This window comes from Dendrobates tinctorius, unplaced genomic scaffold (genome assembly GCF_039654945.1).
Source record: "Dendrobates tinctorius isolate UK_male_01 unplaced genomic scaffold, ASM3965494v1 ptg000116l, whole genome shotgun sequence".
Lineage (NCBI taxonomy): Eukaryota > Metazoa > Chordata > Amphibia > Anura > Dendrobatidae > Dendrobates > Dendrobates tinctorius.
In genome coordinates this window covers 6,342,591-6,414,679 of record NW_027361784.1, presented here as the reverse complement: position 1 = coordinate 6,414,679, position 72,089 = coordinate 6,342,591, and the positions used below count along the sequence as shown (strand labels likewise).

Below are 72,089 nucleotides of genomic sequence, written 5' to 3'. Positions count from 1 at the left end.
CTGGGCTCCAACAACACTAGTTGGTGCTCGGAAGTGCTGTCCACACAGAAAAAGACAATTATTCATGTGAAAGTGGGGGTCAGTAATGTCAGCTGATCCCCTGCTGTGTGGAGGGCAAACTGCTGCTGCCTCCAAATTCAAACAACGTCTTATCTTAAACTGCCTTCAAGTAGGCCTCAGCCTACAAAATGACTATCCCTGGGCTCCAACATCGTCAGTTGTTGCTCGGAAGTGCCGTCCACACAGAAAAACACACTCGTTCATGTGAAAGTGGGGTTCGGTAATGTCAGCTGATCCCCTGCTGTGTGGAGGGCAAAGTGTCCTGCTCCCTCCAAAGTCAAAATACCTCAGCTTTACACCTGGCTCCTAGTAGGCCTCGGCCTGCACCATGATTGTCCCTGGGCTCCAACACCGCCAGTTGGTGCTCGGAAGTGCTGTCCACACAGAAAAACACACTCGTTCATGTGAAACTGGGGTTCAATAACGTCGGCTGATCCCCTGCTGTGTGGAGGGCAAAGTGTCCTGCTCCCTCCAAAGTCAAAATACCTCAGCTTTACACCTGGCTCCTAGTAGGCCTCAGCCTACACCATGATTGTCCCTGGGCTCCAACACCGCCAGTTGGTGCTCGGAAGTGCAGTCCACACAGAAAAACACACTCGATCATGTGAAAGTTGGGTTCGGTAACGTCGGCTGATCCCCTGCTGTGTGGAGGGCAAAGTGTCCTGCTCCCTCCAAAGTCAAAATACCTCAGCTTTACACCTGGCACCAAGTAGGCCTCGGCCTGCACCCTGGTCCTCCCTGGGCTCCAACAACGCTAGTTGGTGCTCAGAAGTGCTGTCCACACAGAAAAACACACTCGTTCATGTGAAAGTGGGGGTCAGTAATGTCAGCTGATCCCCTGCTGTGTGGAGGGCAAAGTGTCCTGCTCCCTCCAAAGTCAAAATACCTCAGCTTTACACCTGGCTCCTAGTAGGCCTCGGCATGCACCATGATTGTCCCTGGGTTCCAATAACGCTAGTTGGTGCTCGGAAGTGCTGTCCACACAGAAAAACACACTCGTTCATGTGAAAGTGGGGTTCGGTAACGTCAGCTGATCCCCTGCTGTGTGGAGGGCAAACTGCTGCTGCCTCCAAATTGTAACTGCTTCAGATTTAAACATTCTCTGATTTGGCCTCTGTCTCCACTCTGTCTCTAGTATTTCACCTGACCTCCAACACCGCCAGTTCCTGCTCACAGATGCCGTCCACGCATTCCACACTTGTTCCTGTGTTCCTGGTGTTCTGTAACGTGAGCTGATCCCCCAATGTGTGTCCGGCACTGTCTCCTGCGCTGTCCACCTTCCCACTGCAAGTGGTGGGAATGTGGACAGAGCAGGAGACATTGGCAGACAAACATCAGGGGATCTGCTGACATTACAGAACACCAGTAACACAGGAACACGTGTGGATTGGGCAGACGGCTACTGTACGCATAAACTGGCGGTGTTGGTAGTCACGTGAAATCCTGGAAACAGAGTGGAGACAGATGCCTAATTGGAGCACGTTGACAGTCTGTTGTAGCCTACAAACAATCTAAAACTGCCACCAAGTAGGCCTCGGCCTACACCCTGGTTCTCCCTGGGCTCCAACAACGCTAGTTGGTGCTCAGAAGTGCTGTCCACACAGAAAAACACACTCGTTCATGTGAAAGTGGGGGTCAGTAACGTCAGTTGATCCCCTGCTGTGTGGAGGGCAACGTGTCCTGCTCCCTCCAAAGTCAAAATACCTCAGCTTTACACCTGGCCCCTAGTAGGCCTCGGCCTGCACCATGATTGTCCCTGGGTTCCAACAACGCTAGTTGGTGCTCGGAAGTGCTGTCCACACAGAAAAACACACTCGTTCATGTGAAAGTGGGGTTCGGTAACGTCAGCTGATCCCCTGCTGTGTGGAGGGCAAACTACTGCTGCCTCCAAATTGTAACTACTTCAGATTTAAACATTCTCTGATTTGGCCTCTGTCTCCACTCTGTCTCTAGTATTTCCCCTGTCCTCCAACACCGCCAGTTCCTACTCACAGTTGCCGTCCACGCATTCCACACTTGTTCCTGTGTTCCTGGTGTTCTGTAACGTGAGCTGATCCCCCAATGTGTGTCCGGCACTGTCTCCTGCGCTGTCCACCTTCCCACTGCAAGTGGTGGGAATGTGGACAGAGCAGGAGACATTGGCAGACAAACATCAGGGGATCTGCTGACATTACAGAACACCAGTAACACAGGAACACGTGTGGATTGGGCAGACGGCTACTGTACGCATAAACTGGCGGTGTTGGTAGTCACGTGAAATCCTGAAAACAGAGTGGAGACAGATGCCTAATTGGAGCACGTTGACAGTCTGTTGTAGCCTACAAACAATCTAAAACTACCACCAAGTAGGCCTCGGCCTACACCATGATTGTCCCTGGGCTCCAACAACGCCAGTTGGTGCTCGGCAGTGTCTTTGGCAAGGGGACTCCCTGTTGCCCAGCCTGGTTCCAGCACGCCTGCTGTTTCCGGGTAGTGTCAAGGTCACTATGCCACCAATCCGTTTTCCTGTCGTCTTGCGGCCGGGTTAGCCGACTCTACAGTGCCTGCAGTTTAGGTGACTCCTATGTGGGCTGCGGGAACTGGCACTGAAGGCTGGATCCGTAGTGCCAATGGGACATGGACCCCCTGTAGGACTGTGGGTTTCGGTAACTGCAGCCGGCTTGCGGCCTGGCTACTTTGCTTTGAATGGGTACCTTCTGCTACCCACCCGGGTTCCAGCACTGTCTGCTGGTTCTCGCCAGAGCCTTTGGCCTAGGTGCCTCCATCTCGGTATCCGAGGTCCAGCACCGTCAGCTGGTCCTTGGTAGTGCTTTCTAGCACAGGTACCTCCTGCCTAGTAACCGTGGTCCAGCACCGTCAGCTGTTCCTCGGTAGTGCCATTGGCTCTTGTAGCTTTTGCTACCCATCTAAGTTCCAGCACCGTCAGCTGGTTCTCGGCAGTGTCTTTGGCACGGGAACTCCCTGTTGCCCAGCCTGGTTCCAGCACGCCTGCTGTTTCCGGGTAGTGTCAAGGTCACTATGCCACCAATCCATTGTCCTGTCGTCTTGCGGCCGGGTTAGCCGACTCTACGGTGCCTGCAGTTTTGGTGACTCCTATGTGGGCTGCGGGAACTGGCACTGAAGGCTGGATCCGTAGTGCCAATGGGACATGGACCCCCTGTAGGACTGTGGGTTTCGGTAACTGCGGCCGGCTTGCGGCCTGGCTACTTTGCTTTAAATGGGTACTTTCTGCTACCCACCCGGGTTCCAGCACTGTCTGCTGGTTCTCGCCAGAGCCTTTGGCCTAGGTGCCTCCATCTCGGTATCCGAGGTCCAGCACCGTCAGCTTGTCCTTGGTAGTGCTTTCTAGCACAGGTACCTCCTGCCTAGTAACCGTGGTCCAGCACCGTCAGTTGGTCCTCGGTAGTGCCATTGGCTCTTGTTCCTTCTGCTACCCATCCGGGTGCCAGCACTGTCTGCTGGTTCTCGCCACAGCCTTTGGCCTAGGTGCCTCCATCTCGGTATCCGAGGTCCAGCACCGTCAGCTGGTCCTTGGTAGTGCTTTTTAGCACAGGTACCTTCTGCTTAGTAACCGTGGTCCAGCACCGTCAGTTGGTCCTCGGTAGTGCCATTGGCTCTTGTTCCTTCTGTTACCCATCCGGGTGCCAGCACTGTCTGCTGGTTCTCGCCACAGCCTTTGGCCTAGGTGCCTCCATCTCGGTATCCAAGGTCCAGCACCGTCAGCTGGTCCTTGGTAGTGCTTTTTAGCACAGGTACCTTCTGCTTAGTAACCGTGGTCCAGCACCGTCAGTTGGTCCCCGGTAGTGCCATTGGCTCTTGTTCCTTCTGCTACCCATCCGGGTGCCAGCACTGTCTGCTGGTTCTCGCCACAGCCTTTGGCCTAGGTGCCTCCATCTCGGTATCCGAGGTCCAGCACCGTCAGCTGGTCCTTGGTAGTGCTTTTTAGCACAGGTACCTTCTGCTTAGTAACCGTGGTCCAGCACCGTCAGTTGGTCCTCGGTAGTGCCATTGGCTCTTATTCCTTCTGTTACCCATCCGGGTGCCAGCACTGTCTGCTGGTTCTCGCCAGTTTCTCAGCATTCTTGTACCTTCTGCTACATTTCCAAGATCAAGCTTTTTGAAATTGTCTTTGGTAATCCTTATTGATCTCCATGACGACGACCCTGATGACGACGACCCTGAAGACCACACCAAAGAAGACCAGAAATATGACCCTAAATAATAAGACCAAGAGGACAAAGAACATGAAGACAACCACCAAGATACAGAACAAAAGACAGAAGAACAAGAAGCAGAAGAAGCAAAAGCAGAAGAACAGAAAGCAGAAGAACATTAAGCATAAGACTAAAAATCAGCATAGAAGAAATCAAAATTATAAGCAGAAGAAGACTAAGCAGTAAATGGGGGTGAGTCCGTTCCTCCTCGTGGTGCCCCTTGAAAATGCCTGCTGCTGCAGGCCAAACTGAACGCGGACAAATCCTGTTGTAAATCTTTAGTGACAGGCAGAACGTAAGGTGTAATCTTATAACTTTTATAGATAAGTACTACAGGAATGCCTGTCACCATAAGAAAATGAAGACAAAGAAGAATAGGAAGAAGATGAAGAAATAGCATATTAAAATTGATAATAGCTGAATAAGAAGAATATGAAGAATGGAAAAAAAAGTTAATGGGAAGAAGATGAAGAAGAAGAAGATGAATAAGGTGAAGAAAAAGTTGATGAAAAAAATGCTACTGCTGCGGATCATGAAGGAGAAAGTGTGGGAGAAGTACAAAAGAAGGTGAAGAGCATGGAAGTTGTGAAACATACATATCTGACTAAATATAAAAAAGGTTAACATAGTCAATATCTTTTTAACTCCGAACGTCTTGAAAAAAAAAAATGGAAGTAATGCTATGCCATATGATTTGAATAAACCACTATGCTTTTAATGTCTCCTCCACCTCCCACAATACATTCTACATGATTCTTATTTGTTTTCAAATATGTAGAATTAGCCAACAAGGAAATAAAGGGCTTTTTTTAATTCCGATACCGGAAGTCCCATTGACTTACCGGCGATACCCGATAATTTTTTCGTATCGGGCGATACCATCCGATACGATATTTTTGGGTATCGAACGGTATCGCTCAACACTACCAGTGACATTATACACAGGAGCTCTATACATAGTATCAGTGTACAGGTAATACAGTGATCATCGGTGACATTATACACAGGAGTTTTGTATATGGTCTCAGTGTACAGGTAATACAGTGATCACCGGAGGCTTTATACACTGGAGCTCTGTATATAGTATCAGTGTGCAAATAATACAGTGACATTTTACACAGAAGCTCTGTATATAGTGTAAAGTGTGCATGTACATGTGATGCACTGACTCACCAGTGACGTCTCTAGGTGAATTCATTCATCTTCACTTTTCTTCTTCATCTGCCACAGACCACCATCACTTCTTCCTGACAGGACTTGTCTCAGAAGAAAATAACAGTTATCACACTCCCCACAACACCAGATGAAGAAAAAAAATGGCATACAGTGCAGGGCAGCACTAACAGGACCCCACTCCCCATGGAAAACAGTCTTCTAAAAATTAAATTATATTACAGCAGTAATAATGTCCCCCACTTGCCACCATGAACTAATAATATTTGTTACCCATGCCCTTGAACCCAGCAGCATTCACTTATTTATGAGTAAATTCTCTGCCTTACTGTCCCTGTATAATATTTGTCTGTAAAAATTAGGTTTAAAGAAACATTTATATTGCACCCATTTCCTATATTAATGAGGGCTTTGACTTGTCGATGGGGCATTAATTACCCCTTACTAGTCAGCCCTCTTTCCATGTTATCCCCTGTGGTCATAACATAATTTGTAGGAGTTGTTGGCATCACCAGCCACCACAGATCTCATGCACATGTGCCACACATTTTGGTAGCATCACTGCACCTCTGCTGCCAGGTGTAGACTTTCCAGCTTCATAGGCCCCATTGTGCGTAGCTGGAAGACATCTTCTCAACTTCCAATCAAGCACAGTGTGCCTATGAATGCTGTGCTAACATGGAAAGAGGGCTGACTAGTCAGGGGTAACTAACGCCCCATCGCTTAGTCAAAGCCCTCATTAGCATAGGAAATGGGGACACTCTTTTTTTAAGCCTAATTTCTACAGACAAACATTATGCAGGGCTGGATAGTCAGGGAATTTTCTCATAAATAATTAAATAAGTGAATGCTGTGAGGTTTAAGGGCATGGGGGATCTGACAAGTTCCCTTTAAGTCCCTAATCCTGGCCCCCTTTATTTAATAAATGTGCTTTATCCTGGCCCCCTAGGTCTTTTGGCCCTGGCTTTGTCCCTTAGGTCCCTTTTGCCCTGGCTGTACCCCCTAGGTCCCGTCTGTGCCGACTGGCCCTGACCAAGAGCTCTGGGTCCCCTATCATTTTGGGCACAGCCCGGGCCAAGGGATTTAGGTGGCACAGTCAGGGCCAAGGGACATAAGGGGCACAGCCGGGGCCAAGAGACATAGGGGCTCTAGCCAAGGTCAAGGGACATATGGCTCCTAGCCAGTGCCAAGGGACATAGGGGGCACACTTAGAGCCAAGAGACATAGGCACTTATGTTCCTTTGCCCTGTCTATGCCCCCTAGGTCCCTTGACATCATGCTGCATCCACAGTGACAGAAGAGGGAGGGGAGCAAACCCTCTTACCTGCCTATGCTCCCGGGGTGCCACAAGATGTCCTCATCTTGGAGATCCAGTGTGCTCATGTCAAAACGGCTGCCAACCTAGCAGAGTCCGGTGGCTGACGTGAGTGCGCCTGTCGCAGGTGTCACATGACAGTGACATCATATGCCGGAGACATCACTGTCATGCTCTGCCTGCGACACAGAAATACACCAGCCAGTGCTAGTATGGTGGCCTATTGTGATGGCAACAGGGCAATACATTTCAACTGCATGTGTGTCCAGTTGAAATCATCAGGACCCTCTGCGTTCTGCTCGGGGGCCCGCCAAGGCCTTGTATTTGTAAGGAGAAGAAGCAAGCCAGGCTTGTCTCATCCACAACGGGCTCAGAACCGTCGGGTATGTCACCTCAGTTAAAGGGGGAGCACTTAGAGTAACAGGATGTTCCCTGTGCCTGAGAAAAGGGGGTGTGGCTAAGCAGACAGAAAATGCACTCGCAGAAATTCAAACTGAGGAGGCGGGAACGCTGAGCGCGCCTGAGTGGCGTGAGGTAATTTCTGCTGTGAGATGATGGGGGAGGCGCTAAGGGGAGCTGGAGATGAGAGGATGCACTGACAGGAGCTGACTGACGGGGTACGGCTGACAGGCCGCATGTAACGCTGTCCCCGCTAACTTCGCTGTCCCTGCCTACATCAAATTTCTTGACAAGACTGTGATCTCTGCCGACTATGCTGACACCACTGCCCTGGCCGACAGTACTGACTGGGGAAGGCAAGGTTTGTGTGAAGGATACCGGTGCTCTATGGCACAACTCAGCAGACCGAACAGACCACCTTGAACTGTTTCGGGACCGTCTCCCAGGCCCTGATAGTGCAAGAATTCTCACTGCTGAGGGAAGAATCTGCCCTGCATCTGTTGGGGCCAGTGCCCATGCTAGAACCCCGGGCAATCACCGCCAGCAACAGGACTGAAAAGAAGACACCGTCAGGATCACAGGAGGAACATTCTCAACGCCAGAAAAGCTTCCTCCATTTTCCACCAGAGTGTAACAGATCCCCGTTGTGGCTCATTCCAAGTTGCCCCAGTCAAGGAGAGGGGCACATCTGTGACTGGAGTGCAAAGTGATAAGTGCATAGTTTACATTTTCTTCCCCTATTAGTTAAAACTTCCTAGTAGTGTTCTTTGTATTAGGGAAGAACTCTCCCCTTCATTTAAATATCTACCTGTGAGGTGTATCCTCCTGTGAATTAAACCATTTGTTAACCCTTGGTCTGCCTCTTGTCCATTACTGCAACCCGCTACCTGCTCACACTTTGCCCAGTTGATAACTGCATCACCTGGACAGGCAATAATTCTATCACCTGGACAATACTAAGGAAATCCTGAAAACATGATCTGTTGGTGTCAGAGGTCAGATCCACATGAATCATGTATCATAGCAATATACCATTATTTCATGTGATGGAAATATCTCTTTGAAAGATCCTTCATGTCTACAGTGAACACATTAAATATGAATGTAAAAAAAATTAGACTTCAACATTTTCCTAAATATATTAAGTTAAAGGGGATGTCTCATTTAGAAAATCCATGCTCCTATATTATCTTAGGCTGGTTTCAAATTAGCGCTTTTTAAGCGCACGCACGGCCGGGGGTAGCTCCGCCCCCGAGCCGGCTCTCTGCCCGGCGTGCCCGCCCCTTGCTTGTAGCGCCGCCTCCTAGCGGACAGCGGCGCCTGCGATCGGCGCACCCTATCTTTAGCATAGGGTGCGCAGATCGTGCGCAGGCCGTGCGCTAGTTACGCTTTGACCTGCGCTGCGCACTTTTGACGGTGCGCCGTGCTCGCCAAAATCCGAAAAGTTCGATTTTGGCGCGCACGGCGCACCGTCAAAAGTGCGCAGCGCAGGTCAAAGCGCAACTAGCGCACGGCCTGCGCACGATCTGCGCACCCTATGCTAAAGATAGGGTGCGCCGATCACAGGCGCCGCTGTCCGCTAGGAGGCGGCGCTACAAGCAAGGGGTGGGCACGCCGGGCAGAGAGCCGGCTCGGGGGCGGAGCTACCCCCGGCCGTGCGTGCGCTTAAAAAGCGCTAATGTGAAACCAGCCTTAGTAAGTGGAGAAGTATCCCCTGTTCAGGACCTGATCACTTAGGCTGCCTTCAGATGTACGTTTTTCATGGATAGAACAGGTACCCACTATAATCCACGGGGCTGTCCACACATCAATATTTTTTGGGGACAGTGAGTCTATAAATAAATCACAGCAATGTCTGTTTTTGATCCAAGTCATGGACTGAAATAATCACTGTCTGAATGAGTCCTTTAGGATTTCAGCAGGGGGAAGGGTGATCTGCTTTATGTCTTGAAAAGAGTTAAGAATTTTCCAAGGTTGCAACAGGTTTGCAAACACTAGACAAATTGTTGTGTCCACACATAGCAGTTTTGCTGCATTCTTTTACTGAGATCATAGGCAAACATTTTTCCAGCTCCAACATACTAGGCATGCTAATTATTAGACTTTAAGAGGATGCGAGCTGCGTAATCCATCAGTTATATGATCAGACATTGAGCTATGGTTTCATTGCTAGTTTATTACATTTTCCAGTACATAAAGAATGCACTTAACAATAACAAAGAACAATAACGAAGAGTCTGGTTAATAATTGTTGGATCCCCCTAAATAGCACACCCTGAAGTGTTATGGAATACTTTTCTACTTCATTGTCTGTGCCGTGTTTGAAATTCTTTGCAGCAATATACAAAAGAATAGAAATGGTGAAAATCGATTAGTAGGACTCTGTCCAGCAGCCACATGAGTAATCTGTGGCCATCAGACAGGAATCCTGAGAACGGCCTGTTTCCTTCCAGCATCTGCGGCTCTTCTTTTGATAAAAGGAGCTTGCTCTTTAGACCCATCTTTGCCCCTAAAAGCCATCATGGTATGCAGATGGATTTCCAAGACCATGTTTGCTATGAGACCAACATCCGTAACAAATTGAAGGCTAAAATGAGTATGGTGAGAATTTTTTTAGCTTAAAAAACCTGGATTGATATTTTTGTTCACCCACCTTCCCAAAAAAATCTCTTCCATGCACTCCTAAATGTTGTCGAACAAAATCAAAACTTAAGTCCTCTTGTTGACAATCATGATCATGCCGTGATGGAAAACAAATCAATAAGTTTATTTTTTTACTAATTAAATTGTGCAAAAAGAGCAAAACATAAAAAGTGCGTACATTTATAACGACCCACAACTCTAACAACTCACAAAAAAAATTTAACGTGCTGCAGAATAAAGCTCGCATGCCTTATATTGTACAGTGAATGCCATAAAAACAAATTACTGAAAAGATTAGCAGACTGGTGATCTTTTTCTCATTGACTTCACCAACAACAAATAAATGAAAAAGTTATTCTGTCAAAGAAGCTTTAGGGTATTTGCACACGCTGCGGATCCGCAGCAGTTCCGCAGACATAGTACAGTACCATGTTAGTCAGTGGTATTTCAAATCCGCAGTGCACATGCTGCAGATTTTTCCCTGTGGAAAAGCTGCGGTTTGAAATCCGCAGCATGTCAATTCTTTCTGCGGATTCCGCTGCGGTTTGACACCTGCTCCATTGTCCAGGTGTCAAACCGCAGGAGAAAACCGCAGGCCACTCCGCAGGTAAACTGCAGGTCATTTTACCTGTGGATTTACCTGCGGATCTGCACGGAAAAATCCGTTAGTGAATCTGCAGCGTGTGCACATACCCATATGTTGATTCAAATATAGAAAAGTTATGACTTTTAGAATAAAATGATATAAAAAAAATACTGCACCCTTTAGGCCAAAATAGGCCATCATTGTGACAACAAAGATCAATCTGGTCACTTTTGTGGGGGATGAATTATTCTTAATTATGCCAGATGTACTATTTCTTTGATCAGTAAGTCAAGGGACATGAGACATTGCTTCATGTGAGACTGTCCAATGACCATTTTGTATGTTAATTTGTTAAATTAATACCTACTGATTACAGATTGCATCATCCTCCTGCTCTTGTACTAGTCTGCACCACTTGGAAGACAATTATGCAGACTACTTCAATAATCAAAAAATGAGAGAACAGCCATGACTACCTTCCCTCAATCCTGTGGGACAATGCCATGAAATGGAAGCTGTGGGATATGAAAAGGGCCTTCTCTTGTCACCACAGTGATTCTACAGGAAGTCAGCCCAAGAACCATTGTTCCAGCTGGTGGAATACAAATCTACTCCAATGCCCAATATTGAGCCCATGAAATGATTAGCTTAACCCAGGTTGGGACAACTCACTGTGGTCGGTCAGCTTCCTATGCTTGCCGCTACCTCCTCTCTGTGGCTGCCCGAAAAAAGCTGGGTGATGCTGGTTGGGGCAGTTCGCTCTGCATGCCTCAAAGTCACGGAGGTTTTAATCCCCGATGAGCCAGCAAAAGGGTGAGACTGTCATTTGCACCATCTTGTGTCATTGCTAGGTATGTTATACTGTATATGCTTATACCTGTTGGTGATCCAATATATTCTTGCCAGAGTGTGGTACCCTCACCCTGTGTTGTCTGAATACTGTTCTGCTCCCTGGGAAGGAATATAGGCGTTCATAGCCCCGACCTATGCGGTCTTTCTAAAGACAGCCGGACCAGCAGCCGAGAGCACGCACTGACCCTCATGTCACCACAACAATCTCAAGAGCTTAAAGAGCCTTAGATAAAGGCTCAGAAAGTTGATATAAAGACACCCAGTCACACATCTATATACAGTACTATTTAAAAGTTAGTGCACCTTGTAAATGCAAAGTAGAGATCTAGTTGGCCCCAATTCTATTCAACATGAAGAAAAATTGCTTTCAAATAATCACAGGAATGCTCGGCCACACCTATGTATGGAGGTGTTGGGAAATATATCTGTGAAGGACTGGATCCTTTACAGATTTTCCTTGCAAAATAATGTTTTCAATCACCAGGGAGCTACGGCTCAGCCATTTTCACTACATTGGGGCATTGCTTTCCATTGGTGTCTGTTCAGTCTCATGATCTTCAAGAATCTCTGAGTTTTTACATCCAGCAATCATACATCATATCATATTGTACTCCATAACATTATTAGGCTGAGTTCACACGTGGCGTTTTTTTCGCGTTTCCGCGGCGGTTTTAACCGCGCGATTTTACCGCAAAAACGAGAAAAATAAGCATCCCATGCATTCCTATGGGATTCCGCAATGCTGTGCTAATGCTGCGGTTTTTACCGCGGCGGAATTGCTTCGCGGTAAAAACCGCAGCATGCTCATTAATTTGCGGAATCGCGGCGATCCCAAACCCATAGGATTGCATTGTTCCGCTTACTTCCCGCATGTGGCTGTGCACACCATGCGGAAAGTAAACAGAACATTTGCGGATGGTACCCACGGTCCAGAGGAGAGGAGACTGTCCTCCGGGCTCTGGGCACCATATCCCTGTAAAAAATAGAATTTAAAATAAAAAATATTGTTATTCTCACCTTCCGGCGACCTGCGCAGCCTTCCCACTTCTCTCCACGCTCTCGTTCCCAGTAATCCTTTGCAAAAATGCCTGCGATGACGTCCGTTCTCGCGGGATCGCGAAGTCTCGCGGTCATTCGCGCGACGTCATCGCGAATTACCGCGAGACATCGCGATCCCGCGAGAACGGACGTCATCGCGGGCACTTTCGCAAAGGATTACTGGGAACGGATGCGCGGGACGTTGGAAGATAAGAACAACATCATTTTTTATTTTTTTTTACATTCTATCTTTTACTACTGATGCTGCATAGGCAGCCTCAGTAGTAAAAAGTTGGTCACACTCGTCAAACACTGTGTTTGATGAGTGTGACAACCTGTCAATCAGTTCTCCAAGCGATGCTACAGATCGCTTGGAAAACGCTAGCATTTTGCAAGCTAATTACGCTTGCAAAATGCTAGTTTTTCCGCGGGAAAATCGCGGGAATTTAAAATGCGATTTTCCCGCGGAATGGAATTCCGGAATTCTCGCGGTAATTTCCATGAGAGTTCCGGTACGTGTGCACTTAGCCTAAGGGGAGAATACATCTTTATTTGGCCATACAAAGATTTACGCAGTAGTCACCTACAGGCGGCACTCGAGAGGACGGTTTCTTCCTTCTGAAGGAGAGCTGTTATGAATGAGTCACCGTAGGAGGCAAAAACAGAAATACTAGCTAAGTCCAGAAAACCAGAGAAGTTGGCAGCTATCAGATTGCAGACCCCTGAACCTAACAACAACAACAACTAGCAGTAGCCGTGGGGGGTTCCTACGGTGCCCTAGACCCCTCGATCACAGCCGGAGAACTACATAGCCTAAAGACAGAAAGGGAAATCTAAACTGCCCCAGAGCAGACCCCAAAGCAAAAGGCAGCCCCCAACATATAATGACGGTGAAGCAATATGAAAAAACACTCACACAGATAGAAAGATAGGCTGAGCTAATGATGGGGCCCAAGCTAACTATATAGGACAGGAAAGAAAAGCTGCTGTCTGCAATCCGCCAAAACCCTCTCAAAAACAAGAGCCAACAGACTGATAGGGAAAAAAGCCCTGAAGACGCTAGGCTTCAAAAAGACCATATCAGTACTCAGGTATTTTCTGAAGACAGAACAAAAAGGAATTCAGCTCACCCTGCAGGGAAAGGCAGAAATCAGAAAAACAAGGCAAAGCAAAACCAAAACACAAATGCAAAAAGCAGAGCAGAAAAACTTAGCTTTTGAGGAGCAGGAATCAGACTGGTCTCCAAGAATCCCTCAGAGAAATCACCCGCAAGGCAGAAGGGCGTTGGCTGCCTTATATCCAGTCAGCAATTCCAGCCACCCAGTCATCATCATTCTGCTCAGGTGCTTTGTAATCAGCCTCACTACCTTCCTTCACCAGAAGAGGGAGTTCATCAGACCTCAATGGTGAAGGGGAAAATGAACTCACAACAGTACCTCCCCCTTGAGGACGGGGTCACCAAACCCTCATCCACGCCACCAGGGCGATCAGGGTGAGCCCGATGAAAGGCACGCACCAATCTTTTGGCATGAATATCAGAGGCAGAGACCCAGGAATTATCCTCCTGACAATAACCCTTCCACTTAACCAAATACTGGAGTCTCCATCTAGCCAGACGGGAATCCAGTATCTTCTCTACCTCATATTCCATGTTACCTTCAACTAATACCGGGTCCGGAGGTGCCACCCCAGGAACAACTGGTTCAACAAACCTCTTCAACAAGGACTTATGAAACACATTATGAATTTTAAATGTGACAGGAAGAGCCAAACGAAAAGAGAACGGATTAATAATCTCCAAAATCTTGTAAGATCCAATAAATCTAGGCTTAAACTTAGGAGAAGCCACCTTCATAGCGATATTTTTTGATGATAACCAAACCATATCACCAACCTTAAACTGGGGACCAATGGTCCTATGTCGGTTGGAAAACCGCTGGGCCTTTTCCTGGGAGAGAGATAACTTATCCACCACTTGGTCCCAGATCTGGTGCATTCTCTCCACCACAGTGTCAACACCTGGGCAGGCAGAAGACTCCACCTGGCCTAAAGAAAATCGAGGATGAAACCCAAAGTTACAAAAAAAGGTGACATCAAAGTGGCAGAACTAGCTCTATTATTTAAAGCAAATTCGGCCAAGGGCAAAAATGAAACCCAATCATCCTGATCAGCAGAAATAAAACATCTCAAATACGACTCCAAGATCTGGTTTGTTCTCTCCGTCTGCCCATTGGTCTGAGGGTGAAAAGCAGAGGAGAAGGACAACTGAATTCCCAGCTTGGAACAGAAAGTCCTCCAAAATCTAGACACAAACTGAACTCCTCTGTCAGATACAATGTTCTCAGGAATCCCGTGCAAGTGAACCACCTGTTGCAAAAACAGGGGCACCAACTCAGAGGAAGATGGCAACTTAGGGAGTGGTACAAGGTGAACCATCTTAGAGAACCTATCACAAATCACCCAAATAACAGTCATTCTCTGAGAGACAGGCATATCAGAGATGATTTCCATTGAAATATGGGTCCATGGCCTCCTGGGTACCGGCAAAGGCATCAACAACCCATTAGAGCGAGAACAAGGTTTAGACCGGGAGCAAGTCCCACAGGACTGCACAAAATTCCTGACATCACGAGACAAGGCGGGCCACCAAAAAGACCGACTCTCCAGATCTCTAGTACCAAAAATACCTGGATGACCAGCCAATGCAGGGCAATGAACTTCAGACATCACTCTCTTCTTCCACTGGTCAGGAACATACAACTTTCAACTGGGACAACGCTCAGGTTTGTCCTCCTGGAACTCTTCCAGAGCACGTCTCAAATCGTGCGAGATGGCAGAAAGAACTACCCCTTCGCCTAAGATGGTAGCAGGCTTTGTCACCACATTAGAATCAGCAAAGAAGCTCCTAGAGAGGGCATCTGCCTTGACATTCTTAGTGCCAGGAAGAAAAGAGACCACAAAATCAAAACGTGTAAAAAACAAGGCCCACCTAGCCTGTCTAGGGTTCAAGCGTTTGGCCGACTCCAGGTAAATCAAATTCTTGTGGTCAGTGAGGACCACGACTTGGTGTTTAGCTCTCTCCAACCAATGTCTCCACTCCTCAAATGCCCATTTCATGGCTAACAGTTCCCGATTCCCCACATCATAGTTACGTTCAGATGGAGAGAACTTTCGGAAAAAAAAAGAAAGCACAAGGATTCATTTTAGATGTTACAGGATCCTTTTGGGACAAAACAGCTCCTGCACCAATCTCAGAAGCGTCCACCTCTACCTGTAACGGGAGTGAGACATCAGGTTGCCGCAAAACCGGTGCAGAAGTGAATCTTCGCTTCAGCTCCTGAAAGGAAGAAACAGCCTCCGGAGACCAATTCAACACATCAGCACCCTTCTTAGTCAGATCAGTCAATGGCTTGGCAATACTAGAAAATTTTGCTATAAATTTCCGATAAAAATTAGCAAAACCCAAAAACTTCTGGAGGGCCTTCAAAGAAGTGGGCTGAACCCAATCATAAATGGCCTGTACCTTGGCCGGGTCCATTTCAATAGTTGACGGAGACAAAATAAACCCCAAAAATGAAATCCTCTGTACCCCAAAAAGGCATTTCGATCCTTTGACATACAGGGAATTCTCCCTCAAGATCCGGAACACAGTCCGAACATGTTCCACATGAGAATCCCAATCCTTGGAGAAGATCAAAATATCATCCAGATAGATAATCAAAAATTTATCCACAAAGTCTCGGAAAATGTCGTTCATGAAGCACTGGAAGACAGAAGGGGCATTAGTGAGCCCAAAAGGCATCACCAGGTACTCAAAATGTCCCTCCGGAGTATTAAACGCCGTCTTCCATTTATCCCCATGCTTAATGCGAATAAGATTATACGCCCCCCTGAGGTCAAGCTTGGTAAACCAGCAAGCACCTTTAACTCTGGAGAATAGATCCGAAATCAGGGGTAATGGATACTGATATTTAATAGTAATTTTGTTGAGGGCACGATAATCAATACAAGGCCTTAATGAACCATCCTTTTTGGCCACGAAAAAAAAAACGGCACCTAAGGGTGAAGAGGATGGTCTAATATGACCCTTCTCCAATGCCTCCTTAATATAGAATCGCATAGCCTCGTGCTCGGGTACAGATAAATTGAAGAGCCGACCCTTGGGAAATTTACACCCCGGGCTCAGTTCAATTGCACAGTCATAACTCCTATGAGGAGGCAAAGACGCAGACTCATTCTCACTAAATACATCATAAAAGTCTGCCAAATAGTCAGGAACATCATGCGACTGAGGAGAGGTGGAAAAAACCGGAGCCTCACTAAGGGCACACCGACAACCCCAACTCACCACAGACACAGATTTCCAATCCAAAACTGGATTATGAATTTGCAACCAGGGAAAACCCAGAACAATGGTACCATGCAAATTATGCAACACCAAAAATCTGCAATTTTCTTGATGGTCTGGGGCGACCCACATTACCACCTGGGTCCAAAACTGAGGTTTATTTTTCGCCAAAGGAGTAGCATCAATCCCCCTCAAAGGGATAGGCGTCCGCAGAGGTGTCATCGGAAATCCACAACGTTTAGCAAAATTCAAGTCCATTAGGTTCAGGCCTGCTCCCGAATCCACAAAAGCCTTGGCGGAAAATGTGGACAGGGAGCAGATCAGATTAGTTGCCAGAAGAAACTTAGGTTGAACACCACCCACAGAAAACGTGTGTGCAAAACGTTTCTCTCGTTTAGGACAGACAGAAATAATATGCGAGGCATCTCCACAAAAAGAAAAACAGCGCATTATGCCTTCTGAACTCCTGACGTTGCTCCCTGGACAAAACTCTATCACATTGCATAGGTTCAGACACTTGTTCAACAGGTGGCAACACCTCTCGTGCAGTCCTGCGTTCACGTAAACGCCAATCAACCTGAATGGCTAATGACAGAGTCGTCAAGACCAGAGGGAACAGGAAATCCCACCATGGTATCTTTTACGGCATCTGACAAACCCTTCCGAAAGAGAGCTGCCAAGGCATTATCATTCCAGGTAGTAAGGACCGCCCACTTTCGGAATATTTGACAGTACAATTCTGCAGAATCTCGACCCTGGCTCAATACCAACAGGGTCTTTTCAGCCTGATCAATAGCATTAGGTTCGTCATACAACAACCCCAAGGCTTGAAAAAATGCATTCACATTAGTCAGAATAGGATCATCTGGTTTCAAAGAAAATGCCCAATCCTGGGGATCGCCACGCAGCAAAGAGATGACAATTTTAACCTGCTGCTTGGAGCTCCCTGACGAGTTAGGCTTCAAGGCAAAAAATAATTTACAATTATTTTTGAAATTCAAAAATTTAGACCGATCCCCAAAAAACACATCAGGAGTAGGGATCTTTGGTTCAGCAGCACGTGAATGAGCAAGGTAGGTGGAAATTCCCCGCACTTCCACAGCGAGCTGCTCCACATGATCAGACAATTGCTTTATCTCCATTGAGAGAGAAAAAAAAATTCCCCCTACGGCCTCAGAGATATAGAGGAAAAAATATACACACTTTTTTTTTTTTTTACAATTCTTTCCTGCTATTGAGTACCCTAGGATCTGCGGTATGGCAGGTGATTCTGTTATGAATGAGTCACCGTAGGAGGCAAAAACAGAAATACTAGCTAAGTCCAGAAAACCAGAGAAGTTGGCAGCTATCAGATTGCAGACCCCTGAGCCTAACAACAACAACTAGCAGTAGCCGTGGGGGGTTCCTACGGTGCCCTAGACCCCTCGATCACAGCCGGAGAACTACATAGCCTAAAGACAGAAAGGGAAATCTAAACTGCCCCAGAGCAGACCCCAAAGCAATAGGCAGCCCCCAACATATAATGACTGTGAAGCAAGATGAAATAACACTCACACAGATAGAAAGATAGGCTAAGTAAATGATGGGGCCCAAGCTAACTATATAGGACAGGATAGAAAAGCTGCTGTCTGCAATCCGCCAAAACCCTCTCAAAAACAAGAGCCAACAGACTGATAGGGAAAAAAGCCCTGAAGACACTAGGCTTCAAAAAGACTATACCAGTACTCAGTGAAAAAAAGTTTTTTATAGTTCCAGCACACGATGTGAAAAAATTAAGAAAAGCCTTTATTTAATCCATAATTAAAAAATGCATTTCCAGTGATGATAAAAGCATGTGTAGGCTTACGCGTTTCGGATCATATTTGACCCTTAATCATAGCATAAAATACTGAATAAATGTTGCACTTATCAAGGAAAAGCAACCAGAGAAGGCTGCCTTGGGTAACACCCACCAAAATCAGCTGTGAAACTGACATCACTAATTCAAAGTTAACAATAGTACCTCACTGGTTTAACCCTATGATGCATTCATCTTATACAAACATATTACAATGTGAATTCTCACTTAATAATAATCTGATGATTAAACCAAAAACAAACAAACTTCAGCCTCCCTAGTAGCTGGGATTAAAGGTACATACCACCGCACCCGGCAAAAGAGAAAAAAAAAACTCCAAAAAAAAAAAAAAAAAAAAACATATTAATATAGACACATCAATTCATGCTTCAAATTTAATCCTGCTGGATATCTAGTATTAAGTTTTAATATCCATCGAGCTTCAATCATTTGGAGTAATTTAATTCTATCGCCACCACGCCGAGGAGCAGGAACAAATTCCAAAGCACTTACTCGCAGGCTATTCAATTCTCCCTTATGTTCATACAAAAAATGTTTAGAAGCCCCCGAAAGACTACGGGTAGTAATATTATTGATGTCATAAATGTGTTCCGACAATCTTTTTCTTATGCTACGACTTGTGGATCCTACATACTGTTTTCTGCATGTCGTGCAAAAGATGATATAAACACAGTAATCAGTGGCACAATTCATACAAGTTTTGAGCTTAAATACTTGACCCTCATTACTTATAACAGACTTATTATTATTTATCATGAATTTACATAACCCACATAACTTCTGCCCGCATCTAAATGAACCTTTAGTAGATAACCATGTACAACCTATTTTATCTGTGTTCTCACTGAGTTCACTAGGAGAGATTATATTTCCTATCGTCAAAGATTTTTTGGGGACAAATTTGCAACCATTTTTCAAAATTTCCCTAAGTGTACTATCAGTAGTTAATAATGGTAGATGTTTCCGAACAACATTAATTACTTTGTAATAATTACTATGATATGTAGTAGAGAAAATCATTTCATTAGAAAAATCTTTCTTATCTGATTTTTTCGACTGGAATAAATACTGATCTCTGCTTTTTTCATTGGCTTTAGTTTCAGCTTTTTTAACCATTTTAAGATTATAACCCCTGTGTTGTAACCTTTTTTTAATATTATCACATTCTTCCTTATACTTGCTGTCATCGGTACAACACCTACGGGCTCTGATAAATTCCCCTGTGGGGATATTCCTAATCACATGTTGTGGATGTTGACTAAAAGCATGCAAAATGGAATTTCCTGAAATTTTTTACGAAAAAGCTGACAATCTACTTTTTTCTTCAGACTATCACCACCCAATTGTATGTCGAGAAAGGAAATCATATCCCTATTGGTATCTACTACAAAAGACAGATTTAGATTATTATCATTAATATAATCTTTAAAGCTGGACACTAGGTCATCTGATCCTTTCCACACTATCAAAATATCATCTATGAATCGTAAATATTGTTCTATATAATCTGAATAAGGATTAAATTCAGAATAAATAAATTTCGACTCCCACCAGTTCATGTATAGTTCAGTTGTTGTATATCAGTACTCAGGTATTTTCTGAAGACAGAGCAAAAAGGAATTCAGCTCACCCAGCAGGGAAAGGCAGAAATCAGAAAAACAAGGCAAAACAAAACCAAAACACAAATGCAAAAAGCAGAGCAGAAAAACTTAGCTTTTGAGGAGCAGGAATCAGACTGGTCTCCAAGAATCCCTCAGAGAAATCACCCGCAAGGCAGAAGGGCGTCGGCTGCCTTATATCCAGTCAGCAATTCCAGTCACCCAGTCATCATCATTCTGCTCTGGTGCTTTGTAATCAGCCTCACTACCTTCCTTCACCAGAAGAGGGAGTTCATCAGATCTCAATGGTGAAGGGGAAAATGAACTCACAACAGAGAGCGGTTTTGCATACATTTACTTAGGCAACATTACCCTAAATAAATAATAGGAGAATCATTATCTTTGATGTCTCCGAAACACGGCCAAATAGTGGAGCATAAACATCTTTTTTCACCTTCCAATTACTTAGAAGCGAGAAGTTCTCCGCATTCCTCCTTAGGGTATTGAAATGTCCAAGAATGAATCAGCTTGTGCTTATAGAAAAAAATGATTCTACCTTGTCCGAGCAATCAGAGATGTGAGTTGCGCCAGATCCATAATAAAGCGCCAGGTAGACTTGATAGAAAGGATTGGATGCTCTCGCAGCCTTTGTGGCCTTGGCAAAGTGTTCAGCCAAGCAAAACATCTTAATTTGATAAAACAATTGATTTTCTCAATCCAATACATGACAACTAGTCATTTTAATTAGTGTTCTTTCCGCTGCAGTGAAGTCTCTTAATATTATTGTAGCATGACTGATTTCTTTTTGAATGTTAGCTGAGATAATGCTGAAACATATCAGGATACAAAAGATGGGTTATCCTTAAGCTGTGAGCGGAATATGAAGAAGAAGTGACATTCCGTAATTTAGCCTATAACCAGTAACTGAAACAAGAAAAAAAAAGAAATATTTTTATTTTCTATAAATCTAAATAACTCATTGACTAACACGGGAGAGTGTTGTGGTCATGCTCTACAGAAGTGTCAATATGTTTTCTGCTTCCAAAGTTTTAATAAAAGTGATACCTGTCTTTTTGTTATTATTTTCTACATATTAAGATAGAAAAAATATGATTAATTATTCAAAAATATATATATTTTTTAACAATATTTTATTACAAATTATGACAATAAATAGCCAATAAGCATTAACTAAAAGTGCCGAGATTATAATTTTTTTTAAATATTCAGTATCTCCATACCCATGACAATGGCCAGGACATTCTATATCTCCAAAACTAGAAATTGCACAGTCAACGACTATTTAAAAGCAACTTCTTACGATCCCATTAATTTGCATGTAGGTAAAGAATTTTAAAGGTTTTCTCTTTGCATTAATTCCCAAAGAGTACCTGAAAGGTTAATAAACTACCCGACAGTAGATTTTAATATATTAAAAATTGTATCATTTTGGGGGGGTTTAAATATATTCAGTAGGACCCCCAAAGTCATTTCAAAACTGAATAGGTTCCTAAAAAATTGCTTTTGTAAATTGAATTGAAAAAATGAAAATTGCTGGTACATTTTTAAACCTTCTTAACTAAATAAACGAAAATTTTTTCAAATGGTGCTGATATAAGGCAGACATAATATAAATGTTATTTATTAACTTTTTTCTTTGGTATGACTATCTGGACTTAAGTTATAAACATTCAAAGTTGCAAAAATTGCCAATTTTTTGACATTTTTGTCAAAGGTCTCATATTTTTACAAATTAAGGCAAAACATATCAACTTAAATTTACAACTAACATAAAGTACAACGTGTCATGGAAAAAATCTCAAAATCAGTGGGATATGTTGAAATATTCCAGAGTTATTGCCGCATATAGTGATGCATGTCAGATTTGAAAAATTTTGCTTGGACAAAAAGTGGTTAAGTAGAAAAAAGATATATTGCAGATAAAAAGAAATGGCTTTAATTACTACCAAGGCATATCCGACACGTTCATTTTATAGCTAAAAGGGGGTAATTTTCCAGCAATTGAAGTCACTCTGTAAAAAAAACCCATCTGATTATGTTTTCGGCAATGTGGACTCCAACCTGCAAATATTAACTCAATTCTAATAAAGATCTCAGCAGTCGGATATCTCTCTGGGAAAGACCATTATTATTTTTTATATAAAACCCATAGATGGCAATTTCCTACTGTCTTTTTATGTCAGTTTTAACTGAAAGACAAAAATCGATATTCGTAGGATTATTCAATTACTTTTTTAAAGTTTGCTAAAACTAATTTGTGGGTTTCTCAGAATAGATGAATGTAACCAGCAAATTGTGTTCCCATTGATGAAACAGCTCTGAAATCCGATCAAGTTTACATGTATTAGAAATTGTATAAATGATCTATGTGCAGAAAAAGGAGGTCCTAGAATTGAGAGAATCTTTTAAATATTCAATTCACTGGTCTCAATGAATTAAAAAAATATATAGATTTTTAGCAAAATGATTTGCTGCGAATGGCAAGTAAATCTAAGCTTTTAATTGCCCAGAAAAGATGTATTACTCAAGTAAAGAGCAGCCTGGCTACCAGAAAACTAGCATGAGGAGAAGGGGTAGGAGAACAACTTGAACTTTTCTTTGATTGCTTGCCAGCTTGTTTTTCTAAAATGAGGTGAGGTTGCTTCATATGCTGAATGCACTTCGGCACATAAATATCAAGATCTGCAGCTGGCAACTCCCTTTGTTATTGCCAACCAATCATGTTCCAGACATGCTTGATGGGAGACAAGTCCGGAGACACTGCAGGCCATGGTAGCATGTTTAGGCCACACAAAATGCTCATAGTAGCACAAGCAACAGGTACCCTGGTGTTATCGTGTTGAAATGCGTATCCTGAGACTCATTGAAGTAACGTCCATGCCATTGGTTCCATGACATAATCAATTTAATACCGAGCTGTTATAGTACCTGAAATGATGACTAGAGGGGTCCAGCAACCGTATATTATGCCAGTCCACACTCTAATCCTGGGAGTAAGACAAGTGTGATGTTCTCTAAAGGCCTCTTCAATGAGTTGGCCAGTTGGTCTCCATACAAATCTCAGACTATTATTGCATCCAAGTCAACAGCGCAACTCATAGCTGAAAATACATAAAAAAAGAACAAAAGGAAGCCATGTCTAAAAATTATATGAAATGTTATTAGGATTATTTAAAAGACTGTTCTAAATGTGGCACCCCCAGGAGTATGGTCGCCACAGTGGCATTGCCTTCCTCCTAGGGAGTGTGATGTCATGCTTGGAAGCAATAAAGGATCTCTCTAGCAGTTATCCACATCACAGTTTTCATTCCAGGCCAGCAGAGGGAGCTCTGAACCAAAATTAGGGGAGCAGCTACTCTCTGGGGGCCAGGAGGGAAAATGAGGGAGTTTGTGTGAGGAGGGTAACATGTGTGGACATGGAGGAGAAGAGCTAGGAGATTGAGCAGAGTTCAGGCTCATTCCCAGCTATAGCGCATGATCTGGAGCCCGGTCTCCAAGGCTGTATGGACACTGATGGTCCTGCAACAGAAACCGGAGGAATAGGAAGCTGTAAATGCTCTATTCCCACATAAGACGCGGAGGCACAACAGCGACGTGTGAGCCAGAAGAAGAAGAAGAAGGCTACAGCTGTCTGCCATATGAGGGAGTTCTAAAGAGAATAAGCTAGTGGAACTTCAGTGTAACATAGTACTGCAAGTACCTAAAAATAAGCGCTAGGAAGGAGACTGCACAACCCATCTGCATAGAGAGATTCCTAAGTTGCTTCCAGGCTAGCCAGCTCCTGTGCCATCTGTAATCTGGACCCTGGACTGCATTTGCCAAGCAAAGTAAAGGTAAAGAAACTGCACCCTGTTGTGTCCTTGCCTTCTTCCTGCAAAACTCTCCAGCACTGCTACATCTCTGTGCCAGACACTACACCCTCTTTCTCAACACCTATCCTCACTGCCCTGGGATTACTGCCCTATCTGTGGAGGGCCACAACATCATAGCTGCACCACACCATCTGTCCCAGAGGATCTGTCCGCAGGGTCGGCTTAACATCTTCATTGCCGAACACCACAGGTGGCGTCACGAATCATTCACTCGTAAACTTTATTCCTTCACTTAATCCCTTTTACATGGGTGCCCAGGGCCACGGACGGGGTCACCGCTGCTGTGACATTCCCCTTTGAGAGACCGGCCCGGTACCGAGTACCCCACAGCCCTGGGAGGGCGGCCCATTTACAAGAAATTTATGCATAAAAGGAGTGCTGACACTGTGACAAATGGAAAGCTGCACCATAGTAGCAATGTGCATGACAGTTTACATAAGAACGCCTATACAGTATAAAAACAAGCATCTCATAAAGTGCACAGGTAAATGAATGAACAGATGAATAATTAAGTACCGGTATTAGGCAAAAAAAGCTGTATAAGTGGCTGAACACAGCCTCCTGTTATGTGACCAAAACCTTAATAAATTATAATATACCGTAAAGGAACCATGTCCAAAAGGTTACAAAGCCCAGTGCTTATATATTGATCAATACATGTGCATAATATGCAAAGTGCAGTATATATAAAATGTTATTAGTCATTAGCCATTACTTGTGAAAAATAAGCAAAAAATAGTATATATGAAAATAGATATAAGAATCAATTATTTGCATGTGCAAAATATGCAGGAAAGGGTGCATATGAACTGCTAACTGTAGCAAAGTGGAAATGCAGGCAAGTTCACACAGGCACATTACCTCACAGGTGCTGGCTGGAGACCCTGAAGCGTGTTTCGCGTATGGCTTTCTCGAGGAGTGCATGTGGTGGTGCGATAGGACTGTATTTATATGTGTGTGAGCTAATGCTGGCAACAGCTTCACTGCGGCGCTTCAGTCACAGTCCAATTTCCATTTTAATTACAGCACAATACAAAGTTGGAGTCACATCTTTTTCAGCCTGAGTGATCCCTTTCATGTCTGGCACCCATGGCCTCTGAAATACTCTGTCCGGCTCCACAGCTTTTATGGGTTCTGACCCACCTTTCTGACACAGTATCCCGTTTGGCTTCCTCTTCTGAAAGGTGAATAAGGCACTCATCTATGCCTAATTAGGGCCATAGGCCTCAAATTTCCCATAAAGGTCCACAAAAGTTAGTGGCGGCAGTCCGCATACTGCTCCAAAAGGTCATACTTTCCTGTGCTTTACAGTCCTCCTGGTTTGGACTCCACATCTATTTCCTGCTTCTACTGTGCCTTCCACTGCACTTTCCATTTCTATCTATATCTATTGCTTTATCTAATTCCCATACCTATGTCCTAATCTTATCCTTTCCCTGTAACTAATACATTTATCAGAACACATGGAGACATACACATATTAAGCAATACAGCAACCCTGCACCTTGGTTCTTATAAGGTTCTATGGAATCTAAAACGCTTTTGCATATTCACAAGTAATAAGTAAGATTCATGTATGCTCCTCTCCACAAATCCTACTCCAGCCCCCAATATTCTGGAATATTCATAGAACCAGTAGTATGGCTATTTCTCCAAAGTGTTCCAGGAGTCCTTTTTCAAAATGACATCACCAGGCTGCATGTTACTCATGCTACTGTAAATGGCCTGTGTGTCTTAAAGGTACTATCATGGTATGCATTGTCTCCGAACTTCTGGGATGCCATTGGACAACTATTGCAAAATAAGCTGCCAGCAGTGGATCTTGATGATTTTCCCACGTGCATTCAGTGTAGCAGAACATTCCTCAGACAACCATTAATAACTACATACATAGCGCAATGCTCATGCCTGATACTGACTATCAAAATGTTTTAAAAATGTTTGTTACAATTTTGTAAACATTTGCATTTCATTATCATGTGTCATGCTCGCCATGTCTGTTATGTCCGCCATGTCTGTTTTGCACGCGCATCTCATGTCTGCTATCCTGCTTGTTCCCTAGAGCAGTGTGCACACTCACCTCATGTCTGCTGAGCTGCAAGATGCCTGCGTTTCTGCTTTGCCTTCTGCGATCTTCTCGTCATGTCTAGAAACCTTGATCATGTGACGTTTCCTAAGATCCTGCACTGTCTGGTTCTGCAATCATCTCGTCATGTCTGAAACTCTGATCATGTGACCTTTCCTAGGATCCTGCACTGTCTGGTTCTGCAATCATCTCGTCATGTCTAGAATCCCTGATCGTGTGTCCTTACTAGGATCCTGCACTGTCTGGTTCTGCGATCATCTCGTCATGTCCGAAACCCTGATCATGTGACTGCGCTCTGTGATCCTGGAGCATCTGAACTAGAAAGTTCTCCCTTGGTCCTGACCCGGAAGAGGAGGTGCTATGCCCTATATTAGACCGCCCCTTCCTATGCTCAGGGCCTGAGTATTGTGTTGTGTCCCTGCATGGCTGCTTGGTCTGTGGGGTGCTCCCTCTATTCTGTGCCCTTGCACTTTGCTCTGTCGTGCGTCTCTGCACACGCTCCGTGCTCATACTCCGCCTTTTGTCCCGTGCCTTGTCTTATGTTTGTCCATTGTGCCATGTTCGTTCTTGTCCTGCTTGGACTTGTAGTCCTTCTGTTATTCTCTGCCTTGCCTGTTTTCGCTATGCCTTGTTTCGTACCTTGCCTTGCTCTGCCTTGTTCCTCCCTATGGTCTCAGTCTTTGCTTGCTCTGCCTCGCTCTCTCCTATGGTGCTCTGTAGTGCTCCCTGGCACATGCACCAACCCTGCTTTCTTTCCTTTTGTGCTCTTTTCCATGTCTAGTCCCAAGGCTCTGCCTTGGCCCGGCTCTGGGCTTCGGCCTATGCTCCGCTGCTAGACTCTTTCCTATTATGCTCTCTTGCACGTTTCTAGGCTAGTCCCAAGGTTCTCCCTTGGCCCGGCTCTGGGCTTCGGCCTACGCTCCGCTGCTAGCTCTGTTCTTGCTCTGACCTGATTCCGTGTTTCTGCCTATGCTTCCGTCCCTGGTTCCGTACACTGCCTAAGCTCTGTCTTGTTTCTTGTCTTGTCTTCCCTTGCTCTGTTTCTTCGTGTGCCCTTTGCATGCGCCTGGCCTTCCTAGCCTCCTGTTTGTGCCTCAGCCGTGCCCGCCCTAGCTGTGCCCGCCTGCTTGTGCCTCAGCGGTGCTCGTCGGTCAGTGACAGCTGTGTCGCCTGCCATGCCTCAGTCAGGTTCGCTGGAGTCTTGCCCGTCTGTCAGTGCCGCAACCCGATCAGCTAGCCAGTGCCCCAGCTATGCTCTCTGTGCTCCCTTGCACCTCAAGTTGTTTCTGCACTGTGCTCTCTATAGCATGCACAGGCCTCGCCAGCCCATGGCATACCTCCCCGTGCTTCTTTAAAAGTGTGCGCAGGCTTTGCCATGTCCCCTGTCATGCCCTCTTGCACGCACAGGCCCTAACCCTGTCCTGGAACCCTGACCCTGGCGTGCCTCTCTGCATGTGCAGGACTCTGTCTCGCCTGACCCTGGCGTGCCTGTTTGCACGCGCAGGACTTTGCTTTGTTACCTTGTGCCTTGGCGTGTCTTTACACACGCACTCTGTCTTACCTTGTGCTTTGGCGTGTCTCTACACACGCACCCTGTCTCGTTTTGTGAACCCTGGCGTGTCCCCTACACACACACCTTGCTTAGCACCTAGCCTTGAACCCTGGCGTGTCCACTACACAGGCACCTAGCCTTGGACCTTGGCGTTTGCCTGCCGGATGCCCGGGAACCTGCCGATCATTGCCAGAGATTGTAAGATGGATGACTGCGGCCTGATGTCCGGAGCTGATGTCCGCAGCCTGATGCCTTGATCATGTCGATCGTTGCCAGCGGTCCGGAGTCTGATGCCATTGTGCCTTTACCTGTACCTAGGTGTGCCACCTGGCACGTACTATGCTATGGACCTTGGCGTGCCCACGCGCGCACCTTGCATGTTTTGCTTGTTTTCATGTTTGCACTGAATGTGATCCTGAAGATCTTAATGAAGATACCTTGCACTTACCTCTTGTCTTGTCTTGTTTCCTGCCTGTCCCTGGTCGTCAGACACTCCTGTAGTGTTCCCCTGAGCCGGCCGTCTGGTCCCAGTAGTCGTGGTAGCTCACCCCCTTTGTCTTGCCCCTGACACTCCCTGTACAGGGGGTGGGTTCTCACTAGGTCTGCTCGCCCTAGGTGGGTGGGTGCCACAGCCCAGAGTGTCCACTCTAAAAAGGAAAATGGGCTCAGCAGAAGCTGAGTCCGTCACATCATGTCTATCGATCCTGTGAGTTACTGAGTTCCATGACTTTTCCTTCTTGGTGCTGCAATTTAAATGTTGAGGACAGTAATCTATGAGGATTATAAAACAATGTACATCTTAATGTGCCTGCTTAACAATTTTCAAAGCTCCCATATGAAAGAATGAAGATAGTCTCTCCATTCCTGATGCCACAAATTCTTATTCTCTTGGGCATGTCTTGGTGATTTGCTATAAATCTTACAAATGAGGGCATAGCTTTAACCACCAGAGTGTTTGTAGCTTATCCAATTTGAGTTCTTACATTTCAAAGTTCTTTTAGTCATAGAGGTGCGGCCGGTGCGACTTCAGCCACTGCTTACTATATAAAGAGCAGCGGCTGTAACTATGCCCCGGCACAGATTGACAACCAGCTGTACAGTGCATCAGTGCAAAGCCAGCTGACAGTCAATGCCGTGCCTCTATGACTGAAAGCTGGAGGATGCCAGGAGAATAAAGTTAATTTCCTACTGTCAGCCGGACCTTCAGTACATCGGCCGCAAAGCTTTAGAATGCTATTAATCAGCAGATTAATCCCATATCTGATCGTTAATAGCATTTTTACATGACAGGTTCTCTTCAACAATGCAATTCACATCATAACTACTGGGCGCACACAGTAATGTGAAAAAGTTTTAGGCAGTTGTGGAAAAAATGCTTTCAAAAAATGGAAGTGTAAGTGCAAATGTTTTTTTCATTAATTTTGACATGTACAGTTAATGAACAAAAAAAACGAATCTAAATCAAATCAATATATTTGGTGTGAATGACTTTGCCTTCGAAATAGCATCAATTCATCTAGGGACACTTGCACAAAGATGGTGATTTTGTAGGCTTATAGTCAGGTGTATGAGTCACCAATTCAGGGTAAAAAGAGTCTCAGTGGGCCCCTTTAACACATACCACAATTCATGTCCCCGACGGTGAATGGGTCCCGCCGCCTGCTCAGGGCCCCGACACTTAGAATCATAGAATCATAGAATGATAGAGTTGGAAGGGACCTCCTGGGCCATCTGGTCCATCCCCCTGCTCAAAGCAGGATTCACTAAACCATCCCAGACAGATGTCTGTAAAGCCTCTGTTTGAAGACTTCCATTGAAGGAGAACTCACCACTTCTCGTGGCAGCCTGTTCCACTCATTGATCACTCTAACTGTCAAAAAGTTTTTTATAACATCTAATCTGTGTCTCCTCCCATTCAGTTTCATCCCATTGCTTCTAGTCTTTCCTTGTGCAAATGAGAATAAAGTTGATCCTTCTACAATGTGACAGCCCTTGAGATATTTGTAGACAGCTATTAAGTCTCCTTGCCCAGGTGCTGACGCCGGCCCTGCACCAATTATGCCACAGAGGTGATAATGAAAATTTTCATATGTAGGTTGAAATAAAGTTACTAACTGAAACAGATACAGCTGTGTATGAGACTTAAAATTGGGTGAGGAACAAATAAGTTAAGCCTACAAAGGTGACGTTATGAAAGAAAGTTTAATTTCACAGGTCATGCACCATGGCAAGACTGAGCACAGCAACAAACCACAAGTGGTACAATAATGTGTGACTACAGGTAGCAGTGAAGCATGGTGGAGGTTTCTGCAAGTTTGGAGATGCATTTTCAGCAAATATAGTTGGGGATTTGGTCAGGATTAATGTTCTTCTCATTACTGGAAAAAAACAGGCAAATACTTATCCATCGTGTGATACTATCAGGGATTCATCTGATTGGCTCCAAATTTATTCTGCAGAAGGACAACAACCCCAAACATACAACCAGCGTCATTAAGAACTTCAGAGCAAAGAAGAAGAAGGCGTCCAGGAAGTGATGTAATGGCCAGCACAGAGATCTGATCTCAACATTATCCACTGTCTGGGATTATATGAGGATTTGCACAAGGGACATCCACAGAAGATCTGTGGTCAGTTCTCCAAAATGTTTGGAACCATCTCCCTTCTGAGTTCTCTAAAAAAAAATTGTGTGCAAGTGCCTAGAAGAAATTATGCTTTTTTTAAGGCAAAGGGCCATTACACTAAATATTTATTTCATCTAGATTTGTTTTTTGTTAATTTACTTTACATTTTCTAAATTATTTAAAAAAACATTTGCACTTACACTTTCATTTTTTAAAGCATTTTTACGTTCCAGCACTTTTTCAACAACTGCCTAAAACTTTTTCACGGTACCCTGTGTGCCCAGTAGCTATGATGTGAATTGTCCAAATATTGAGTTGCTTTTGATTTGTTTTGTTCATTCACTGCATTTTGTTAGAGGTAAACTACGAACCCTTCTATTATCGTCTTACTCTGCAGCATTTTTACACCTGTATGACATAAAAACATATAAACCTCCAATGGCAGAGTATCTCAAAACGATGTTCTTTTTTTATAGCTGGTCATCTCATGCTACAAAACTTTTCATGCATTAAGCCAAGAGGAAGAGTAAAGAAGGATACATAAAAGGCTATGCTGTTTTTTTTTTTTGTAGGCACAAATTATTTTAGCATAGGACTTCTTTATCTTAAAGGGACTTTTCGCTTACGGGAAAGTGGACCCCAAAGGCTTTAAAATAAAAAAAATAAACAGAACAGGAGCCCCGTCTCCACACCCAGGTCCAGCTCTGATTTCCCGCTGCTTAGATCCCAGTGTTATGGCTGCCGCGGTGCTGTCACTTCGACAGCACACATCACAGCTGTAGACAATCACTGAGCTCTGTGGCTGTGCAGACGTAAACAGCATGAGCCACTGAGGTCAGTGATTGGCTACAGCGTTGATGTGTGCTGTCGAAGTGACATAACCACTGCAGCCAAAAAACTGAAAAGCGAGTAGCAACAGGCGCTGTAGGTGAACCTGGGGAGGGCAAGGACCTGCTCGGTTTGTTATTTTAGGTGTTTGAAAGAGAACCTGTCACCAGAAAAAAATGCTGTTAACCTGCACATATGGGGCTAATCTGCAAGTTAATAGCATTGCTAACTTGCCTGGCACATGCACTTAGATGAACGCTGCAGGGAGAAAATTAAGTTTATTCCCCCCCGACAGCATTCGGCTTTCAGTCATGGGGGATGGGCCAGTGCTGGTTCAGTCACTGAGAATACAGATTGGTGGCTGCAACCGCGCCCCCGGCCCTGACTAACAGCCAGCCCTAATAACTGAAACTCGAGTGCTGCTGGGGGGGGGATAAAGGTAACTTTCTCCCTGCAGTGTTTGGCTAAGTGCAGGCGCCAGGCGGGTTAATGATGCTATTAATTTGCAGATTAACCCCATATCAAGCTAATAGCTTTTTATCTGGTGACAGGTTCCCTTTAAAGTTTTGGGGTTCACTTTCCTGAAGGTGGAAAACTCCTATAATGTATAAACAGTGCAGATCAAAAGAATTAAATAAAAAGAAAGCAAACCCTGGCAATGATTGTCATCTGTACAATCAGAGCTATGCACTAATATTTAGATGGTGTCACTAAAACCAGAATGTACTGCGTTTATAATATGGCAGCGTTGTTTCCTGTAACTAATGCTACAATGGTAAAATGTCAGTTGAATGTCCGATATGCCTCCGTAGGAGCGCTGTGCACAGCGGTTGGGACACATTTTGAAAATTGATGCGAGCAAAACAAATTAAAGTCTATTATAAAAGTTTAGTAAAATTGAGGATGAATGGTGTTATAATAGTGAGGGAACATTGCCCCCTAGTGGGAAACATTGTGTACTACAACAAGAATCACGCTACAATGTGTGTTTGCTTGGTTATGTTTGAAAGATTAAGCAATTTCTTATCCTTTTAAGGAGTCTACAAGAGTATAATAATAATTTAATTCACTAACAGCAAAATGCCGGGGAATCAAAATACTAAATTCCATATTTAATAAATTTATCAGAGGGCTGTATAAATTGGAGCGAGATCGGAACCCAGTTGCATGGAATGGCAGGCGGCTCTGCTGATCGGAATGTGACAGCTGCAAAAAATACATGCATCTTTCACACTCAGGTGGGGACAGCCGCCGGCCAGTCCGTGCAGTGCGTTCCAATCTCGCTCTGATTTATACAGACCTCTGACTGTCCGAATTCCAGTCTTTAACCATAAATAGCTAGATTACAGTCATGGCCAAAAATTTTGAGAATGACACAAATTTTATATTTTCACATGATCTGCTGGCCTCTGGTTTTTATGTGTGTTTGTCAGATGTTTTTATCACATACAGAAATATAATTGCAATCATATTATGAGTAACAAAAGGTTATATTGACAGTTAGAATGAGTTAATGCAGCAAGTCAATATTTGCAGTGTTGACCCTTCTTCAGGACCTCAGCAATTCTCCCTGGCATGCTCTCAATCAACTTCTGGATCAAATCCTGACTGATAGCAGTCCATTCTTGCAAAATCAATGCTTTTATTTTGTCTGAATTTGAAGGTTTTTATTTGTCCACCCATCTCTTGATGATTGACCACAAGTTCTCAATGGGATTAAGATCTGGGGAGTTTCCAGGCCATGGTCCCAAAATCTCTATGTTTTGTCCCCTGAGCCATTTAGTTATCACCTTTGCTTTATGGCAAGGTGATCCATCATGTTGAAAAAGGCATTGTTGATCGCCAAACTGCTCTTGGACGGTTATGAGAAGTTGCTCTTGGAGGACATTCTGGTACCATTCTTTATTCATGGCTGTGTTTTTAGGCAAGACTGAGAGAGAGCCCATTCCCTTGGCTGAGAAGCAACCCCACACATGAATGGTTTCAGGATGCTTGACAGTTGGCATGAGACAAGACTGGTGGTAGCACTCACCTGGTCTTCTCCGAATAAGCCATTTTCCAGATGTCCCAAACAATCGAAAAGGGGATTCATCAGAGAAAATGACTTTACCCCAGTCCTCAGCAGTCCACTCCCAAAAGTAAAGTAGTTGCAAACTCATAGAATCATAGAGTTGGAAGGGACCTCCTGGGCCATCTGGTCCAACCCCCTGCTCAAAGCAGGATTCGCTAAATCATCCCAGTCAGATGTCTGTCCAGCCTCTGTTTGAAGACTTCCATTGAAGGAGAACTCACCACTTCTCGTGGCAGCCTGTTCCACTCATTGATCACTCTAACTGTCAAAAAGTTTTTTCTAATATCTAATCTGTGTCTCCTCCCATTCAGTTTCATCCCATTGCTTCTAGTCTTTCCTTGCGCAAATGAGAATAAAGTTGATCCTTCTACAATGTGACAGCCCTTTAGATATTTGTAGACAGCTATTAAGTCTCCTCTCAGTCTTCTCTTTTGCAAACTAAACATTCCCAAATCCTGCAACCTTTCCTCATAAGACAGGGTTTGCAGACCGGTCACCATTCTGGTCGCTCTTTTCTGAACTTGCTCCAGTTTGTTGATGTCTTTTTTAAAATGTGGTGCCCAAAACTGGACACAATATTCCAGATGAGGTCTGACCAAAGAGGAGTAGAGGGAAATAATGACTTCACGTGATCTAGACTGTATGCTTCTGTTAATACATCCTAGAATTGCATTTGCCTTTTTTGCTGCTGCATCACACTGTTGACTCATATTCAGTCTGTGATCTATTAGTATACCCAAGTCTTTTTCACATGTGCTGTCACTTAGCCCTATTCCTCCCATTCTATATATGCTTTTTCCATTTTTATTGCCCAGATGTAGTACTTTGCATTTCTCCCTGTTAAAAACCATTCTGTTAGTTGCTGCCCACTTCTCCAGTTTATTTAAATCTTTTTGAATCCTCTCTCTCTCTTCTCTAGTATTAGCTATCCCTCCTAGCTTTGTGTCATCAGCAAATTTAATCAGTTTACCCTCAATTCCTTCATCTAAATCGTTGATAAAGATGTTGAACAATACAGGGCCCAGGACAGAGCCCTGTGGTACCCCACTTGAGACATTCTTCCAACTGGATGTGCAGCCATTTACGACCACTCTTTGGGTCCGATCACTAAGCCAGTTATGAATCCACCTAACAGTTGCCTTGTCCATTCCATACTTAATCATTTTTTCAATAAGGATTGTATGAGAGACTTTGTCAAATGCTTTGCTGAAGTCAAGATATACTATATCTACAGCATTTCCTTGATCCACCCAATCAGTGATACCGTCATAGAAGGAAATTAAGTTAGTCTGACATGACTTATTAGTTACAAACCAATGCTGACTCTGTTTAATCACTTCATTCTTATCCAGGTATTGACATACATGTTGTTTAATAATTTGTTCAAAGATCTTTCCTGGTATAGAAGTCAGACTCACCGGCCTATAGTTGCCTGGGTCCACCTTCTTCCCCTTTTTGAAGATAGGAACAACATTTGCTCTTCTCCAGTCTTCTGGCACTTCTTGCAGAATATCAGTCTGTCCATGATGTTTTTTCTGGAGAGAAGTGGCTTCTTTGCTGCCCTCCTTGAGACCAGGCCTTGCTCCAAGAGTCTCCGTCTCACAGTGCGTGCAGATGCACTCACGTCTGCCTGCTGCCATTCCTGAGCAAGCTCTGCACTGCTGGTAGCCCGATCCGCAGCTGAAACACTTTTAAGAGACGGTCCTGGCGCTTGCTGGTCTTTCTTGGGCGCCCTGGAGCCTTTTTGGCAACAAGGGAACCTCTCTCCTTGAAGTTCTTGATGATGCGTTAGATTGTTGACTGAGGTGCAATCTTTCTAGCTGCGATACTCTTCCCTGTTAGGCCATTTTTGTGCAGTGCAATGATGACTGCATGTGTTTCTTTAGAGATAACCATGGTTAACAGAAGAGAAACAATGGTGCCAAGCACCAGCCTCCTTTTAAAGTGTCCAGTGGTGTCATTCTTACTTAATCATGACAGATTGATCTCCAGCCCTGTCCTCATCAACACCCACACCTGTGTTAATGGAGCAATCACTGAAACGATGTTAGCTGGTCCTTTTAAGGCAGGGCTGCAATGATGTTGAAATGTGTTTTGGCGGATAAAGTTAATTTTCTAGGCAAATATTGACTTTGCAAGTAATTGCTGTTAAGCTGATCACTCTTTATAACATTCTGGACTATATGCAAATTACCATTAGAAAAAATGAAGCAGTAGACTTTGTAAAAATTAATATTTGTGTCATTCTCAAAACTTTTGGCCATGACTGTACATTGCATCAATTTGATTAAGAGGTGGACATTGCCAGTGTGAGGAATATGTTTATAGAAAATTATACTAATTGTTCTGGGTTCTACACCGGGGATGGGATAGAACGGCTAGATGAATGATCGGCCTCTTACGCATTTTTCATCTCTTTTGCTTAAACTTTCTAACCAAGTTTTCATTTTTCAGGCGCATCGCTTTAGGGCATCGCAGATATGTAAGAACTTCTATTTTAATTAGATACATGGGCATGCATTCTGTTTAGTTGCAATAAAAGTCCTGACAGATTCTGATTAAAAAAAGGGTTAAAACATAATTCCTAAAATCACAAATTATTCGTTATCCCTTTTCTAACCGCTGGGGACCCCAGAGACCCTGAAATCAGAAAAAGAGAAAAAAAAAGTTCTCCAGCTTCTCGTTTGATCCAAAAGTTATTGTTTAAAAGGAATCATGTAAAAACAATTCACATGGACAGGGTGGCAGCGCGATGCGTTTCGAACACAGCACCATGTTCTTTCTCAGAGCTCAGACGTCCTGCAAATAATGAAAGGAGAGGAGGCCAAACATGTGCACCTCGGCTCCGTTCAAAATCTCGGGATCACTTTGGGTCCCAGCAGTTGCACCAGCATGTTTACCCCATCACTGAATAGGAAAAATCTTGTGATTTTGGGAATAAATGTCCAAAATCGGAGCTTAATCACATTTGTCCTCACATAGGCCAATGGACATCAGCGGCAACATTACTTGTATTTGGAAAAAAAAAATGAAAATACCTGCAGTCCTATGGAAAACTACAGAAGGCAAGGCGTGATTTCTTGTATCCTGAGCATCGGTCACATTATTTATTAGCTTCACAGTACATGCTCCTCTGCTGCCCTCATGTGGTTCAATGGGTGACAATTAATTTATACAGTTTAATCATAATATATTCAATCCGTTATATATCCCCAGGTCTCCAAACTACATTATTTCTTTCTTTTTTGTCATTGCACTTTTACCTCTTTTTCTAGACGTTGCATATTTCGTGTGCATTATTCATATGTTTTCTGCAAGTTTATAAAGCAAGAGAACAGTTCAGTATATGTAGTTACTAAAATAAAGGGAATCCAGACATGATCCGGTTATATTACAGGCTATGTACACATATAACACAGGCTATAGAAAAGAAGAGCGTGAAGAGGAAATATGTGCAGGATAGAAGCTGTGCTGGTGTATGAGCAGTAAAGACACTCAGGATACACACAGAGCTCACGTCCAGCCTATATTACTGGGAGAGACACTGCCACAGGAGAAAAATCTGAGACTTGGATCTCACTGCACACTGCATATCAGGGGGTCGGAAAATGAATGAAGATTGCAGCCTGTAAAATGAAAACACCTTTTATTCATCTCTACGGGCACCGTTCCAGCATAGCTCCCAACCGTTCAAATCCAGCTGGACTGTCCTGATCTGGAGCTGGGAACACTATTATATAAGGTTAATCTGTAAGTTAATATTGTTATGAAGGTACCTGTTTGCTGTACTGAAAGTGTGGCACTCAAGCAAGAATGAGCTTTATTCTTCCGGGAGCTGCCAACTTTCAGTCATAGAGGCATGCCAAAGCGGCACTATACTGTGAGTAGCAGCTTTATGTATGCCAATGGTCTCTGACTATGCAAATAAAGTGCGTGGAGCCTCGTTTAAGAGTCTCAAACACGGGACTAGCCAGATCTTCCTCCAGGGAAGGACCCAGTCAAGGAGTGGCTCCTTTCGGAAACCACCATTACCACCATATTAAGTGGCCCTTTAAGTCAATATCCAGCTCTTTACAAGTTTACAGATATGACAAGGGAAATACCAAGGCCAGGTATCCATCCATAGACAGCTGTTTCGGGGTGTTGCCCCTCATCAGTGTGGAGTAGGATTCTGGCTAGGTGAGAGCCTAATAGACCAACATCACGAAACAATCACTGACCTCAGGGAGACCAGTCAAAGAAAACACTGCGGCAGCCGGCAAAGGCGCTCAATCAGTGAAATCCTAGGTGCATTTCTCCCTGGGAAACACGAATGTGCAAATAAAGTCCGTGGAGCCTCGTTTAAGAGTCTCAAACATGGGACTAGCCAGATCTTCCTCTAGGGAAGGACCCAGCCAAGGAGTGGCTCCTTTCGGAAACCACCGTATAAAGTGGCCCTTTAAGTCAATATCCAGCTCTTTACAAGTTTACAGATATGACAAGGGAAATACCTTACTAGGTCTACTAGGCATTGCTCCCACCTAGCCAGAATCCTACTCCACACTGATGAGGGGCAGCACCCCGAAACAGCTGTCTGTGGATGGATACCTGGCTTTGGTATTTCCCTTGTCATATCTGTAAACTTGTAAAGAGCTGGATATTGACTTAAAGGGCCACTTAATATTGTGGTAATGGTGGTTTCCAGGGAGCAATGCACCTAGGATTTCACTGATTGAGCGACTTTGCTGGCTACCGCAGTGTTTTCTTTGACTGGTCTCCCTGAGGTCAGTGATTGTTTCGTGATAATGGTCTCTGACTGACAGCCAGCTCTGCAGTGCATCTGTCAAGGTGCTGAGGGGTGCTCACAGCCACCACTCACAAGCTTGATTGTAGCAACTACGGCAGATGACTGAAAGTAGGTTGCTTCAGGATTTGTCGTAGTTACTCACCGGTTAACAGTATTTTTCGGAGTCCATGACAGCACCACCTGAGAGAGGGGATCCACCTTTCAGGAACAGGAAATCCTACAGACACATAAGGGCGGCACCTCTCCCACGCATCAGTAGGTTTACAGAGCGCCAAGAGGACCACCAAGGTTAATAGCATAATGGACAATACTTTACACAACCATTCATTACCAGTGTACATATAAGAGGAAGAAGTGCACACTCAAATTAAACTAAAGGGAGGGAATATACGGGTGCTGTCATGGACTCCGAAAAATACCGTTAACTGGTGAGTAACTACGACTTTATTCGGTCGTTCATGACATCACCACCTGAGAGAATTAGAGAGAGTAATAATTACTTTAGAGAGGGACTACAGCCTGCAGAACCCTGACGCCAAAGGAGAGGTCTGAGGAAGCACCCAGGTCTAGTCTATAATGGTTGTAAAAGGTGCTCGGAGAGGACCAAGTAGCTGCCTTACATATTTGGTCGATTGAGACTTCCGATCTCTCTACCCACGAGGTTGCCATGGCCCTGGTGGAATTCGCCCTCAGCTTGCCAGGAGCCGGTTTGCCCTTTGAGGTGTATGCTAATGAAACTGCCTCCCTAATCCACCTCGCTAGCAAGCTTTTTGAAGCCCTAAGGCCCTTTCTAGTGCCCTGATAGGAGAAAATCAAGGCATTATCTTTTTTCCAGGGGTCAGTAACTGCCAGGTACTCTAGGAGACATCTCTTAACGTCTAGAGTGTGTAGTTTCCTTTCCTTATTGTTCGTGGGATTAGGGAGGAAGGACTATCTCCTGAGTTCTATGGAAACTGGAAGCTACTTTAAGCAGGTATGCTGGATCGGGTGTAAGAATTACCCTGTCGTCCCTGAATTGTATGTAAGGAGGAAGTCTAGATAACGCCTGGATGTCACTTACTCTACGGGCTGATGTCAACGCTACCAGAAGAGCCACTTTAAGAGACAGTTTTTTTGTGGAGGCTGATGAGATAGGCTCAAACGGGGCCTCCGTCATGGCTATGAGGACTAGGTTTAGATCCCATGGCATAAATTTCTTACTACCGGTCTGGACCTGCCTGTTGCCTTAATAAACCTATTGATCCAATAGTTACTGGCAATGTTGCAGTTAAAAAGGGCCCCTAAGGCTGGTTTCACATTCGCGCTTTTTAAGCGCACGCACGGCCGGGGGTAGATCCGCCCCCGAGCCGGCTCTCTGCCCGGCGTGCCCGCCCCTTCCTTGTAGCGCCGCCTCCTAGCGCACAGCGGCGCCTGCGATCGGCGCACCCTATCTTTAGCATAGGGTGCGCAGATCGTGCGCAGGCCGTGCGCTAGTTGCGCTTTGACCTGCGCTGCGCACTTTTGACGGTGCGCCGTGCGCGCCAAAATCAAACTTTCCGGATTTTGGCGCGCACGGCGCACCGTCAAAAGTGCGCAGCGCAGGTCAAAGCGCAACTAGCGCACGGCCTGCGCACGATCTGCGCACCCTATGCTAAAGATAGGGTGCGCCGATCGCAGGCGCCGCTGTGCGCTAGGAGGCGGCGCTACAAGGAAGGGGCGGGCACGCCGGGCAGAGAGCCGGCTCGGGGGCGGAGCTACCCCCGGCCGTGCGTGCGCTTAAAAAGCGCGAATGTGAAACCAGCCTAAGGCTGACACCTGTACTTTAAGGGTGCTGGTGGAAAGCCCCATGTCCAGACCTCTATGTAAGAATTCTAGGATTTGCGCTATCTGTGTGGACTGCCCAGCTACTACCCCTGAACCCTGAAGGAATCTTTTCCAGATCCTAATGTAGATTTTGGTTGTAATTGGTTTTCTGCTTTTGAGCAGGGTGTTAATTAGGGCTGGGGAGAGAAAACTTTCTCCTTTAGTAGTGACCGCTCAAAATCCACGCCGTCAGATGTAGGCCTGCCACCTGAGGATGGTAAACTGGGCCCTGGGATAGGAGATCTGGGATGTTTGGTAGGACCCATGGGTCGGACACAGACATGGTCCTGAGGCATGAGAACCATGCCCTCCTGGGCCAAAACGGGGCGATCACTATAATCCTTGCCTTGTCCTTCCTGACTTTCCTCATCACCAGGGGTAGTAGAGACAGGGGAGGGAAGGCGTATGCTAGCCCGAAGTCCCATTTGATCAGAAGAGCATCTACTGCCAGCGGCTTTTCTCTGGGATTTAGAGAGCAAAACTGAGGCACCTTCCTGTTCTCTCTGGTGGCGAAGAGGTCCATTTCTGGCTGCCCCCATTTTTGTACGATCAGGTCGAAGATGGAGGTTTTTAAGGACCATTCCCCTTGTCTTAGAAGGTTGTTGCTTAGAAGGTCCGCTGTGGTGTTCTCTTCCTTTTATGTGCAGAGCTGTTAAAGACAGATGTTGCTCTGCAAATTGAAACAGCCGCTCTGCTACCTTCATCAGGGATCTGGAACGAGTCCCACCTTGGTGGTTGATGTAAGCCACGGTGACCTGATTGTCGGAGAATATTCGAACATGGTGACCCTGTAGATACACAAGAAGGTTTTTAACTGCCTGCTCTATGGCTGTTAGCTCTTTCAGGTTGGAGGACATTTCCAACTGATGGTAATCCCATAGGTCCTGGATTAAGACCTCCCCCATGTGGGCCCCCCAACCCGTAGGGCTTGCGTCTGTGGTGACTACCCGGGTTACGTTATATTCCCAGGGCACCCCTCTGGCTAGATTGTTTTCATCTAGCCACCATTCAAGGGATTTATAGTATGTTGGGACAAAGTCAACTGGCCTTCTAGATAACCGCCCAGGATTTTTTGATGACGTAAAACCTCGCCCTGTAGCACCCTTGTATGGAACTGGGCCCACCAGACCGTGGGGATGCAGGATGAGAGAGAACCTAGGAGGGACATTGCCTTCCTAAGAGACATGGTGGGGTTATTGGGGGCGTTCAAGACCTGATGACGCAGGCAAACTAATTTTTCGGGTGGAAGACGACACTCCTGATTCTGCGAATCGAGGATTAGGCCCAAGAACTGCTGAACTTTCATGGGCTGTAGACGGGACTTCTTAATGTTTATTAGCCACCCTAACCGTTCCAGAGCTGATTTTGCTTTTTGCAATTGATCCAGACAATGGTCTGCTGTTCTGCCTACAATAAGGAAGTCATCCAGGACTGGACTGAATAGATATTCCCCCTCACACGGGATGGAGCAAAGCCAGGATCTGATTATATAGAAAAAGGAATATACCGTATATACTCGAGTATAAGCCGACCCGAGTATAAGCCGACCCCCCTAATTTTGCCACCAAAAACTGGGAGAACTTATTGACTCGAGTATAAGCCTAGGGTGGGAAATGCTCCATAGATTATTCCCCCATATGGTGTCCCCATAAGAAGCTCCATAGATTGTTCCCCCATAAGAAGCTCCATAGATTGTTCCCCCATATGCTGACCCCAGAAGAAGCTCCAGATTATTCCCCCATATGCTGCCCCCATAAGAAGCTCCATAGATTGTTCCCCCATATGCTGACCCCAGAAGAAGCTCCATAGATTATTCCCCCATATGCTGCCCCCATGCTGCTGCTGCTGCATGTAAAAATAAAAAAAATGACATACTCACCTCTCTGTCGCTGGGTGTCAGGTGCCGGTGTCACTGCTGGCACCTGAGATACTCACGTGTCCTGCGTCCATGGCTGCTCACCGCTATCTGCCACGTCATCAGTCAGTGACATTCAGACTGCAGGGGGCGCGGCACGCACTAACCACATTACCGCGCCCTCTGCTGTCTGAAGTCACTGACCGATGACAGACAGCAGCAAGCAGCCATGGATGCAGGACAGGTGAGTATCGCTATACTTACACGTCTTGACGCTGTGTCTTGAGCCCCCAGCTTCTCCGCGCTCTCTCTTCCTGCCTTCAGCGGTCATGTGGTACCGCTCATTAAAACTCATGAATATGCGCATATTCATGAGTTTTAATGAGCGGCACCACGTGACCGCTGAAGGCAGGAAGAGAGAGCACGGGGAGAAGCTGGGGGCTCAAGACACAGCGTCAGGACGGGTAAGTATGACCTGACACCCCCGCCCCCTCCCCCTCTGACCCCCTTTGTATATGACTCGAATATAAGACGAGAGGGGGACTTTCAGCCCAATTTTTTGGGCTGAAAATCTCGGCTTATATTCGACTATATACGGTAACATAATTTTTGTGAACATGTATTCCTATAAAAATTAGATTTTAATGATAAATTTAAAAACACCTATTCCCGTGAGCAAATGATAAACAAGACAAAAAAATTGTATACAAAAAAGCCCTATTAAAGGCTACAATAGACTATCTGTACCCTTCCTTGCCGTGGAGGTTGGCACCCTAATAGATACGATTGTTTGGCGCCCCCACTCAACGTCGACTGACCCTGTCTCCCCTATCTCTCCCTAGTGACACAGGTGGGAAAACAATGTCAAATAGAAAAGAAATGAAGGAAGGGAAAAAAAGGAAAACCTTTTAAAATAGAAAAAATAGCCACAATAAAAAGGTATGCCCATACCTAGATTATAATAGGGCTGACCACTGACATTTAACCTCACACACATGAAAATGTCAAAAACAATTATTATTGCCTACTATAGAACAATGGGCCAAAAAACCACCATACATTGCTCAGAGCATATTTCACAGATTATACATGCACCAAGGACATAAACAGTCCGAAAAATAGAATATAGCAGTCTATGGCGGAGAAAAGATAGTCGCCTCTGATAATTAGAATGTCAGTGGTCACTTTGGGGTTGTTCTCATCCTTCTTCTTCCTGCAAACATGGCAAGTGTAGTTTATATCAAAATTATCTATTTTAGTCTCATCTGACCACATGACCTTCTCCCATGCCTCCTCTGGATCATCCAGATTTCATTGATGAACTTCAAACGAGCCTAGGCATGTGCTGGTGTAAAAGGGGTATCTTGCGTGAGTGACAACGGAGTGTGTTACTAATGGTAATATTTGAGCCTGTGTTTCCAGCTCCCTTCAGGTCATTAGCCAGGTCCTCCCGTGTAGTTCTGGGATGATTTCCAACCTTTCCCAGAATCATCCTTATCCCAGGGGGCAAGATCCGGCATGAAGCCCTAGACCGAGAAAGATTGACAGTCATCTTGTGTTTCTTCTATTTTCTAATAATTGTACCAACAGTTGCTGTCTTCTCACCAAGCTGCTTGCCTATTGTCCTTTAGTACATCCCGGCTGTCATGATCCAAGGTGGATCTGACAAGTAAATGGACAAAGTGAACTTTTTTCCCTTTGGCTTGGTGCCAAAATGGTGTGATTTCCCCCGGTGGCCATTAGAATTATTACACGTGGTGTCATTCTTTCTAAGTTGCCCCGGTGGTGGTGAGCGGTAGTGCACTTTAGTTTCTTTGGTTTAATGTGCACTTAATTACAAATCAGGTGTGAGGCACTATAAAAGAGTTCAGGTGTGTTTGATCACTGCTGGTGATATTGTGAGTTTGTCATTCTCAAGGAAGCCTGGGTGAAAGAAGGAGCTGAATGAGAGTCCTGGACATCCCAGCCAGAGGGGTTGAGTCAGCTATGGAGTCTGCATGGAGGGCTGGCATGGCGTGGTGGAGTCGCAGTTTATGGTGTCAGCAGGAGGTGCTTTCATGGCTTGGTGGAGTGGCGACGATGGTGAGAGTTGCACTCAGCATGCTGGACTTGGTTGCTGAAAACTGGACTCAAGCATGCTGGACTTTTTGGCAGAAGCTGGACTCATCTTTGTTACTCTGTTTACTGGGCAGCTGCAACTGGTGGTGGACTCTGCTCCAAGACTGCACTATGGTGATGGATCCGGGTGGAGGAGAAGATGCACGCAGGTGGTGGGCTCTGTTGCTAGGAGCGTACGCAACAGAGCAAAGCTAAGTGGTGATCCCCCTGTATTGTCATTTTCCCTTGTGTGTGTTTAGTGCAGTGGTGGGATTAGTTTCCGCACCCACCAAATCCCTAGTGAGGGTTTAGGGTCAGGGCGAGTCAGGGTTTTAAGGTTCCTGTGCGTCGCCCAGTGCGGAACCGGCATAGGGAACGTTAGGAGTACAGGGACTCTTGGTCAGGGGAGCGCAGGAGGTCTCCACTTCCCTATTCCCTATTGCAGGGCCCACCATTGTTAATGTTACCCAGGTTCCCCTTTATTAATTAAATTCGCCTTACTGGAGGCGGGGTTTCCAGACTATTGTATAAATACGTGTAATACCTAAATTCGCCAGTTGGAGGCGGTGTATCCAGCTGCACGTCTTTTATTATTTAAATTCGCCCTACTGGAGGCGGTGTATCCAGGGTCACGCATGTCATGGGTTCGCTTTGCGGTACTCTCTGTGTCCAGACACACGTGACCGTGACATTATCACCAACCCTACATTTTTGTTTCTGGTTAGCCTTGGCCATGTGGAGACCGCTGAATAATTGCTGCCGGGCCTCACTGAGGTGAGTGAGGAGCGGCATGGTGTGTTAGAGCCGCTGCAGCAGTAGTTATCAGGGTCTGGGGCCTTCCCTTTGGCTTCACTAGAAAATCAAATGGCGGCTGCGGTCTGGCAAAAAGCCCTAGAGTCGCTGCTGTGGAGCGGGACTTGCTCATACAGGTGGACGTAACCAGACAGGTGGGTGGAGTTGGTGATCCCCATGGTGCTGTCTGGGGTCCCACGAGGTGAAGGAGTACGTCCCTGTAGTGAGCAGACTGGTGTATAGTCCGCGGGGCTCACGCCAAATCTTCAATACCACTGAAGAAGCCGCCCCTCCTGGTCGTGTGGAGGCGACCAGCGAGTGTATTTCTCCTCCATATTCCTGCGGCTCTGGCAAAGTGCCCCCTAGAGTCGCTGCTGGGGAGCGGGACTTGTTCATACAGGCGGACGTACCCAGACAGGTGGGTGGAGTTGGTGATCCCCATGGTGCTGTCTGAGGTTCCCCGAGGTGAAGGGGTACATCCCTGTAGTGAGCAGACTGGTGTTATATTCCGCAGGGCTGATGCCAAATCTTCTATACCACCGAAGAGGCTGCCCCCTCCTGGTCGTTTGGAGGAAGGCGACCAGCGAGTGTATATTTCCTCCATATTCCTGTCCCCTTCTCCTCCAGGTGTGAGCAGCAGGTGTGCTGCGGGGGAGTAGGGACAAATCTCACCCCTCGGCATTAACCAACCCTGGGAGGCGCAGACCCCATGGTGAAAGGGTTGGAGGGTGGTGTCCCTTGGTGAATAGCAGGGATGTGAGTGTGGCAATGCAGGGGGACGCCTCTGTTGTCAATCCAAGAATGAGTTCACCGAATAATGACAAACAAATGCGTGGCAATAAACGTTCAGATCCGGACCTGTGTGTGAACGAGCATGTATGGGTGGTCACCAAAAAGCATCTTGTGAAAGTGTGTTATGGAGTCTGATCAGCTCATAGCAAACATACACATACATAAACTCTTTCCCCAGGTCGGCGCTGTGGAGATGAGTGGTGACTCCAGAACATGTATTGCCAATACCAGCAGTGCATTTGTCATAAACCTGTAGTTTCAGGGGGTGGTGGGGTGAACCCAGGATCTGGGCGTCCCCGCTGTAGGTGTTTCCCTTATGAGGAGTGGTCTTGAGGGTCCAGAGGCCCCTCATTAAGGAGGGGGTACTGTCATGATCCAAGGTGGATCTGACAAGTAAATGGACAAAGTGAACTTTTTTCCTTTGGCTTGGTGCCAAAGTGGTGTGATTGCCCCCGGTGGCCATTAGAATTATTACACGTGGTGTCGTTCATTCTAAGTTGCCCCAGTGGTGGTGAGCGGTAGTGCACTTTAGTTTCTTTGGCTTAATGTGCACTTAATTACAAATCAGGTGTGAGGTTCTATAAAAGAGTTCAGGTGTGTTTGATCACTGCTCGTGATATTGTGAGTTAGTCATTCTCAAGGAAGCCTGGGTGAAAGAAGGAGCTGAATGAGAGTCCTGGGCAGCCCAGACAGAGGGGTTGAGTCAGCTATGGAGTCTGCATGGAGGGCTGGCGTGGCGTGGTGGAGTCACAGTTTATGATGTCAGGAGGAGGTGCTTTCATGGCTTGGTGGAGTGGCGACGATGGTGAGAGTTGCACTCAGCATGCTGGACTTGGTTGCTGAAAACTGGACTCAAGCATGCTGGACTTTTTGGCAGAAGCTGGACTCATCTTTGGGACTCTGTTTACTGGGCAGCTGCAACTGGTGGTGGACTCTGCTCCAAGGCTGCACATATGGTGATGGATCCGGTTATGGTGATGGATCCGGGTGGAGGAGAAGATGCACGCAGGTGGTAGGCTCTGTTGCTAGGAGCATACGCAACAGAGCAAAGCTAAGTGGTGTTCCCCCTGTATTGTCATTTTCCCTTGTGTGTGCTTAGTGCAGTGGTAGGATTAGTTTTCGCACCGACCAATTCCCTAGTGAGGGCTTAGGGTCAGGGCGAGTCAGGGTTTTAAGGTTCATGTGCGTCGCCCGGTGCGGAACCAGCATAGGGAACGTTAGGAGTACAGGGACTCTGGCTCAGGGGAGTGCAGGAGGTCTCCACGTCCCTATTCCCTATCACAGGGCCCACCATTGTTAATGTTACCCAGGTTCTCCTTTATTATTCAAATTCGCCTTACTGGAGGCGGGGTTTCCAGACTATTGTATAAATACGTGTAATACCTAAATTCGCCAGTTGGAGGCGGTGTATCCAGCTGCACGTCTTTTATTATTTAAATTCGCCCTACTGGAGGCGGTGTATCCTGGGTCACGCGTGTCATGGGTTCGCCTTGTGGTACTCGCTGCGTCCAGACACACGTGACCGTGACACCAGCCTTGTGCAGATCTACAATTTTGTCCCTGGTGTCCTTACACAGCTCTTGGAGTTGGCGTGTGATTGAGTGTGTGGACAGGTGTCTTTTACACAGGTAATGAGTTCAAACAGGTGCAAATAATACAGGTAATGAGTGCAGAGTAGGAGGGCTTCTTAAAGAAAAACTAACAGGTCTGTGAGAGCCAGAATTCTTGCTAATTTGTAGGTGTTCAAATACTTATTTTATGCACTATCCAAGTAAAAAGAAGTGAAAGATGGCACTCACCATTCAAATATTGAAGACTTTATTTAAATTATAAAAATCATCGGCACAAGAGCAATGTGCTAGGTGTGGACTACGGCCGTTCTGCGCTTCTACGGGTCCCGTGACGGGGGTCACCGATGCGCGTATTTCCTGTATGATTGCCGGAAGCGCCATTTAAATGCCACTGTCAGAATTTGACAGCTGCATTTAACTAGTTAATAGCCACGGGCGGATCGCAATTTTGTCCGCGGCTATTGCGGGTACATGTCAGCTGTTCAAAACAGCTGACATGTCCCGGAAAAGATGTGGGCTCACCGCCGGAGCCCACATCAAAGCAAGGCATACCGACATCGGCGTAAATGTATGATCGATGTCAGTAAGGGATTAAATTACTCGGCCATAACTACCCCCCGGTTGCCCTTGTTACATGTATATTATGATTCCTTGAGTCTCCAGGATTTCACCTTTTTGCAGTCTTCCTTTCACTTACTGTCAAGAGTTAGGTCTTCATGGGCTCTATTTTTCCAAACATTCCTCCAAATCATATATCTTAAAGGCATTTTCATCACTGCATGACCAGACTATTTTCTTGATCCTCTCCAAACACATTCACAGGGATCAAAGCTAGGTTGCTCATGCTTCTTTCTACATCCAGTAGTCCAACACAACTGGAAAAATTATGCCATGCCTACAGGCCATGTCTTAGTCTGTGAGGACTTCTGAATCACTCAACAGGACCTGACTACAGCCTTCTCTGGGTTTGAGCATACCATCCTTACCCACATTTGTTCTCAGCTGGTACATTACTTCAGTAGCTCCTGGAAGAATTGCAGAACTATCCATTCTGGTTAATGATACAACCCAGCCATTATTGTCAAATTTCACATTTTTTTATGTTAGTAGTCATTTTAAAAAATAAAAAAATAAAAAATAAAAATAACCTACTCAAAAAAGTAAGAAATATACACAGGTTGCTATATAAAAAAAAAACCCTAGTGTCTTAATTTCCCTTTAAGAAATTAAGTACTTATTTACAGGTCAAAAGGTTTGAAGTTCCAAGGAAACTGTCTCTAGACCATTTTCACATTGCAAAGTTTTTTGCTGTGTGTAGATTGCCTGGAATAGAATAGAAATAGAATAACACTCCCAAAAGAAAAACCTTAAATTCAATACCAGATAAGACCTGTTGATTTCCATCTCCTTGTTATTGCGACATACATCACAGCACTTTCACCTCCGAGCAATCGGTACCTGATAGATGAAAACTCTGATAGTGAACAGATCTCTAGATGCATCAATGACCAGTCCTGATTACACAAACTTTCTACACTGTGCTTCTTACTATTGGATTATTTTTATTCTTCTTTTACACATCACTTTTCTATTTATTCTGTGTGTTCCTCTACAACTTCACAAAACAAAAATGCACAAGACAAACTTTTTTTGTAACATTTTCTGAACGCTTTTGCTCATTATCTATTAGTTTCCTGTAACTTTCTATTCATATTTTGTTTTTACCATATATACTCGAGTATAAGCCGAGATCTTTGGCCCATATTTTGGGGCTGAAAGTCCTCCTCTCGGCTTATACTCGAGTCATATATGCCAGGGGGTCGGCGGGGGGAGGGGTAGCGGGGGTGTCAGATCATACTTACCCCCTCCTGGCACGTCTCTGCAACCAACATGCTTCTCCCAAGGTATCCGGCGCCTGTGTTCAGTGGTCACATGGTACTGCTCATTAAAGTCAGCAGCATATGGGGCAATAACATTTATGGAGCAGCATATGGGGCATAATCTATGGAGCATATTATGGGACAGCATATGGGGCATAATCTATGGAGCATTTTATGGGGCAGCATATGGAGCATAATCTATAGAGCATCTTATGGGGCAGCATATGGGGCATAATCTATGGATTATGGGGAAGCATATGGGGCATAATCTATTGAGCAGCATATGGAGCATCTTATGGGGCCATTATTAATCTTTGTGCAGCATTACATGGGGTGTATTTTGTATGGAGCATCTTATGGGACCCATCATGAACTGTATGGAGCATTATATGGGGCTCCTGATTCAATATGGATATTCAAAAACATTTAACCTACTGATATCTCAATTAATTTTACTTTTATTGTTATCGATTTTTTATTTTTGAAATTTACCAGTAGCTGCTTCATTTTCCACCCTAGGCTTATACTCGAGTAAATAAGTTTTCTCAGTTTTTTGTGGCAAAATTAGGCGGGGTCGGCTTATACTCGGATCTGCTTATACTCGAGTATATATGGTACTTTGTAATCGGCATATTGCCTGGAACATTTTCACCATATGACAAACGTTTCCTTAGTTCTCCATATAGCCTCTGTATGCCACTAGATCACATGAAATAATATTTTTTGGCATACTTTTTACCATGCAAAAACTGTATATTATGTGGTCTGTGTGTATACATATTACAGATGAACAAATCTTCTGTAATTCAAATTCATGAAAATGGTAAGGAAAACTGCATAAAAAAGATAAAGATTCCTTGTATAAAAATAAATACCGTATGTATATATATGTATAAAATACGGTAACAGCATATTGTAATAATACATATACTCCACAGAAAAGATTGACGCGTTTCTGGCATGTAGCCTCCCTTAGTCATAGTGAAGTTCAATATGTGTAAGGGCGACTACATGCCAAAAACGCGTCAGATGTTTTCTATTTTGTTTATGTATTACTATGATATGCTGTTCTGTTAATCAAGTTGGAATAAAATTTGGATGTTTTTATACAAGGAATTGGTAAGTGCAGTTTCAGTTTTCTCTATTTCATTACTCCAGTTTATAGACTGGTTTCCATCAATATCAGCGAGCAACAGGATTAAAAACATGGTAAGCCCTGATCTTTTCATGCTCTTGTGTATATGTAAATTTAAGTTCAGCAGCTTTACCAAGTTTTGCCCCACAGTTTGATTCACGGTGAATCATCAGTAACAAAATACCTGCAACTGAACTAAAAAACAAGAATAACACTGTGAGGTCTCTTTGGACTGTGTTGAACCTTAGCAAATATGGCTATGGATAAACGGATGGTGGCCAACATTCTGTTTCAAAACACACCACACTGACAGACTTTATTTGCTTTCTAAAATGTACAAATGACCAAAAGTTATATTTTATTGAGGGGAGATGCCTGTTACGCTTCTGATGTTTAAAAATGGGCAGTGTTCATAGAGGAAGCCATGAATTTTTGACAAGTGGTTGTCCAAAAAATATCCTTTTTGGAGTATAAGAAAAATGAAAAAACAAGCGGTTTTTAACAAGCCATCCAAAAGTTATCATTGTAAAATGGTCATAGTAAGGGCTAAGGGGCTGCAAAAGAAAGCCAAATAAGGGTAAAAGCCGGACAAGTGCCCCAAAAACAAATGTGGATAGGGAAATGACTTAAAATAACATAGAATAAAAAAACTTGAACCATGGAGGCGGAGATGCAAGCATATGTGTGTGCATATTACTGGCCAGCAAGATACAATAATTAGATGACCATAGGAAAAACAATGGGCAACCTAAGACACTAAACAATATGAACAATCCAACCAGTGTAAAAAGAACATCATAGTATAACATAGTCATAATCTAAAATGGCTATATATAATGGAAACAATATATAGTACGCATCATAGATAGCACTGCTGAAACAATTCTTTAATAACTTATTTAAGTAATGCTTACTAATCATGCTACCACTGTTGTTGCTGAGCAATCTTTACTGTCTTATCAACTGTGTTAAGGACACTTTATGGCTAGCAAGAACATGCCTGTTCATGAACAGAGAGAAGCTTTACATCCAGGACTGCCGCAGGCTGGTCCACAGTTTGCTCGGGGACATTAACATTGTTGACAGACCCGATGTCGATGAAGAAAAGGACTGAGATCCCTCTCCTTTCCCATCTCCCTTCAATGTGTACTTTCTTTCTTCATCTCCACCTAGTCCACATGCAAAGCTTCCTCTTTAATTCTGATCAGCGAGTGTTAGAGTAGACAGAGAAGTGGGAAAGTTATACTGATTATGGCATCATCGTTGATCACATCATGGTTGATAACTCAAAGTGCTGTAAGGGAAATGTAGCACCTCTGGCCACAAGCACTTGTCCGTGTGTCAGTGGTCAAGAGGACATTCCCAGTATCTGCATTGGTCAGGGCATTGGTGATGTTATGGCACACATGCTGGTATAAGGCAGGGATGGCACATTGTAAAGAATTAGTAACGGCTTTGGACCAAGGACCTGCAGACGGACGACGCCATGAGGTTGCAGAAAGTCTTAGTGTCCAAAAACCTAAATGCAACATTTCCAGGGCAAGCAATCTGGAAATGAATTTAGAATGAGAGGCACCTGCTGGCCCTCAAAAATTTATGACTGAGGGCCAAGTGATGGCACACCAAAATGTATGACTGAGGGATGCCTGATGGCCCTCCAAAATTTATGACTGAGGGCCGCCTATTGGCACTCCAAAATGTAAGACTGAGGACCAAAGATGGCCCTTAAGAAACTTTGAAGAGAGGACAACATTATTATTTTTGGAAGCCCTTGCACATAGTGCCTTTATCAGCCTAGGAGTACTGCTGCTCCCAAATGGGGAAAAAAATTCTGTGGCTATCCTCTACATGTATTGCAGGGTCTATTGCAGCCCCTCCTTTCAATTTTTGATAGGCCTTTCACTTAGTGCATAGGCTTTGTAAGCAGGTAACGAGATGCAATAATGCAGGGAAGACAGAGCAAGGGTTAACAAGAATGCAATTTAATTGTAACAATAGGGAAACTCCTCGCAGGAAGACTACAGGTAGTCAACAAAAGAAACTATAAATGTCAGGACCCACTAGCGCAGGATGATGACCTGGATGTCTGGTGCCGGGGGTACACCCATGGCACCGGGGAGAAGCAAATGCGAGCAGTACTAGTGGTGCTGAGGCAGCTAGCTGATTTCAAGAGAAGGCAGACTGGACCTGCAGTCACATGACAGAGAGTCAGAGGAGGAGGGGGGAGCCTGGCGCCGCTGTAAGGGGATACAGCGCGGGGTTGCTGCGGCTCTGGGGAGCACCTGCAGGAAGGAGCGGCGGTCCCAGGGATGTTAAAGGGGAAGCAGAGGTAACAAAGTCACACAAACCAAGCTTCCTGGTGCCCTGACGCGTGTTTCGCTTCTTCTATGGGGAAATATGTTTCCCCCATAGAAGAAGCTAAACGCGAAACGCGCGTCGGGGCACCAGGACTACTCCCAGGTCAGGTTTTATTTACAAGGTGTTATTTTCATATCTCATGATGGGTGCAGTTGACTGAATCTCCATATATTTACTAAGGCTGCTATGCACAATTTGCACTATGCAGGCATTATGTCATTATGACTGATGTAAAATCCACTTGCCTGCATTGCATCAATGTACTTCATAGGCAGCTGTTCACTTTAGGGTATTGATACTAAGTATATATTGAATAACTTAGATTTGCACTATTGCACTTTATTAAGTCAACTTATTAAGACTGTTTTTTTATGGTAGTGCTGCTGGTACATTTCTTGGATACATTTTTTTGATACACTTTGAAACTAACTATATCCCTTGTAATACCATAACTATTGTTATATTATATTTTTGGGATTCATTTAGGAGTTACATATAGACTATTGATTGGTCATATATATATATATATATATATTTTGTCTCCATTATAGGAGGATATCTGTATATTTTTTCCTATGATCCCATAGTTGTGTCATAAGCTACCTGTGGTGTGTAGTCCTCAATTTGCATTTGTATCTTCATTGTTCTATTTTTTATTATTAATATTTTGACTAAAGATGGATTGAGATTTATTTGAACTTGGCGTATACTTCCATTTCTGGTAGGAGTCATTTGTTTGTGGGAAGTGCCATTGGTAGGCCGTTGAATCTCTTTTGGGTATATAAGGTTAATCAGAGAAGTAGGTCCCTGTGACAACACTGTCCCCACCTCCACTTCCGAAGCATCAACCTCATCCACAAATGGCTTGGATGAGTCAGGTTGCACCAGAACAGGAGTAGATGTGAAACAGTTTTTCAATGTTAGAAAAGATTTTTTGGCTAATGGGCACCAGTTCCTACCATCTGCCCCTTTCCGAGTGAGATCCGTGAGGGGTTTTACTATCGGAGAAAAATCTTTGATAAACCTGCAATAGTAATTTGCAAATCCCAAGAAGCGCTGGAGTCCCCTAAGATCCCGAGGCTGGACCCACTCCATAATGGCTTGCACCTTCTTGGGATCCATCTGAAACTCCTGTGGTGAGATTATGAGACCCAAATGACAGCTCCTGAACGAAAAAAAGAATACTTCTGCAGTTTAACAAATAATTGGTTTTCCCTGAGTCTTTGAAACACCGTTTTAACATGTGATAGATGAGAATGTCTGTCAGCAGACTATATCATCCAAGTAGATCACCACAAAGTGGCCAATGAGGTCTGAAAAAACTACATTGATGAAATTTTAGAACACAGTTGGGGCATCGGTGAGACTGAACGGCATCACCAAGTTTTCAAATAACCCCTCAGATGTCAGAAAAGCTGTTTTCCACTCATCCCCCTCCAATATTCTTATCAAATTATAAGCCCCTCTGAGGTCCAATTTCGAAAACCACTTGGCCCCAGAGAGCTGGTTACAGGGATCAGGAATCAGCGCAGGGGGTATGTGTTGCTGACTGTGATTTTATTAAGTTCTCAAAAGTTGAGGCAGAGACGCAGGCCGCCATCGTTCTTTTTAACAAAACCCCCCCCGCAGCTACAGGAGACACAGAAGGTCTTATATGTCCCTTACATAGACTCTCAGCGATATATTGCTTCATAGCGAGGCGCTCCGGGCCTGACAAATTAAAAAGACGGGCCTTGGGTAATTTGGCTCCAGGAATAAGATCAATGGCACAGTCAAATGGTCTATGCGTGGGTAGCACCTCAGCCTCACTTTCAGAGAACACGTCCTCAAAGTCTTTTAGGTACTCCGAAATACCCTCCAGACTAACAGAAGACACCGAGACAGGTTTTGCAAGTTTCAAACAACAAATAGGTTTATGGCAACAGTCGACACATTTGGATCCCCATTTGATAATCTCCTGTTTCTCAGTCAATCACGGGTTGTGGCGTTGGAGCCACGGCATGCCCAGCACCAGCCCTGTGGGCAGCTTGTCCATAACAAAACATTCTCTCTTCCTTGTGGGAAAACCTTTTGGAAACATCAAGACTCCCTGTTCGGGTAAGGGCCCCGTCACACATAGCGATGCACCAGCGATCCCGAGAACGATATTACCTCGTCAGGATCGCTGGTGTGTTGCTACATGATCGCTGGTGAGCTACCAAACAGGCAGCTTCACCAGCGATCAGCACCAGTGACATGTGGGTAACAAGCGATGCACGTCGCTTAGTTACCCACTGTGTACCTTAGTTACCAGTGCGCTGGTAACCAAGGTAAACATCGGGTTTCTAAGGCTAGTTTCACACTAGCGTTTTGGGCTGCAGCACATGGCCGCCGCTAAGCCCCGTCCCCTGCCTGCCCCCTCCAGTCATCTCCGCCTAGTATCGCACATGGCTACATGCGATCTGCACATCCTATCTTTAGCATAGGGTGCTCAGACCATGTGCTAGTAGAATTTTGCGTGCGCTGCGCCCTTTTGATGGTGCTCCGAGCGCACCAAAATGCAACATGGTGCATTCAGCGCACACTGGTGCACTGTCTTAAGGGCGGAGCGCAAGCAAAATTCTACTAGCGCATAGTCTGCCCACCCTATGCTAAAGATAGGGTGTGCAGATCGCATGTAGCCGTGTGCGATACTAGGCGGAGATGACCGGAGGGGGCATAGCGGCGGCCGTGCGCTGCGGCCCAAAACGCTAGTGTGAAGCTAGCATAAGTGGCATGCGGCTCTTAGAAACCCGATGTGTACCTTGGTTACCAGCTCCCTGCACCAGCGCGCTGGTAACTTGCGTGCCGCTTAGAAACCCGATGTGTACCTTAGTTACCAGCGCCAGCTCGCAGATCTCCTGCCTGCCACACGCAGTGATGCGTGCTGGCCAGTGGGAGACCAGCGATCAAAAAAATGTCCTGGCCATTCCAGGACGATCAGCGATACCTGGCAGGGGGGGCCAGTCACTGGTAAGTGTCACACACACAGCAATCTCGCAGGTGAGATCGCTGTTGCGTCACAAAACTTGTGACTCAGCAGTGATCTCACTAGCAAGATCGCTGTGTGTGACAGGCGCTTAAGAGCGGAAGAGTCAATGGCCACAATTTTAAGTGTTGTTTCCAGCCTGACTGTCCCTATCTTGTGTTGGGAGATGACACAGGAGCTGACCAGGTTGAGAGAGGAACCACCGTCCACCAATGCTGTAGAGAAAAAAATTTATAGTTGTCTACCAAAACTTTAGGAAAGAAGTACCTGAAGGTCTGGGTAGCCTCCTCGACCACTACCCAGACCTAGTCATTTCCCGTCGTCAAAGAGGAGGACGGGCACTCTCTTCTCCAATGTCTGGGCTCTCCACAATAGAAACAGAGTTGTTTCTCCCGGCGACGTTTTCTCTCCTTTTCTTTTAGCAAAGTGACCCCAATCTCCATGGCCTCAGGAGCGGCCCCAGCCTCTTTGCTGCCAGAAAACAGTGACGTTTCACACAGCATGACACCTCTGGCCTGCAACCTGCGGTCCATTCATACGGCCTGGGTTATGGCATCCTCCAAGGTGTCAGGTGGGTAATGGAGGCGTTCAGACAGGCCTCTGTGGAATAGCCCTCGGAGGGCGGCATCATCCCAGGACACCTCTGCCGCCAAACGTCGGGAGTCTGAAAAGAACCATTCAGCTGAATGTTTGCCCTGCCGCACATTCATTACCATGTCCTCAGCCATACGGACCCTGTTGGGCCGCATCTATGATGAGCCTAGGGCATCAAAAAAGGCATCAACAGTCATCCTCTCAGGGGCAGAAGGAGAGAGAGAGAAAAGGCCCAAGCTTGGGGAGCCCCCCGAAGTAGGGAAATAATGACCCCGTCCCTCTGGAATTCATCCCCAGAAGAACGAGGCCTTAGGGAGAAAAAAAAGTTTACACCCCTCCCTAAAGGCCCTGAACTCTTCTTTATCCCCTGAGAAGGGGTCGGGCAGTTTTACTGGAGATTCAGGAGATACCAATGACACATCCCTACCACTAGTGCCCAGAGTCACCGTGGTGACAGCCCCCTCTACGGTGTCTACCAGCTGCTGCTGGGTATAGGCCATCGTGCGCTGCTCAACATTCAGCTTATGGAACATTTGCGTCAGGTGTTTTACCTGATCTGCTAATGCATGCATGGGATCCATGAGGATAACTCTTTTTTTGTTTTCCCCTTAGAGAAAAAAAAAAAAAAACTGGAACGGTCGTTTATAACGTCAGGACCTGCTGCCTGAAGGGAAATCACCGGCAGCAACGCAGGAGGCCGACCTGGACGTCTGGTGCCGGGGGTTCGCCCGTTGCACCAGAAGCAGTGAATGCGAGTGGTACTAGCGGTGCTGAGGCAGCTAGCTGCTTGCAGGAGAAAGCAGACAGGACCTGCGGACATGTGACAGAGCGTCAGAGGAGGTGGGCGGAGCCTAGCGCCACTGTAAAGGGAGGCAACGCGGGGTTGTTGCGGCTCCGGGGGGCATCTGCAGGAAGGTGTGGAGGTCCCAGGGATGTTAAAGGGGAAGCAGAGATAACGTAGTCACACAAGCCAAGGTCCAAACACAGAGAGGGCAGCGCAGTATTTCAAGAACCAAGTAAACCATGACAATAATGTAACACAACAGTCAGGTTATTAAACTTATGATGACTCCTATGTTCCTCAGCCACAGGAAATCTGATTAGGGTTGTAGTACCAGCAACGGCGGGTATGGAGTCTTCAGGCGTCGCCCGCCAACACACGAACAAGCTTCTGGCGGCAACAGGCGGTTTCGCCTGTTGAGCCTTTAGTCCATCAATTGGAATGGGTAATGAAGTGGAAGTCTCAACACGGTATGTGCTCCTCTGCACACCTGCCAACTGGGGGGAATAATGATCATGGTCTGGCACCTGGTACTCGCTTTTCAATGCAAGCACCGCACACTGTATGGCCGTGTGCCAGATGCTCTGCGCACTCACTGACTCTGCTGTGTCCTGGCTCCACACTGTCCCTTCGTCTGCATAGCACGACGTATGCCTGTCTCTGTGGCGCCCCTGAGGGTTCAGTCACCACAGTGGTACTGCACCTCCCCCTGAGGTGTGGTACCCCACTATCCAGGTAAGGTGGAGACACCTGACCACACTCCAACACTCACATCCCACGCGCACACCAGTAATGTAGCAGAGCAACCTTTGTTGCTCCCTGCTTGGAACACGAAGAGTGCTGGGAGGTGGATGGAGCTTAGACTGCACAAGAGAGCGGGAGAATGTTAGGAAGTAGGCAGTCTGTGAGAGAAGATCCCCTGAGAGGGATGGAGTGAAGGAAGTGCTGCGGCAGACTCATGTGACCTGGAGCTGCTGGCACAGGAAAGAGCCATAGAAAGCCTGATTCTTCAGAAGGAAGATAGTTCTCTTCTTCTCCTTACGTTCCGTACTAAACTAAGGACTAGGGTCAGAGCAGAGTCCTTCCTCAAGTTTGAAGTGCATGGCTGGGGTTCCGTCCCCGAGGTTGTATGGATACTGATGTTCATGCAGCAGACACCGGAGGAATTGAAGTCATCACCACTTTATTCCCATCTAAGACTTGGGGGCACAACAGCAACGTGGGTGAGCCGGGACATGATAGCAAGATGTCCCCGAAGCAGGCTACAGCTGTCTGCCGTACAAGTAGAGTTCTAAGTAACATCAAGAAGGAGGAACTTAAGTTTAATACGCAACAACAAGTACTTCAGATTAGGCACTAGTGTGGAGACGTTCAGAGAAGGCACATGTTGGAGGAGTGCTGGAAATGTGTACTTTACCTTGCCTGGGAGTTGGCTGAGCCCCTGACCAGGAGGACACGGCACCGAAGCGGGCATCTGTGTGCACCAGACTGTGAGTAAACCCTTGGAACTACATGCCCTTGGGTCCTCCACTTATTCTTGCGCCTTACACCTGGCTCTGCTACATCTACTTCTTTACACCATCTCCCCACTTGCCAACCTCATCTACTCTGCCCAGGGACTACAGCGCCACCTGTGGGGAGCTTCAACATCATTGCTGCACCACACCATCTGTCCCAGAGAAGCAACCCTGCAGCGCTGGTCAAACTGACCAGAAACCACAGGTGGCATCACGAATCATCTCAACAACTTTATCCCAATCACTCTACCCCTTTTACATTGACCGCCTGAGGCCACGGACAGGGTCACTGCCACTGTGACATCTCCCATTGACATCAACGGGCCCGGCACTGAGTACCCACGGCCTCTGGGGGAGAGTCAATTTTGGCATCACGAACAGGATGACGAAGCCCGGTACCACCAGGTCCTGTGTGCTGAAAATTTATTGGACTTAAAATTGCTGAGGATGTGCAAAACAACCAAAATGATAGACTGTAAAATGGACTCTCAAAATGGCCACCGGCGTGGTGAAGAAGGGCGTGACAACATGGGTGGTCCTAAGAAAAGAGCACGAACTGTCCTTGGCCTCCCCTGCCTGAACTTCTATGCAACAGCAACATTGCCCACCCCCAGAGGGGTTCGTATACTGGCTTGGTATGGAGGAAGAAGGCACCGCCCCAGGAAGGAGGAGCAAAGCCCTGTGGCAGGAAGGGAGCCCAGAGAGAAGACAGAACGCCAGGATGCCATGATTGAAGAAGGACGGAGGCCTGAAGAGCACGAGGAAGAGGAGCCTGCCTTCCCCGGCGCACTAGTTGAAGGCTCCGGCCCTGTTTCTGTGATGGACCGTCAGCAGCTGGAGGAAGAAATCGCCATGCTGAACCACAGTCTGCGGCTGAAGCAGGAGGCTCTGCAGGCCTTGGATCGGCAGCGCACGCAGGAGGGGCCTGCAGAAATGGTACCTCCACCACCGGTACCCGCCGCTGCTGCACCAGTTCTCCTCCAGGCAGCACCTGTGAAACCCGCGGCCGCTGCTATGCCATCGGCAGCGCCTGTCACCACTTCCACGCTGCTGCCGCCGCCTGCCAGGAGGAGTTACCTGAGGACCTGGGAGCTGAATGTGAGGCAAAGACTGTGATCTTGCCTGGACCTGGCGCGGTTGCGCAGGTCCCACCGGAAGCCTCAGCAGACTCTGAACCAGCATAATACACCAACAAAGCTAATCCTCTAAATCTGAAGCTATAGCTTCAAAGACACTACAGGAGTGTTAATGTACTGTCACACTTAGCGATGTACCAGCGATCCCGACCAGCGATATGACGCGGTCGGGATCGCTGGAACATCGCTAAGTGGTCGCCAGTGAGCTGCCACACAGGCAGATCTCACCAGCGACATCGCAGGGGACGGGGGTCGCTACTTACCTGTCACACTAGGCGATCCTGCGTCCTCCCGCCCGGCTCCACGCTCGTCGCTCGTCTCTCCACAGGAAGCGCCGCAGGAAGCTGACGAGAAACAGTCCAGGACGTTCTCGCGAGATCAGCGATAACCAGCGGGGGAGAGGTCTTAAGTAAGTATCAGACACAGCGATATCGCTTGCAATATCGCAATAACATCACAAGTTATAGCGATATCGCTTAGTGTGACAGTACCTTTAATCAAACAACCAAGATGTGAACACTTAATCTAAAGAGTAAATTAACTACATAGAAATAAGGTCACCATAAAAGGAAGTTAATCAATAGTACAAAATTTATTAGAAAAATGCTTACAGTATATTTAATAATAGATCATTACAATAATTGTGAGGGCTGATATATAATATGAGACAACCTAACAGAAACAACTGGGACTACAAAATAGGAGCATGAACCTACTGGGGTTCAATAGAAAGACAGTGCAATATGACTGGTTTGCTAATACACAATTCCATATAATAAAACAACCAGATAAAATCCCCCAGACACCAATGCTATCCCAAAACTTTTTTTTAGGATGCCAGAAAAATACAGCATATCAGATAGATAGTAAGGTTAAATGGTAATATGGTTACCACTAGATATGAGCGACTGCCTTTTTTCTGGTCGAGTCGGGTTTCATGAAACCCGACTAACTCAAAAGTAGGGTCGAACGAAATCGGCTGATTATCGTGAAAAGTTGAAGGCCGACTGACACACGAAACCCAATGCAAGTCAATGGGGAAGCAAAGTCGGCAGGGAGTGGAGGACAGGAAACACCTACAGTGCCCTTTTGAATGCCAAAAACATCAATTCTGATTACTGAAGCTTTTCAACCTTAATTTACTTCATACTACTAGTTACGCACTGAAAAATGGGGGTTATTTGGCTAAATTTGTGGGGGGGGTAGGGCTGGCTCCAGGTTTTCATGTGCCCTGGGCCAAAGCGTGCCCCTTTAACACATACCACAACTCATGATGCTCCGATACCGCAGAGAAATAGCGGCATAGTACAATGAAAAATACTTCACTTTTTACATCTCATGACTGATATCCATTTTTCATAGCTCCAAAAACGGACAGTATATTACTGCATACAGTATTATGGCCACCGCATAGCGCGCTATACAGAGTAATAAGGCCCATATATTTCTCCATACAGAATCATTGGTCCCATATAATGTTTGAAAAGGTATATGATGAGCTCCACATAATGCTACAGTATATGTTGGTCCCCATGGATGAAGCTCCACTGTTTTATGGGCCCAAATAATGCTCCATACATAAAGGGCCCCATTTCTAATGCTCTAGTGTATAATGTGCCCTGTAAATGCTGCTCCAGTGTCTGATGTCCACCTTTGGAATGCTCCAGTGTATGGTGGGCCCCATATATCATTCTCCAGAGAATAGTGCTCCCCAAAAATTGCTGTCCCAACATTGAAAACAATTAAATAAGTCTCCTCGCTATGGAATCCCTGTACTAGTCTGGACTCCTCGTCATCCCCATCTTCCATCTTACTGCACTTGGCTGTTTAGGCAGAGGGCGTACAGACGTGATGTCATTGCGCTCTCTGATCAGAATATGACTGTCAGGAAACGCGGAAGTCGTCATGGCGGTGGAGCAGGGAGAGGTAAGTATTTCAACTTTGCAAGTGCTGTGATCCTGAGCAAGCAGGGGGGCCCACTCGTTGGCGACGGCAGTGGGACAGGGCCCCTCTAATAGTACGGCGGTGTGTCTGACGGCGGGTCCCTCCCCCTCCCACCGGCAGAGACACTTTTGTGTACTATGAGGGGCCCTGTGCCAGGGCTGTCGCCCATGAGTATGCCCCCCCACCAGGTCAAGGAACCTGCACTTTTATCTGCACCTTCCTCTTTTTCACCGTGTCAGGTGGTATAGTATGTGGGAAGGGGAACCTGAGTATCCTCTGGGTCAGATTCTGGCTGTGTAGAGTGTGAGGGGAATGTAGTGGTCTGGGTCAATGTACCAGAAGAATCATCTAGCAGTGGCTGGGCATCAGTGCACTTGTGGCGTCCCCAGGAGTACGGTCGCCACAGTGGCATTACCTTCCTCCTAGGGAGTGTGATGTCATGCTTGGGAGCAACGAAGGATCTCTCTAGCAGTTAAACCAACACACAACACATTTCCCACTCCACGCCAGCAGGGAGACCTCTGAACATGACTCCTGAGGAGCTGCTCTCTGTGGTTGGGAGGAGGTAAGTTAGGCCATTCTGTGCAGGGAAGGGGAAGTGTGTGGACATGAGAAGGGGAGCTGGAGGATGAGCAGAGCGCATGGTCCGGATTCCGGTCTCCTAGCTTGTAGGGACACTGACATTACTGCAGTAGAATCCGGAGGAAGTAGCAGCTGTAAATGCTCTGTACCCAACTGAGGCTCAGAGGCCCCAGCATCGACGTGTGTGAGCCAGAAGGAAAAGGCTACGGCTGCCAGCCGTACGAGAAAGTTCCAAAAGAGAGTCAACAGGGGGAACTTCATTGAACTCAGCACTGCGAGTACCTCAGATAAGCGCTAGAACGGAGGCCACACTACCTATCTGCAGAGACAAAAATCCAAATTGGCTTCCAGACTGACCAACTCCTTCTCCATCTGTACTCTGGGTCCTGGACAGCACCTACCAAGTACAGGTAAAGGAACTGCACGACTGTGTCTGTCATCTTTCTCCTACGCCTGGTGCACGGCTCAGCTACATCCTGCACTGCACACCATCTCCCAACTCTTTCATCTGCCCTGCGACTACAGCCCTACCTGTGCAGGTCTTCTACATCTTAGCTGCACCACAACATCTGTCCCACAGAAGCGACACTGCAGCGCTGGTCAATCTAATCAGAAACCAGAGGTGGCGTCACGTCTCATTCACTTATAAACGTAATTCACCCCTTTGCATGGACGCCCAGGGCCACGGAACGGGTCACCACCACTGTGACACATCCCTGTGAGACACCGGCCCGGTACCGATTAACCCCACTGCCCTGGCTGGCCACCCACACTCCATGTCAGATTCGTCTTGGACTGGGGAATTCACGATTTGACTTCATAACCCAGGCATGGTATGATAGAAAGCTCTACATGGACTAATGTGAAGTGTGGCCTGCTGCCTCATTCAGTTTGGGTGGGGGTGCAGGACACAAGGAAAGGGGTTCTTCCTGACCAGGAGCCAGCACTTGACCACTCAGTGTTTGCATTTTTTGAAACTTCAGAAGAGGCGGGCATATTTGATGGAGTCTGTTTCGGCAATGTAAGCCAAAAGCAGTTCCTCATGCTCCGCCTTTAAAAGCGGCTAACCTACTCCCAGAAAAGGTATCATTCCAGGCGTTCCGGAGTCAGACTATGACGCAGGCTCAACACCTCCTGCCTTAGCTGCTATTGTGCTTTTGCTACTACCAGCAGATGCACCACCACCATCATCACCAGCTGGCCCCCCTGCGCCCACATCCGTGGCCTCTTCCGCCAAACTTCAAAATTTTGCACAAAATACCATCAGATATATGGCACTGTATCAGAAATGTACAGCTCTTTTCAGTCAAAGGATAATTGTCAATCTCCATATATATTCCATCAGTCACACAGACGCTCACAGGCTCAGTATAGATCAGACAAGAATATAAAAAGTAGACAAAGTGTACAGTATCATCAGATAGCAGGTATATATAGCATAGTTTAAACATTAACAATGTACGTCTATATATCAGGAGTAGTGTTGAGCCACCACGCTAGTGTTTTGGTTCGTCACACAGGAGGCAAGTTCGTCGAATGTTCGTCGAACCCCATTGAAAACAATGGCAGACAAACACAAACACATACAAACACATAGAAAACAATTACAAAACACCTTAAAAAGTGTCCCAAAGCAGAGAAAATGCTCAGAAGACAAAAATTACATATGGAAAAGGGCAACTACATTTAGAAAAGAGGTGGCGGAGTAAAAGGAGGAGGTGGAGGAGACACAGATATAGGCTTGTCATTCCCTTATGAAGTCAAGAAAGGCTGGACTAAAAATGTAAAATACCAACCCAAAAAAAAAAAATTCTGAAATCTTACACGATCATATACCGTCGGACTTCCCACCAATAAATTATGCCAACTGGCGTTCGGGCGGCGTTATTCCCACGAACCTCCAAACAGCGTCCATGAAGGTAAAGTGTTTGCTTTCCGGGGGCAGTATGATTGCAAAGCTGAACCTTAAAGGAATGTCCAAAGGGGCACCACCAGGAGTGGAGCCTGCGGCTTAATTGGACTCCACCCGGGAAACCACAATCATGCCACCTCAAGAAAAGTTGCACATATTGAAAGCTTTGTTGATTGTGTGTGGTGTGGTATGTCTGTTCGTAGTTGTGCTAGCAATTTGTCAGCTTTATTCCATTAACGAACGAGACTCCGGCATGCCCCCGCGGTACGCGTCAAGCTTACTAGAGGGATACGCGAGGCTCTGGCACTATCAAGGTCTATCATGGCGTTACATGTCCTGGGCTGCATGCGCGCTACACTGAAAGGACCAGCTTTTGTCGCTTACAGGTGCAGATAACCAGCAGAACACCGTTAGTAATGGGGATCTGTGATTCCAATTATTCCCCGCGAACGATGATTTCCCAGTAAGTGCAGGTCAACCGCAATTCCTGAATTAGGCCTAACCGGCATTCTTGAAAAAAAATGCAAAATATGGCGTGTCCAAACCACAGTTGCTGTAGCTTGCTTAACAGCTCGGCAGCCGTTCTCAGGCCCAGTATGGATTCGACAAGATTCTAGAAAGTTGATAAAGGGTACAGTTTCACCGGGTAACACGTATATATGTAGCATAGTTTACACATTAAAAACATAGGTCTATATATCAGGAGGCAGGCTCAGACGGTCTCAGGCCAAGTATGGATTAGACGTGATTGGACAAAAGTGAGAAAGGGTAATGTATCACCGGATTACAGGTATGTATAGCATAGTTTAAATATTTAAAATCTCCATGTTCTCAGTATGGATTAGACAACAATCTAAAAAGTAGAAAAAAGGAAATTTGAAGCGTACACCAGTATACACTTTTGGTGGTATTTTTAAATCTTCATATATATTTCTGTCTCAGTAAGACAGTCCAGACTCTCCGCAATAAGAAATGAGATGCATACAATTACTGACATAAATTCTAGTGATTGCAGAAATCTAGGAATTCCTATTCAAGGGATAAACTTCCGTCACAATTCTCAGAGGCGATGTAGACCCTCAATTAATTAGTGTGTGGAGACAGCGAAAACCTTTCTTTGTGAAGAAAGTGTTGCTGTATCGCAGTACCGTTGATCCCATCGCCATTACTCTTATCCATATAATTTTGATCACAGGGAGAGATGTAAACATGGTGCTTACTGCCTATCATGCTATGTCACATAACTGTGGAGTGCAAAAGACAAAAGCCACAGGCAATTCATTTGGATTGGCATGAGAGGGCACATTTAAAAATGTGTGCTGGAATGTCACACGTCTGTGGGTAGGAAAACTGTGAAAGCTGATGAGAAACCACCACTGCATCTCATTGTGAATCGACGTCCATAAGAAATGGAAGCTATTGATCATCAGAAGCTAGATCCCATCCAGCGGGACAGGGCATAGCTACGTCTTAACCATCATCTTCTATCAGTTCACCAAATTTGTAGTGGCAGTCCCAGTGAAGGATTTGACAGCCCAGGCTACACAGCGGAGGAGCAGGGAGAGGTAAACATTGCAAATGCTGGGGCCCTGCCCAAGCAAGGGGGGCCCACTCGTGAGCGACGGTACTGGCACTGGGCCCCTCATGGTACGACGGTGTGTCTGACGGCCCCCACCGTCAGAGACACTTGATTGCACTATGAGGGACCCTGTGCCAGTGCCCACGCCCAAGAGTCGGCCCACCCACCTGTCCAGGGCAACGGCACTCGCACGGTTGCATGCGCTAGGTGGTGACCCCGGCCATGGGGGGGGGGAGGCAGCCCAGTTAGGGAGGTTTACAAAATGGCATATGTTGATGTGGGACATTCACCTGCTGCTAAAGGCGAAATTGGTCAAGTCCCAGGAAGAGGCGGACCAAAGAAAGCCATTTTTCTGTCAACCTATGTGTCATCAGGGTAAGGTGTGACAAAATCCTTGGAAACCCATGCATGGTTCATTTTAATGAAGGTTAGATCATCCACATTTTGGGTCGACAGACGGGTCCTTTTTTCTGTCAGGATTGATCCAGCAGCACTGAAGACTTTCCGATAGCACACTTGCAGCTGGGCAAGCGAGCTCCTGTAAGGCATATTATGCCAATTCAGGCCAGGTGTCCAGTTTAGCTGCCCAATAGTCAAATGGGAATGACCTGTGAGGGAGAACATCGATATGGGAGGAAAAGTAGTTTGTAACCATAGTTGACAAGTGCTGTCTCCTGTCACTTTCAATCGATGCAGTATTACCAGTCGTGTGAGCGGGACTTGAAAAATCAGTCCACAACATGGTCATGAAACCCGTGTCTCCAACGCCACTTCTGATGTGTGCACCACCAACACCTCTTCCAAGTTGCCCCCGGCCCCTACTGCTCGTGTGACAGCCATCACCGCTGCTGTGTGCTGGGAATGCCTCAACCAACCGGTTTACCAGAGTTGCTTTTTTGTTAGCCAATATTAGGTCAAGGTTCTCCTGTGGCATGATGTTTTGGAATTTGCCTTTATAGCGTGGATCCATGATACTGGCCAACCAGTAGTCATCATCGTTCATCATTTTGGCAATGCGGGGTCCCTTTTTAGGATCTGCAAGGCATAGTCTGACATGTGGGTCAATGTTCCCGGTGTCAATGATGCACTGCGAGTGCTGGGTGGAGGAGCACTTTCTGGCAAATCCACATCCCTCCAGTCATGCACAAACCCAGTACCAGACCTTGACACACCAACATTTTCTCTTGCCCCATGAGAAGCATCCTCCTCCCCTAAATAATCATCCCCATCATCATCCTCCTCTTCTTCGTCCACGACAGTTCCCTGAACAGACAATGGCTGACTGTCATCAAGGCTTCCCTCCTCCTCTTCCTCATCATCCTTGGCTGCAGACGCCTGCTCCTTGATGTGCGTCAAAGTTTGCATGAGCAGACGCATAAGTGGGATGCTCATTTTTATGATGGCGTCGTCTGCACTTACCAGCCATGTGCATTCCTCAAAACATTGAAGGACTTTACAGAGGTCTTTCAGCTTTGACCACTGCACACTTGTCAACTCCATGTCTGCCCTCAAAGTGCCTGCCCGTGTATCCTCCCACAAATGCATTACGGCCTGCCTCTGTTCACACAGCCGCTCAACCATGTGCAGGGTGGAGTTCCACCTTGCTGCAACGTCGATAATTAGGCGGTGCTTGGGAAGGTGGAGCAATCGCTGCAGCTTCTGCATATGACTGGAGTGTACCGGCGACCAGCGGATGTGCGAGTACAGTCTTCGAACCTTATGGAGCAGGCCTGTTAACTCCGGATAATTATTGAGGAAGCACTGCACCAACAGGTTCAAGGTGTGAGCCAAGCAAGGTATGTGTCTGAGTTTTGAAAGGGCTATGGCTGCCACAAAATTCCGGCCGTTATCGCTAACTACCTTGCCTGCCTCAAGATGTAGACTGCCCAGCCATGACTCAGTTTGTCGCTGAAAGTAGTCGGCCAGTACCTCCGCCGTGTGTCTGTCACCCAAACACATCATCTGCAACACAGCCTGCTGACGCTTTCCACTAGCTGATCGATAGTGGGACACATCGTCTGCACCACTGTCAGCTGCGGATGCAGTGCTCGTGCGACTGCGCTCTGTGGACGAGCTTTCGCTTCTGGAGGAGGAGGAGGGTCGAACGCCTACAGCCAACTGTTTCCTATACCACGTGCTAGGCAGCACTGTGCCATCACAGCTGTCCCCTGTGGACCCTGCATCCACCACATTAACCCAGTGCGCAGTGATGGACACGTAACGGCCCTGGCCATGCCTACTGGACCATGCATCAGTTGTGAGATGCACCTTTCCACTCACTGATTGCTTGAGTGCATGGACAATGCGATCCTTCACATGAAAGTGGAGGGCTGGGATGGCTTTGCGAGAAAAGAAGTGGCAACTGGGTAGGTCGTAGCATGGTACTGCGTAGGCCATGAGTTCGCGGAAAGCTGCGCTTTCAACCAACCGATAGGGCATCATCTCTATCGAGATTAGTTTGGCAATGTGGGCGCTCAAACCCAGTGTACGCGGATGAGAGGATGAGTACTTCCTTGTCCTACTCATAGTCTCTGGTAGGATGAGCTGGACTTGAGAGCTGCATATGGTGGAACTAGCGGTGGACATGGCGGACTGAGAGAGGGTTGATGATGGTGATGGAGTTGGTGTTCTTTCTGATGGCCTAGATTCAGTCTTTCGTAGCAATAACATTGTGATTCCCTGACTGCTTTGGACTTGCGACGACACCTCAACATTTGCTGCTGGTGGTGTGCTAACCGGTGGACTTACAGTGGGGTAAACAATGTAGCGTTGCTGACTACCTTCTTTGGGAGTAGTAGCACATGTTGTACGTGACTTTTGGTAGTCCGTCCACGCTTGCAAGTGCATGGTGGTTAAATGTCTTAGCATGCAACTGGTATTCATATTTCTCAGATTTTTCCCTCGGCTAAAGGTCTTTGCGCACTTCTTACAGATTACCTTTGCCTGATCATTAGGATTTTGTTCAAAAAAGTGCCACATTGCACTCTTCCTACTATGGAAGACATTTTGAGGCCTTGCACGCTGTGCTATTTTTACCGTCTGGCCAAGCTGTCCTGCAACTCTTTTGGTTTTTGTAACCTGTTTTTGGACTGCTCCGTGCCTGCCAGATAACAGCTATTGTGATGTTGATGCCTGCTGTGGATGCTCCTCCTCCTCTTCTGAGCTATTGGCAGCAGCACCCTCTACCCCCACTGGATGCCAATCTGGGTCATCCATCACCTCCTCTTCAATGTCATGTGCACCTTCCTCTGTGTCACCGTGTATGGTGGTATAGTACGCGGGAAGGGGCACCTGAGTTTCATCTGGGTCAGATTCTGGCTCAGTACACTGCGAGGACAATGTAGTGCTCTGAGTGAATGTACTAGCAGAATCATCTATCAGTGGCTGTGCATCAGTACACTCCATGTCAGATTCATCTTTGCCTGGGTAATTCATGATTTGACTTGATAACCCAGGCATGGAGTAATCTGTAGTGTGGCCTGCCGCATCCTTCAATTTTGGTTGGGGTGAAGGACACAAGGGAAGGTGTGGTTCATGAACATGAGCCTCCAAAGATGACTCAGTGCTTTTATTTTTTAAATCTTCAGAAGAGGAGGCGATAGAGCTGGAGGCTGAGTCAGCAATATAAGCCAAAACTTGTTCTTGAAGCTCCGGTTTTAAAAGCGGTTTACCTACTCTCAGAAAAGGGAGCCTTCCGGGCCTTGTGGAGCCAGACGATGATGCAGGCTCAACACCTCCTGCATTAGGTGCTATTTTGCTTTTGCCACTACCAGCAGATCCACCACCAACACCATCATTACCAGCTGCCAACCCCCGCCCACTTCCACGGACTCTTCCACCACACTTCCTCATTTTTGGGGAAAATGTACCCAAAAAACCACCAACTATAAAGTACTGTAAAACAAGGTACAAGGTGTATATAGTAGTGGGGAGAATTGGAATCTCAGTAGACTTTAGGACACAGTTGAATTCTGTCAGGCCCTGTTTATTTTACACCGCAATGTGACAGGCAGATTCTGGATGGTGTAATAAAGGTGGATAGAGGACTGTGGAGAATTGGAATCTCTGTAGCCTTCAGGACACAGTTGGATTCTGTCAGGCCCTGTTTATTTTACACCGCAATGTGACAGGCAGATTCTGGATGCTGTAAGAAAGGTGGATAGAATGTGGAGAATTGGAATCTCTCTACACTTCAGGACACAGTTGGATTCTGTCAGGCCCTGTGTCTATAACACCGCAATGTGACCGGCAGAAATTGCCTAGTGTATGACAAACTACAAGGTGTATATAGAATTGGGCAAAATTGGAATCTCCCCAGAGTGTAGGTCTGTAAGAATGGACAAACTCCTTGGCTTTTCCTTACAGAGTCACACATGTAGATAGCTTCAGTTTGGCCATGATAACAGCCGTTACACGGTACTGAGAGAGGAGCGTGCACGTTCACCACTGTACGGTGTATGTAAAATTGTCAAGCTCCGTGTTTTTGTATACAGACTGACACACGCTGTCTCTCTCTAGTTTTGAATGTAATCAAACAGCAAATATACTAAACTGTTTTTAAAACAGACAAAACTATAAGGTGTAGGTCTGTAAGAATGGAAAAACTCCTCGACTTTTCCTTACAGAGTCGCACACATAGATAGCTTCAATTTGGCCGTGATAACAGCCGTTACACGGTACTGTGTGAGGAGCGTACACCGCTGTACGGTGTGTGAAAAAATGAACGCTCACTACCTCACCAGGACAAAACAATACAATTTGGATTGCTTTTAAAAAAGCAGTTTGAACACCAGTGTGCACACAGCAATGCAGCTAGCCTTAAAAGGCAGGCTAATCACCACCAGCGCTGCTGCACAAAAGCAAAAATCTTCACCTTTCACTGCACACTAACTACAGTGAAAAGCGCTAGCAGCAGAAGCATTTTTTTTTTTTTTTGCCTTCCTAACGCTCTCCCTACAGAATCAGCAGCTCTCCCTATTCTGAGATCAGCATGAATAACATGGCGGTCGGCGTCCCCGCCCTTTTATACCCCCTGTGACGCCACACAAAGCAAGCCAATCACTTGCATGCACTTCTCCAAGATGGTGGTGTCCGCTGCCTATGTCATCACATTGCCCACAGTGTCCGTTCTTCCTGATTGGCTGAAAAAGGGCACTAAAGCATCTTTTGAAACGTGACTTTGGCGCTAAAGTCGCCGACCTCATGGCCGACCTCACGCTAAGGTCGGGTTTCGTTTAAATGAAACCTGACTTTGGCAAAAGTCGGCGACTTTTGAATTTTTTCGACCCGTTTCGCTCAACTCTAGTTTCCACAAAAATTTTATGTGAAACAATTAGCCTACTCTCATTTAATAAGTGGTAACCTATGCTATAATTAAAAAAAAAACCCTTTTAGAAAAGGTATACCTGAAGTCATGGTGTTAGCAGGTGAAGGTTGGTGCCCCTACTGGAGTCCCACTCAGCAGCCTCAACATACGTTTCACCAAAAGCAGCTTCATCAGGAGGCGTGGCTTGATGATAACACGGGTGTCTTATATAGCAAATATGGATAGGACGATATGGAACAGCTGAGACAAAGCTCAGCCGGTATGTGTTTGCCTTAGGGTGTCGTCCTAGGCTGCAATCAACATGCAGTCCTGTACAGCTGCACAGATGTATAATTAATTACCTTAGATGAAAGGTGAAGGAGCATACTGTAGCATATGAACACTGGGTACATCAGTCGGCGCATGTAGCCATGATGCCACGCCCCCGATGCTGACATAGGCAGTCGGCACTCCATGTGACCAGGGGGAGGATGTGACATCATCCTCCGGGTCTTCGAGGTAACCAAGATGCCCAGCCCAGACATTGGACCGCAGCAGCACACTGGCATAATGTGTCCGGATGGAACAACCAGCTAAAAGCAGGGCTCTTGAAAATAGAACACAATGTGTAGAGGTTCTAGCCTAGATAATAAGCACCACAACAAACATTGGTATATATTACAATTTTGGTCATTTCTTACAATGGGCACTTATTAGCTTAATACAAAACAAGACATATAAGAAATTACATATGTCTCGATTCACATTTATGCACAACTATATAATTATCTTAGATGAAAGTATCTTACTATAGCATATGAACGCTGGGTACATCAGTCGGCGTGTGTAGCCGTGATTCCACGCCCCTGGCACTGACTTAGGCGGTCAGCACCCCTTGTGATCAGAAGGAGGACGTGTCATCATCCCCCGGGTCATCGAGGCAACCAAGGCGCCAAGTCTAGATACCAGACCGCAGCAGCATACTGGCATGACGCATCTGGATGCAACTGCCAGCTAAAAGCAGCGCTCTTGAAAATAAAACACAATGTGTACGGGTTCCAGTCCAAATAAGCCTAGCTAACAAGCACCACAACAAATAACAGTATATATTACAATTTTGGTCATTTCTTACAATGGGCACTTATTAGCTTAATCCAAAACAAGACATAAGAAATCAACATATAAAAAATTACATATGTCTCGATTCACATTTATGCAAAGCTCTGGAGCTTGCTACAGCATGTAAATCTGGATGGAGCTACCGGCTAATAGCAGCGCTCATAAAAATAAGAACCAATGAGCACAGGTTCTACCCCAATTATGCTTCGTTGTGCATAAATGTGAATTGAGACTTATGTGTTTTCTTATATGTCTTGTTTTGTATTAAGCTAATAAGTGCCCATTGTAATAAATGACCAAAATTGTAATATATACCGATGTTTGTTGTGGTGCTTGTTATCTAGGCTTATTTGGGCTAGAACCTCTA

At 45.8% G+C, this 72,089-nt stretch overlaps 1 long non-coding RNA gene across 1 annotated transcript; it reads right to left on the bottom strand.

Annotated features, from left to right (window-relative positions):
* Positions 1-20,422: 20,422 nt before the first annotated feature.
* Positions 20,423-70,789, bottom strand: LOC141101377 (uncharacterized). Its single transcript, XR_012234955.1, has 2 exons — positions 70,704-70,789; positions 20,423-21,008 (listed from the first exon to the last, which is right to left on the bottom strand). It is a non-coding gene; the product is annotated as an uncharacterized lncRNA (long non-coding RNA).
* Positions 70,790-72,089: the final 1,300 nt, after the last annotated feature.